The 60,898-nt window shown below is 44.5% G+C and overlaps 1 protein-coding gene across 1 annotated transcript; it reads right to left on the bottom strand.

Annotated features, from left to right (window-relative positions):
• Window positions 1-42,720: 42,720 nt before the first annotated feature.
• LOC104525354 (protein Wnt-9b) lies at window positions 42,721-50,535 on the bottom strand. The gene is made up of 3 exons (XM_010168482.2): window positions 50,286-50,535; window positions 44,058-44,323; window positions 42,721-43,207 (listed from the first exon to the last, which is right to left on the bottom strand). Exons 1-3 carry the CDS (start codon window positions 50,464-50,466, stop codon window positions 42,731-42,733), a joined length of 924 nt encoding a protein of 307 aa, XP_010166784.2. The 5' UTR covers window positions 50,467-50,535; the 3' UTR covers window positions 42,721-42,730.
• Between the last annotated feature and the right edge of the window lie 10,363 nt (window positions 50,536-60,898).

The raw sequence follows: 60,898 nt of genomic DNA, 5'->3' as shown, positions 1-60,898 counted from the left end.
CAGCCCTCGCATCATCCTCGTGGCCTCTGGAAACCCTCAAGCAGGTCCCTGTCTCATGATGAGAGACCCACAGCTGAACATAGGACTGCCAGTGGGGTCTGCAGAAGTCAGGTCACATCTAGAAGTCTAGGTGACTAGTGCACATGGAGATGCAGATACTGAGAACTTAGTAAGATGAATCCTCTATCTAAGTATCTCTTCTAAAATAGCTGTTCCAGCTCTTTGATCACCGTTACCATCTTCTCTGAACCTTGAAGACCATTGAGCTCAAGGCACCCATTGTGCAAATAAGTTTATTTTCATAATAATCCTGTTTTTCCCCCTGACCTTCAGATACACTGGATTCCCTACATTTCACTGGATTGTCACCCGTTCATTGTGTAACAGCAGGTTCCTCTGCCGTTTGTCACAGGGGGTTGTATGAAAGCTGCTTTCATTTAGCTCATCTGTACATAGCTTCTTAATTGTTTTGACAAGATAATCAACCACAGTTGAAACCCCGAATCTTTCTTGTATGTGCTGGACTACAAAACTTGACGTGCTCTAGGGTCATAGTTTGCTGAGCCACCTGAACACCTTTATTTGAGAATCAGGGAGAAAGTGGATTATCAAAAAAAAAAGGGTAGATATAGGCCAGTTAGTCTGGGCAGCAGGACATGAAAAATGCCAATATAAAAATTGATTAAAAAGATAAAGTTGGGGCTATAACTCATCCTTGTCAATGTACTTTAATGGAAAATAGTTCTTGTCTAATTTCTAATGGAAAATAGTTCTTGAAGTTCGTAACTTCATGCTATTAAGAGCTTGACTGGGAAAAATTGGGAAAGACACATATTCTGTAAAGCATTCAACGTCATACCACGAGATCAGTCATTTAAAAATGAGCAGGAGTGGCCTCTGCCCTCATGGACCAGGCAAGCGCTCAGCTCTTTCCTTCTCCACTATTTCCTCCCTCTCTTAAACTTTATCTTTTTGCACTTATTCCTCAGGCTTTGAATTCTCCCTGTTGTTGGGCTGATACTGCTCTTTTCTGGGTTCACACTACCTGTCCCACGTGTGATGTGGAGAGAAACCTGCTCTATCAGAAAGAATGATGAGGTGAACTGGGCCCATCCAAATAAAATGCTCTAATACAGTTAAATACAATGTTTTAAATCGTAAGCTGTCTTCAGCAACTTCAGCCCTATTCTGCATTTTTTTTCACTTGGACAAAGCTTAAATAATTTTACAGCAAAAATTCAACATTCTGAAGGACGACAAACTTTCTGAAGGAAAGATGAGAAATTATTTTAAGAGGTGGAGAAGCTTAAGGTGGACACCTTCTGATGTGACACTGCACAGAAGGTGAAACCTTGAGACTGTAACAGTCTCCAAAGTGTTGGGGTTTTACATTTACAGTTAAGGGTGTGCACCTGAAGAATACACTCTAGTCACATGAGAACCCATCACTGAGCATCTTACCAATATAAATGAGGGAAATAAGTACACATCTTTAATTAATGAGAGATTCTTGTCCTGTGGATCCAACCCTTGTATCTCAGATGATGCATGAAACTTCCTTTGTCTGCCATGTCCTGTTGTGCACCATGCCAGGTCTCTGGCAAAAGGTTATCCCCTGGATGTCTAATAGTAACTCAAGGCAAAGAAATCACATCAATCTAAGAATAAAGTGTATCAATAAAAACCATTAACTGCAGCAGTAACAAATACATCCAGCCCCTGTTCTTTGCTCTCCCTTATCTGTGTCATTATCCCCTGTTTTCAAACACTTTCTGGAAATAGAGAGGTTGAATGAAAATAGATGCTGAGATTTCCCTCCTGGCCAAGGCTCTAAGAAGTATCACAAGCGTTTTGATGAAGTGGTATTAGAAACCACTTCAATATATACACTGAAATACAAGAGCGAATTGCTGTTCTTTTATAAAGAAATTGATTTTTGCCAGAAACAACATGCTGCAACCAAGCGTCTGTTCTTAAGACTTCAAGTCCTTCCAGGATGAGTCCTTCAGCAAATTGGCTCGTTTAGACACAACAGCCAGGAGCATGGAGAGTAAAAAAATAAAGGGGGAGTTTGTTGAAGGAAAGCCTCTGTATTGTAAACAGGATAAAAGGGGATGGAGAGAGTCACTTATCACTGTCTAATGTGTCCCCAGGTCATTCCTGTGTAGCACCTACTAGAAAAAAAGGATTTCATGTTCCCTGCTCTCTTAGAAACCCCAAGCCAACTGTGGGGATTTTCTCTATCAAACCATCTGCAGACGTCGTGTGCATTCAGCAGCGGGTTCAAACCCCCATGGGTGCATTCCCCGTGGCTCTCCTCTGGCTCGTAGTTTAAAGCCTTGCAGCACCAAAGGGAACGCTGGATCCTTGTTGGGTCTCCTTTGTTCCATCCGTATCAGCCCGTTTTCCCCTCACAGCTACCGGACTTTGTTCTCTCTCTGAAAAAACAGCCCCTGATGCTCTGTTTAAAACCAGGCCCTTGTAACGTGTCTCTCCGTGTTTCTCTAAGCAAGATCTCAACAGGCATAGAAACTCTCTTCCCCTCTGCGCTCTCCCCCCACCCCCAACCCCCTTTTTCAGGCACACAAAGTATTCCCCAGCTCTTTGCATGCTTTCTTGATACTAATAACTGTGGCTTTAAAAACAAAGGAGTGCCGAACCTGAGGGCATGCCGCAGAGGCAAGACATGTAGATGAATGTTTGATGGAGACTCCTCAGTTTAGTCCAGCTGCAGGCCATGGGGCTGCATGTCCCAGCTCTGACAGACTCTCTTACACAAGCCAGACCTCACAGCACGCCTCTCAGCATTTTGAGGCTGTGGAAGTGGAGAAAAAGAGAAGGAGAGACACGACAAGAATGTTGGAGACTCATCTATCAAATTTCTTGGACTGTTGGGTGATGTGCTAGACCCAGGTCTTCCTGGGCAGTAAGCTTTTAAAGACATATTGCATTTTCCATCTCATCTTCCCAAATTAAGAATGTTCCTGCACAAATATTATGGTCAGTTTTCAGGTTGATCTGTAGCCAAAAGAGTCACAAATGCTTGGACCATCATTCTCTTCTTCATAAACGTACCAGGTAAGGGGATATAACAAGGGTGGGGAAGGTCAGGCCAATGGAAAAAGAAGTCAAGCAACATCTCTACCATTTCACTAATTCCCCCTCTTCTGCAATGATGCCAGGGAAATGTGATAAATAGAAATAATAGAAATAGAAATAGAAATAGAAATAATAGAAATAGAAATAGAAATAGAAATAGAAATAGAAATAGAAATAGAAATAGAAATAGAAATAGAAATAATAGAAATAAATAGAAATAGAAATAATTGAAATAATAGAAGGGAAAAATACTAATTAGTAAGAAACACTGCAGCATGCCCAACCTCAGGCATCTTTGAGACACAAATAGCTGGAGTTTTGAAGAATATCCTGGGCAAGTAATATTTACCTCATGCTTTTGTTCTTCCCTGGGCGACAGCCACAGATCACAGCTGGAGATGAAATACTGACCTTGATGGATTTTTGGTACATGCACGACATCAGGTATGTTTTGTAGCTCCCGTGCCTCTACTGCAGTAGAATGTGTTACATTATCATAATAATGATTGAACGTGGCTCCGTTCTACATGCAGGACTGAGTCCTTTGTGCCTTTTCCTCGCCGATCACATCTCAGTTTGACCTTATCAGTGAAATTCAGAAAACAGGAACAGCAGAGCATCCTCTGACAAAGGCAAGGAGGCAGAAGGGGCAAGAAATTACCTTGCCTTCCCCAGTCAATGAGCAGATGAAATTACAATAATCCTGCCAAGAAATGGAGCACCTTGCATCCATTTACCCAGCATCAGGAACTTGTTAGGAACCTCAACTGCCTTCTACTGAGATGACCTTCCCCCCATAATCCCAAATCCTGTAGCAATCTCTGGGTCCAGGCCTTAAAAACTCTGGCTTTGAAAATCTGAATTTGTTTACTGAGCAACCCTGTTTAATACATAAATGTATTAGGACAGATTCTGTGAAGGCACTAACGTAGCCCTGAACTGCATGCATAATTTAACACTTAGATAGGAAAATCTTAAAATATGTGAGCAAAACTGTGTGCTATTATCCTGATTTTTCCAGGGGTCAGTTCCCTGACAGTCAGTCTCTCTGAAATGTGTCAGGTTAAGAATTCCATCTGAATTAGACAAAATCATCAGCTGCTTTGGGAAATTTTACTTGCAGATCTTTTATGTGCTACTTTTTTCCACTGAATAAACACCTATTTGCTTGGTCTAATATTGGCAAATCAATCCAGATAACTGTACTGCTGTGTTCATTTGTTTAATAGATTAATTCTGAACTACTTTCCGAGTCAGATCTGGATGTCAATCTGCCTCGTGCTCACATTTTATCAATATTGGGGGATCTCAAAATTAGAAATAAAAAAATGTAAAAATCATTTTCATCCACATTTCACCAACTGGGTAATCCAGGCATAAAGAGATGGACGTGCCGAGCTACCTCTCCCTGCTTCTCACACACTGAACTGGATGCTCCAGGGGCTGTGATATGTTTGTTGTTAAAACAGCCTGACAAAAAGAGGCCCCAGGAGCTGCATGCATCCACAGGATAGATGTCTTCTTCTGTCAATCCAGCTGGAGTCCCCCAAGAGGGAAAACTGGATTGTCTGTATGGGCGAGGGGAGGGTGGGGAGAGTCCTCTAAAGAATGTCATAGAGGAATTTTCCTAAAACCTTCTCCAGTCATCTGAACAAAACCTTACCAAGTCTTTTGCCATGAAAGGAGGCCAGGAGAAAGTTTGAGGACTGAAATGCAGATATAAAAGGTGCAGTTGGCAGTTCAGTCCAGCCTGGTTGCCCAAAGGTTGCCCAAAGAGTCCGTAGTATCCAGCTTGATTGGGTGTTGCTCAGGTAAGTGTAGTTACAACAGCCTGGTGGTTTTCAGGCCATTTTCCAATGCCCAGGTAAGACTGATGCTTTGCTCAGAGGAGTCTCCAGAGTTTCTTATACTCCAGTAAACGATGGACTCTAGTGGCATTCAGGAATGTATAATATGGACTCCAGACAGGGGTCTCCTCAGCAGGGGGGCTTCTTTTTACCAAGTCTGCGCTCATCATCCAGCATACTCTGCTGTAGAGAAAATCCAGCCCTCACACTGACTTTTCTGGTGCTTTTATAAACTTTCTCCTTGGGGATTTAATTTTGCTATCTTCTCACAAGACTGTTTTGGTACCTGTAAGTCACATATATTTCTTAAGGCTTAATACCTGAAAAGGGGTGGAAAAGGAGATTGTACCTCATCAGCTTTATATTCTCTAAGAGCAAGGCACGGGTCACAGGCTGAGGAACATGCTTTGCATCTTTTTCAGCAGCAGCGGACCAGGCACTGACACAGGCAGTGTCCCCTTGGAAGTTGGGTCCCTGCAGATGGGACCCTGTCCCCAGCACATGTCCCCTTGGAAGTCGGGTCACTCCACTGATGTGGTGGCATTTACCTGCTTGCCAGGATGTCTGCGGGGAGAGGGAAGGTGCCACAGCAGGAGCTGTTAGAGTGCCTGTTGCACGACTGTGTTGGAGATCTTATCTCCAGTGATTAGCTTGGCCCTGCTGTCCTGCTCTGCTCACTATCCTGAGCTATCTGTCAGTTTGCTACTTCTATTTCAAATTCAAACAAGGGCTTGTTTTTCCTAAAGCTTATCTGCTTTTTCTGACCAGACTAGATGGTCTAATTGCAAAAAAAACCCCAAAACATCTACCTCCAGCAGCCAACCTTGCACCTCTTTCATTAAAATTCAGTCTTCTTCCAGGTTCAGTTGCGTTTGCCCACTCCAGTCATTGATTGCACTGGCAGCAGGGTTTTATTTGTCCCAGTCCAAGGTAGATTTACTTAACAACAAATGACATCTGCAAAATCACTTCTATCACTCTTCCCTGTTTTAATGAAATTTATTTAATTTAATGTTTCTTCAAGTTTTCCAACACTGTTCTAGTGACTCAAGCATCATGGTGGGGCTATGATGGGTGGCACATACTAGGACAAGAGGTCCAGGATTCATTGCACTCTTCAAGTGATTTTGGGTTGACCATGTTGGAAGGAATCCATAATCACTTTAGTCCCAGGTAAATTAATGTCTCATGAGACTAACCAGGGGTGCTCACCTCCCTGGTTAGCACCTGCCCACGGCTGCTCTGCAGACAGCGAGCAATATGCCCAGCAAGCAAAACGAAGCACAAAGTGGGAGTCTATGGAGGCAGAGAGAGGACTGGATGTGAGAGGTGACCAGAGTGAAAGGTGATCAATGCATCATTAAGAGATTAGGGTTTTTAACATTGTTTTTATCGTTTTTTTCCCTGTTTTTGGAAAAATACCTGAAGTTCAAGATCATTTTCTGTTGGCCATATCGTTGGTAGTAGCTTACTCTCCTTGTGGATCTGAATTTCCCAAGATAGAGTTTTAACTTTTGCTGGATGATTTGATTAATTATAAAAATTATATAATACTATAAAATTATGTACTATGATTATATCATTATAGAGTGTTATAAAACTGTGCTGGTAACGGGCATTCCCAGCTTATCTCTACCTGTCTAGTCACAGATCTTTCTGCATCGCTTCCCTGCAGCCTCCAAACCAGATAAGTTCTTTGTTCAGAGTTAGTAATGCAAAGCCAGCCTGTCTCCACTGATGGCAAAAGACTTTGGTGCATTTCCACCTGCCAAGACTCTCCTTCCCAGTGTCCGTATCACAGAGCGGTTGGGAGAACCACTCTTGCTTCCCCGAGGCCCCTTTTCTGCTAAAGCTGTTGTAAAGCACCTCATTTTTGAGCATTTCAGATGCCACAAGGATCAATTCCACAATTGTGAGTTAAAACTAGAAACATGACATGTATTTTTATGAATCTTTATACTAGAAAGAAAAATATCTTTACCATTTTTATTACAGATACTGAGGTTAATTCCTCCAGCCTGTGTCAGGTGAGATGATCTCTCAAACTTTTGTGTTAAAATAACATTATCTCAGTTGTAAGGCTGGTCACAAGGATGCTCACAAAGTCTCTTTTTTTCTCTGAATCACTTGTCATCTGTCTGAAAAGAGACAGAGGAAAAGCAGACAGAAAAGCGTCATCATTATGTACTTACAAGTCACATCACTCTCAGCATGGGGAGCTGTGTTTGCCAAGACCACACTGAGCAGTGTGTGCTGGCCCCGAGTGCTTGATGCTCAACCTGGCACAGATTTGCAATGTAAATCTCCTTCCCTCCTCCTAACCAGGATTGTTCTATTTGTATCTACAGCAGCATCGGGTCCACTCCTGCGTGAAGTGTTTGTCAGACAGACACAAGCTCTGTCTGCCTGTGCTCAGCCATCAGCAGAAAGGACGTGGCTGTACGTGTTCAGCCTGGGGTCCAGCACTGCCCACCATGGAGCGTGCTCAGCTTGAGGTCCCACACTGCCCGTTGATGAGGCTGACTGAGGCTCAGCAGGAGACCACCATGGCAATGCAGCTGACTTGGCATCAGGAGGTCACATTTGCCTGCAGAACCACGAGCTGTTTCTTCCCTCTAGATGGTCATGAGGGTAGCCAGTGTCATCATGCCTTCCCCTCTCTGTCACCCTCTTGGGAAGTGGGGATGGTCTTTTCCACACACTGCCCCAGAGTGGGAAGTTGCTTGCTGGAGTTAAGGGCTGGAGTTGCAACTTGCTCAGCATCATCCTTACCTGGGTGATATAGTCACCTTCTCCTGCCCCTCAGCAAGGAGGTTTCAGCCCTGTGGATGCTGCTGTAAATAAGGAGACACAGAGCAAGCACAAGGGAAGAGAAATCCTTTGAGAGGGAAAGCCATTAGCTCTGTGAGCAACTAGAGACCAGTGATGGACTCGGAGACTGAGGGGTTCAGCACAGGTCTCCAGCTCTTCTTTGGCTGCTGACAGCTCCTGGATGTTCCCAGTGAAAGACAGGATGGGCTTATGTTTGGAGCACTGGTAAGGCCTGCCTATGCTGGGTGGGAAGAACTTAGCAAAAAGAGGGAGATGGTGACTGCACAAGTTGACCAGAGCACAGGAACATATTTCTGCAGTGCTGGAGCTCCACAGTGCTGTTCCCAGCTGTGGTCTTGCTGCCAGTGTCCATGTATGGTCCCATACAGCAACACTTCACCTTCTTTCATCATTATACCACCCACAGATATCAAAGTGAAATCAACTTCTTTGTTGGAGAGAGAATTTGAGGCAGAAGGAAGAGACAGAAGTTTTCTAATAGTAGACCTGAGGAAAGACTAGAGCACAACCCTCTTGTCCCTGCTGCTCTGACCCCACTGGTCTCTCCTCCTCTCATTACTAAGGTGCTGAGTCTACCCACAGCCCTGAACTGGGATGTTTTCCTCAGTTGCAAACTGGGGAGAAGCAGCACTGCAGCTCCTCCCAGAGAGCTCAAGGAGCGGCAGTGCCTCGGGGCACTCAGTAAATGAATAAAAAAAAACAGTCAGAACTGATTAGGGAGCTCAGGTTTTGGCTCAGACTCTCTAGAGCCTCCAAGGCATTGCAGAGGCTCAGAACCTCATTACTTCTATAAAGTGAATTCAGTAATTAGATCAGGTCAAAAGTTTAAGGCTTGGAGGCTGCTGCTGGGGAAATGGTTCCTCCTGGACGTTAGAAACCAAACTGTAGAAAGCAGCAGTAGTTGGCATCAAGGCAATGCACTTACTCAGGGAGCCTTCTGGTGGGACTGGCTTGCTGTATAGTCTTACTGGACAGTGAGTGTTGCAGTGATGTCCCTTCAGAAGGAAATGGATCGCGCTGGAGAAGTAGACAGGACATTGCCACAAATAATTGTGGACCTAGAAATTGCCTAACTGGGGGGGTCCTAGTCTACCTAAGCCAAAATCCTGCCATGGCCAGAATAAGATTTTTCAAACAAGGCTGCCAGTAGCTGTTACAGGCTGTGTCCTACCCCTGTTGCCTCCAGCCTAGATGGAGAGCAGCTGAGACCTGAAGTATAGAATGGAATCACAGAATCACAGGATGGTTTGGGTTGGGTTGGAAGGGACCTTGAAGCTCATCCAGTCCCAACCCCCCTGCCAGCAGCAGGGACACCTTCCACTAGACCAGGTTGCTCAAAGCCTCATCCAGCCTGGCCGAGAACACTTCCAGGGAGGAGCAGCCACAGCTTCTCTGGACAACCTGGGACACTGTCTCACCACCCTCACACCAAACAATTTCTTCCTAATATCTCATCTAAACCTCTGCTCTTTCAGTTTAGAGCCTGTAGTGATTCATTCCAGTGGGACAATGTTGTCATCAGTTTAAATAGCTGATCTTCACTTAAATGTTTCTATGTTCCTGGTTTCAAAGATAGCCCAAAGCAGCAGTTCTACATCCTTGATTTGTCCTACATACAAAAGCCTTTCAGTGGCTGAATTTTTGTTTATTTTCCAGTTTCATGCGATATCCCCCAGTGATGTGTTATGAGATAGGTAAGCCCAGTATCATTTGCTGTTTAATCATTTGGGTTATGTTTTTAGCAATTTACCTGGCTCACAGACAATTAATTTTCCTTACAATGATCAGACCTCTGGGTCTCATCCCACTCTTAGAGGCCCCTGCAATTCTGCTCCATCCCATGGGATGTGAAGTACGTGTTGCCAGCAGTCAGAGCTGCACTGCTGAGCTCTGACCTGGCACTGGAGGATTTTCCATCCGAGCCTTTACCAGGGATTACCCACCCTCACATCCTGCCCGTTGTGAGGCCACAACACAGAGACTGTGCCACCCTGCCCGACACACCACCCTGCCTGCTCTCCCCTTGCCTGACTGTCAAAGTGGGACGGGGAGGAGGGAAGGGAGAGGCTGAAGGATTAAACAAGACGGACCAGAAAGCCTTGAATTTTTCCCCTAATACTCAGCCATTTAATGACTAGTTTGATGATAAGCATGAAATTAAATAGACAAAGAAAATACTCTCATGTCTAAGAAGTCAGCAGATAATTAGACTTTGATGGGGACATTCTGAGACACTTTTTTACTTATTTTGTGAGTTTGATTTAATGCTGCGGCTGTGTTGGTTGCCCCTGCAGTTGAACTCTGCTGGTCTCTCCCAGCCAGACCTTGGATAGATGCTGGCCCTGGCTTATGCCTCCTTTAGTCAGGGAGGTGCCAGTCTTCTGGAAGAACCTTCCTCAGTAGGGAAAAGCTTTCTGTTCCTCTCATTTGCTATTTCCCATGGTCTTCCTCTTTTAAACACTTTATAGTTTACCTGAAAGGAGGTTGTAGTGAGGTGGGTGTTGGTCTCTTCTCCCAAATAACAAGTGATAGGACAAAAAGGAACAGCCTCAAGTTGCACCAGGGAGGTTTAGGTTGGATATTAGGAAAAAATTCTTCACTGAAAGGGTTGTCAGGTATTGGAACAGGCTGCCCAGGGAAGTGGTGGAGTCACCATCACTGGAGGTATCTAAAGGACATGTAGATGTGGTACTTGGGGACATGGTTTAGTGATGGACTTGGCAATGCTGGCTTTATGGTTGGACTAGATGATCATAATGGTCTTTTCCAACCAAACTATTGTATGATAGTTCATTTTATCCAGAGCAATATTAACATAAAAACTCTACAAAGAATTTGATCTGTATATTTGTCTTCTCCCCTTGTGAGGGTAAAACCAGTAGCAGCAGTGTGAGGAGCAGTCCTTCCTCAGCTTTGAAACTCAAATGCATTATTTCTGTACATATGCATAGATGTATGCACTTTATTTTAAGTCTGAAAATTTAGCAAACATGAAAAGTATGAATCAGCTCAAAGACTCAGACACAAAACCACTAGCTTCAAAGGTCTGAGGACCATCTAGATAAGGAAACAGTTGCACAGCAGATAGAGTGTGAATTCACAGTGTCCTGGTCCCTCTCAAAGTAGCAATAATTTGAGCACCCCTAAGTGCCAGGAAAAAATATCCCGTTTCTCCCACGTATGCACTCCTAAGATACATTATGTTTTATTTTCAAGCAAATTCTGGCTTATAACACCAGCACTCCAAGCCAAAATCACCAAATTCAAGCTAGCTCCAAACTAGAAGCCATGAAATCCCGGGTGATACAAGGCTGCCTGCAAAGCAGGACATGTTAGCTGTTTACCAGAAGCATCTCTAAAACCTTGAGGCAGGAAAGAGGTGATTAAATAAGGGAGAACTAGAAAATAGGGGAGAAATGGAAGGAAGAGGGAGACATAAGGAATCTCGTTTATGAAGCAAAGGCAGACAACGTGCTTTTTGACACAGGATTTAAAAAACAACAATGCCAAGCTGAATGTGTGAGAGAGGAGAGGTGAACCTGAGGCTGCTGGCTTTTTCACAGTAAACTTTGGACTTGGAGAAGAGTAGGAGGATTGCCTGGCTCTGGCACACAGCGTCAATAGCCAAGTGTCATCTGAGAGCAGAGAAAGCACCAGCTTTGATAAAGTCTCTGTCCCAAAACCAGCATCTCGCCAGGTTTTGAAAAGAAGAAGTTTTCATCATTTTATTTAAAATGTTCCTGAAATGACAAATCTGATTGACCCCGTTGAAAAATCAGCCTGTCAGCTCACCCTGACGTTCCACAGTTTTCGCTTTGATCACAATATAGGACGGGAAAAAATTCCAAATCTTTGAAAAACTTGCCCTGGGAAGGAAAGAAAACCATTTCCTACTAAGCTCTGATCTCTAATACATTTTGCTGTTTATTTTTGGAAGAAGAAGACCAGCAAACTTGACAGTGCTCATAAGGAATGTCCAGCTGCCAGCAAGCTGTTCACGGCTTTCAGGCTCCTGGAGGAGTGATGGGAGGTGGGGAGGGAGAGTCCACCTCAGGAATGCTGCTCGGGTGTTGGGGAAGGCTGAGCTGGTTTTGACAGTGTAATAGACCCCCAGAGAAGCACCAAGTTTTATGCATAGCCCGCAGCTATTCAAGATCTCAAAGCTCAAACATACACACAGAAAGGTTAGCTTTTAATGGATGGTAAATGTTTGGGGAGACCTTTGACCAGCTCTAATACTGCAGCTGACCATTCCGAAAGTCTGTAATGAATGACCACGCATTAGGCTCGGCTGCTCACTTTAGCAGACAATAACTGTCAAACCTTCCTGCTTAACCCCCAGCAAGCTCTCCTGCCTGTCAAGTGGTAACTGAGCAGGTATCGAGGGGGTTAGATCTGGCTTTGGATCACATTTGTTCTATACAACCATCAAAGTGGTCCAGAGCACCATGCTGAGTTGGAGAAGATGCAAGAATACACTTGTATGCCTCCAAAAATGCATTTTTCCTGATTTTTTCAAAGGACCCAAACCTGGTTTAACCACAGTCACTGTCAGTAGCTTCATCTGCTCTGGCAAGGGTAAGAAAGCAATCGAGTGTCTGAGACTCGGATCCTGTCTTGGTCTTTCTGAGGAAGAACATGCTTTCTGTGTTCTTTGCATATACCACTGGGCTCAAATTCCCACGAGAATCTGCTCTTGAGGACATTCAGCATCTGCTGATTTCCTGAAAATATTCACTACAGAAATTTGCAGAAGCAATTTTTGTCAAACTGGAAACTCCTGAATCCCCCAACTAAAATATTGCTCTCAGTAGCCATGTTTCAGCACTCTCTTCACGGGTCTTCCATGTCAGACATTTCAGTTTTTCCTTCTTTAACAATTTAAACATTTTCAAGAGACTTTCAGCTTGCAAAAAAGTCATTCTGATACAAAATGAGTCCTTATTCTTACTGCCACACGCTGATAGAGCGATGATGTCTCCATTCATAATGCATATGGCTGGTCTGCTTTGAGGACTGATAGGACAGCAGTTTCCATGGCTTTCTGTCCAGTATCTTCTACTAGGAATTTCAGGAAAAATTATTTCACAAAAAGAGAGATGTGACTAGCTCATTAGGGATAAATGAGTAGGAAAGGACACACCATAGTCCATGATGATGTATCGTGGAGGAAACTTGATTAAAATGAACAAGAAACAGCAAAGAAAAGGCTCCAGCCCTTGGGCCAGTTCATCAGGAGATCCCCTGAAGCAAATACCAGCTTTGCCCTGTCTCTGTGGGTACAAGATCATTATGTGATTTCATGATCCTATTGCCAGTCCATTGTCTTGGGAAGCTTGGAGACTCTGAAGTCTTCAGAAATGCCACCAAACTGCACAATAAATCAAGAATATTTAAGCTTAGCAAATGTTTCAGAGCTCTTCAGAGTGCCTAGTGTTGAGATCAAGTAACATGAGTGTGTCACCAAGCCTTACAAATGGGATGTCATCCCAGTAGCAACTCTTGTTAAGCCCACCTAGATCAATGGTTCCACCATGCTTCTTTCAACATCAGTCATCCTGCCTACCAGTAGCCCCAGTTCCTTGTACCTCCTTAAACATCCCATCAGATGCTCTGTATGATTGTGCAGTCTGCATGGTCATCTGAAGGGAGTATGGAAGAGCTTCAGTGTCAGATTTGATGTTGATCATCCTTTTCTTACCCCAATAGTGTTTACCTGCACGTAACACTGCGAGCAAAGAGAGCATTTAGCAGAAGAATTTGGGTTAGGGTCAAGGAGGTCACCTGAAACTACCAGTAACTACACAAGCTGTTGTTGTGTGTCTCTGCTTTGAGAACTAGGAAGGAAAATCATCATGATTGATTTACAGAGAATTCCAGGCAGATTCTTGCTATAACCTGACATTTTGCACGGTGTGGACAGAAACAATAAACTTGCAATTTTGCTACATTTCTTATTGGCGGGTGGTATTTTCCCTTGCAGGCCCCTGGATCAACCACGCAGGTTCTGTCACCCAAATCCCTGTGACTTTTAAAATCCCAGTCACAGAAACCATCTCAATTCACTTGAGAACTGAAGTATTTACTGTCATTGAAGTGCTAGAACCAAAGTTAGCAATGCACAAAAGTGGACTGGAGAGGAGAAAAGAGGCCTGTGGGGTCATTCTACAGGAGTCATTGTCATGAATGTACAGAGCTTCACATTGCTTGACTTGGCTTCATGAGTCCCACCCAGATCAGACTGTAGGAGGAACATGAGATAGTGGGAAGACAGCAGGTGATGGATCCTATGGAAGATATCCCATGTGTTATACTTCAGACTGTATCATAGAGGCCAAGCTGGGCCTGATACCTACATCTGAAATGCTTCAGCTTCTCCAGAAGCGCATATGTTCACTTTCCCATGGACTCACCATTACAAGTAGCTTCTTCCTTACTCTTCAAATGTTCTCATCACAGACTGTGCATCCACTCTGGGACAGTGCATCAGTATCCTCAAGAGTCTAGCCACAGGTTTCATAATCTTAAGCAAGAGGATGAAAGTGGTCACCAGGGTCTTCACAGCTTGGAAAATGAATATTTCCTCCAGGTAGTCTATGGGTTCCTCATCATAAACTTTTTTGCCCTGTTCGTCAGCTGTGGTGTTAGCCTCAACCTTCTCCTCATCCATTCTGCACCAGGGTCAGGATTGTCCCCTGCATTGCTACAGGCTGGGTGTAAACTGGCTGAGCAACAATCCTGCTACCAGATACTGGTGGTGATGGTGGATGCCAACCAGGAGCTAACAGTCACTCTCACTGTGAATAAGACAAACTGCTTGCTGGACTACACACGGAGGAGCATAGCCAGAAAGTAGAAGGAAGTTATTATCCCTCTCCTCAGTTCTGGGAAGGTTACACCTGGAACGCTGCATTCAGTTTTGAGCTCCCAGTTCTCCCAGAAAGGATGTGGAGAAACTGGAGAGGAGCCAGTGAATATAACCAAGATGGTCAAGGCCTGGGGCACATGATCTGCCAGGTAAAAGGAGCAAGGCTGATTTAGGAGAGGTGGAAATGCTCCACATCTTCTACTGGGTGAAAGGAGACTGAGCAGTGTCTAAGAGCAGCCTGTATATTTTCGAAGGGCAATTACAAGAACGACAGAGCCAAACTCTTCTCACTGATGATGGACAATATAGGGTCAACAAACACAACCTGGAGCTTTGGAGGTTCAGGTTAGGCATTAGGGAACAGTGATTCTCCAGGACAGTGATGCAGCCCTGGGCCAGATGTCAAGAGAGTCTTTATCCTTCATTATTAACAGGGTGCAGTTGTCCAAAGCCCTGGTTATCCTGATCTAGTCCCAGAGATCATCCTGCTCCCCGGAAGGCTGGGCTGGAAACTTCCAAGGGTCTCTTTCCACCAGCACTGTTGTGATTCCTATGGTTCAATTTCTTTGAGAGTTGTTTTCCCATGGAGGTTGCCACTCTTCTTCAGGTTGCCTCTCTTTCATGGAGGAGAAGTTACCTTAACACTCTTGCAAGATTTTCCCCCACACATTCCATACAAGGTCTCTACCCTGTCACAATCTCCAGCTAAGACCCTTGTTGCACAGACAGAATTTCTCTTCAGTAATGAGGGGCCAGCAGTATCCCTGTCCTTCCTAAAGGCTCTTTCCAGGGCTTTGATCTTGGTCCCACACTTCTCCAATCCTGCAGCACAGCAGCCCTCCCATATGAGACTCTGCCTGGATGTCAACAGAACTGCAGTGAACAGAATTACGACTGCAGGAGATAAAAGAAGGATGTGTTGCTTGCAGTGGATCTCACTACGGCTGAAGATGTGAATTTGGCTTGGGGAGGATGCTGAACTGCAGTATGAGAAGGTCAGTGTTATTGTGATAATAAAGCCTGATGTGGAGGCAATGAGCAAGGCAAGGTCCCTGTGAAGATCCATGACAAGGACAGGACCAAAGATGCTGAATGTCCAAAGTGGAAAGAACATATAAGGCCCTGAGCTACTTATGGAGGGTGCGGTGATGCACAGAGACGGTGACTTCAAGATTATATGGGTGGGAAGAGAGCAAGAAGGGACTGATGAAAAGGCCTCCAGACAAGCTGAGAGAGGTCCAACAAAATGCTGCTTCTATTTACATGCCGATGGCATATCTGACATGAAATACACTGGCACAAAGTTAACCCATCAGACCTATTTGAACAAATCTGAACTGGCACAAAAAGTTTATTCCAAATCAGCCCGCTGAGTCGGGAGGTTGTGATATTTCCACTGGAGCACTAAAAGCCCTCAAGTTAGATTTAGCGTATCACTGAAGTGCAGTTTTAAATCACAGCTTCTCCATGTACTCTTCCCTTTCGTGAAAAAAAACAAGCATCAAAGGACTCCCTTAGGAGCTTCCCCTCCTACTCCTTCCATCTCATTTTTCAATTTGAGGAAATAAATTGTGTGCTGATTTCAGCTCCCTTCTCTGAGTTTCTTCCATTTGGTCGATGCCTTTGGATACTGTTCCAGTGCCAGTGAATATGCAAATACCATTTTGTTTGTCTTGCCTTGGGACAATGAAATCTTTGAAGTGTAGATGTGGGATCTTCAATTTGTCTTGCTGTCTAAGGACCTACTTTCTCTTTAACTCTTAATTTTTGATGCAGTTCAGTCAAAGGGCTCTCCTCTTGCCTTTCACTTTCATTGCCAACTAGTCTTTCACTCTCATTTAGACAAAGTGGAATATATTTCATCCAGCCACTGGTTTTGTTTGTTGAACTGTATCATATATTCTATATTTTTATAAACTATTCTCATTCAATGCCTCAGCAGCGACAGCTGTTTCTTCCCAGAATTACATGACGTTGAAGAGTTTACCTAAACGTACCTGAGAGATGAACAGACTCTACAGAGCCCTCCTGGTTTAGACTTGAGGACACAGGACTGTCAAATCTGAATCAAGTTAAAGATCCTTTTAGCTCAGTGCTGTGTACCCAGACTGTGGCCAGGAGACATCTCTGAGGAAGGTGGAGAGGAACAGGATGAGCAGAGAATGAAGCCTGGCCGATGTAGCACCTGGGCACGTACTTTGCAGGAGGTACCTGAGAGTCTGAGACCTCCATAAAAGAATTGAATCTGTATTTGAGAAAGGACCAACACAGAACAGGGCCACCCATGTGTCAGCAGAGATCTATCTGTCCCTGGTGACACGATCTCATCCCTCATGAAATATGCACATAGAAGAACTGGCAATCCAAGTGTTATGAACCGACCATGACACTATCTAGTTACGTGATGTACCCCATGGTGCGCTCTGCACGATCCTTTCACACCGTGAGAGCAGATATAGCCCTATTTGAATTGACATGGTGAGAGCTGGCTGGTTGCACCGAGATTAAACTTGCTGGTGGCATATCATAAGGAGCTCCCACATCTTATATGTGGTTGTTTCAATAGAGGACTATCCAGCTGTGGTGGTCTGTCCACCCGGAGATACCTCTCCTGGTAAGGTGCCTCAGTATGGTGGAAGTTCATAATGAGAAGTTAATCTGGGAGCTGCCATCTCAAGAACCAAGCTAGGAACCCATCATGTCATGACTCTAGCCTGATTCAACACTTCAGTCTCATCAAAAGCCTGGCTAGTGATTCAGAATTTCCATGACCCAGGGCTGACTTACTGCTTGTTCTACTTCTACAACTACAGCGTGGTGGAAGAATCACTTCTTTTCTCCAGCATTGCCTGTTGCCTCATTAGTTACACCATGTTATCCTGCTTCATAGGCAATCCACTCCTCACCAGTGCTCTACTTGGGGTTGTGGATGACTGAACACCTCGAATTGCACCTTGCAGTTTGGTCTCTACTGCTTGAATCCTTCACATGACTCTAACCAGAAGTTTACAAAAGGACCCGGGAGTAGATTTCCAGCACAAATCAGGAGTGGGGAAACAAAGGCTACAACAGGAAACAGAAAACAAAATCTGACAAGGAAAAAGTGCTTAAAATGAAAATATAATCACAGATTCTTTTCAAAGACCATTTAGGGAAAGTTCTCATGAGGCCCTGTTTGTTATCTTTTAATTTCATGAGAGGTTTGTTCATTGTTGCTCCAAGTTCTCCAGAATTTAAGGATGCTTGGGACACATTATTAAAAAGAAAAGGAAACACTCTGCATTTCACGGTAAAATTACAAAACCTCTTAAATATACTTTCAAGAATAGAAACAGCTTTGTTAAAAGAATGAACTGCCGGTGCAATGAAGGGTGAAATGCAATAGGAAACTGACTTGATAAAAGGATAATTCCAGTAAATGAATAACACTTCCCTTATATCAAGCTAAATACCTAACGCTCAGTTTATAACAGCAACTGCAGCCCGTGTTCTCAATTGCTCTTCTGGCAACAGCAGACTTTACAGTTGAGTCTAGCTGAAGAGCGTGAAGCCCCATGATCAAAAGTGATCCTAGATGATCAGCACAGCTAAAAATTGTTTCAGTTAATGTCATCAAATTCCACTGAAAATATTACGCCAAATCAGTGAAAGGAGCATGAAGATGAGTGTCCAGGGCCTGAGACCATACGGATGGGATTCATCTCACTTCTGGAGCTGGAAAGTGAGATGTAAAGTGTGAGCCAGTCACCTTAGCTCAGGGCAATTCATTTGGGCTTTCTTAGAGAGCATTCATCCTTCCAGGACCTGATTCTTTCACTGACCATAAAGGGAGCACAGCATAACTAGCTTAGGTAGGGACATTGAATTATTAGTTGAGGAAGTTCTGACAAAGAGCCCTCACCAGTCAGGACTCCTTAGGAAGGATCTTTGACTGGATGGCAAACCTGGAAACTGATTATCCCTGAGGTGGACAGTGTTTAATGCTTGGCAGAAGGAATAAGGTGTCCTGCGTTTTCCTCATGGCTGTAGCTCTGACTCAGCACATTACTCTGGATGAATCTCTTCTTCTGTTCTTCTTTTGCTAATTACACACTGATGGCTGGGAATTGGAGGCTCAAAGAAAAGCTGTGGATCTGGGCAAGCGAAGGGCAGGGTCTGCAGGATGGCAACCAGCCAGCATTGCTTCCTGAGCCCACCCAGCTCCAGACAGCATCACTAAGTGCCGAACGTACGATTTTTCTACCTCCCTCAAGTGCCAAGCCTTGCAGTCAGCCTCTTAAGGCACAGCTACCAGTGACAACTCACAGGTACCTAGGCAAGATATGAATGAACTCCCATGACCACTGGAGTCAGAACAGACACATTAACACCAACATGCTGGTCAGCCCTGCAAAGGAGAAAAGTGTGTGAACTGCCTGCTTAAATCCTTCCCGAGACTGACACTGATGTATTCAGAGCCAAGGGACGAGCCCCTGTGCCACTAAGCACACCTCAAAGGAAGGTGTTTTCCTAATCCCATGAAAATGTTTTTACTTCAACAGGGACAGGAGTTGCAAGGTGCTGATTTTAGAGGTTGGAGGCATTAGGTATGAGTATGTGAAGCAAGGCAATCATGTAGTCCTCCCACCTTAGAAGAAGTGTCAAGGTCCTGCAGTAAATCTCCATGTCATGGTGCCAGCAAGTGACAGACGCTCATCTGAGAACAGCCAACAATCTGGCCACACTCTGTTCATACTTATGCTGAAAGAGATGAGTGAGGAAGAGGAAGGCTCTGTCCTGCCAGACCCTCTGAAGAAGTGAGTTTCTCTTTCAGCATGACCAACCTCTTTAAAACTCTTCTTGTAGCTGCGATGTTGGTGGCAGAAACAGCTGGAGCCCTTCTGAGGTCAGATAGTGGAATTTTAGCTAGAGGCATTTTTTGTCTCAACAGAGATGCCGCCAGTTTGTTCGGCTGAAAGATCTAAAGTAGGGGCCGCTGCAGCAGAAATCCACTTGCTTGGGCCAACCACTGCCCACCCACCCTGGAATTACTCCAACACACTCACTAGACCCCCCACCTCTTGTTTAATCTTTAATGCACCTCCAATTGCCCTAGGCTGGACAGCACAGCAAGGCAGGCAAGATAGGAGTGATGATTAGCTCTCTGACCCCGCATGCTATGCTGGGCATTGGGAAATGTATGTCTAATGGCTGACCCTCCATCGATCCCAACTGTGTCCTCCGGGCAGAAGGAATCATTAGCAGCAGCTTACGATGGAGGGGCATGCAATACCTCTCATTCTCCTGGGTGCAGGCACATGAAAAAGCCACAGGCACAGCAGACCTGTCCTACCTGTTCTTGCTCCCCTGATCTCAGCTGGGCTATTCTTAGGTATCTAGTGCAATAAGGGATGGGGGAGGGATGAACAAGTGTGCCCTGTACACAGCCCCTTCCATGCTTCTCTAGATCCTTTTCTTCCTGTGATACCCATCCTGTGCCATAGCAAATCAGCTCTTACACTAACAGGACAACTCTCCTGTCTACAACCTGTCTACAACCCCTGACATCTGTCCAGACACTAACACAAAACCCCAGAAATCCCAGGTGCCAATCTGGAGACAACTGCATTTCACTGCTTACTCAACCCCTAACATCTATGGTCAATTTTGATGAAAGACTGTGTTAGAGTGGAAATATACTCAGGGAGGGAAAGGATCAGGAGAGTCACTGACCCCCACCAAAGAGGAACTTCTCCAAAGCTGGAGCAATCCAAGATCTAAGGTCAATCATCCTCATATGGATGAGGTTGTCAACAACAGTGAGGGTGCTTAGACCAGAAAAGACAACAGAAAATAACAAAAGAAGTTGATTTTATGGCCAACACATGAAATAAGGGAACTTCTCACTGACCAATGAATAACAAGAACATTTGGGGACAACAAAAGAAGGAGCTGAGAACCTAACTGTGGAAGAAGAAAGCACAGAAAGAAAATTAAAAGATGGGGGAGCTCAGTAGATATTTGGATAGCTCCATTCCTATCAAGTCCCATGGGCTAGACATCAACAGTGCAAAGGCTTCCTAGAGACTAGAATAAAGATCAGTTCCCATAACAGAAATAATTTCTATAAGAGAAAGCAGCTGCTTAAGCAACACTGAAAATGTGCTTTGTCCAGGTTCTATCCAGGGTCCAACTGGTGGGCACTGCTCTGTGTTTGAATGAAGCCTCAGTGGTGATATGAGAATAGACACACATGGCAGGAAGAAATTGCCCAATTGAAAATATCATTGAAAATACCGATGCAAGAGCCTGGAGTAACAAGAACTTTCTTGAGAGGGACTTCCCGAAGTCATGCATAGTAGTACCACGATCAGTGACACTTGAATCAATTAGTTGGCTGCTGAAACAGAAATGAATACCTGGAAATCATCATGCTCAAAGCAGCCTTAGGCAGAGAGGCTTGGGATGGGGAAGTAGAGATTTTCAATACATGTCAGACCCAACGGAGGACGCTTACTACGAGGCTCGTGCCTGTTCCAAGGGCAGTGACTGAAGCCCCTAAGGATATGAAGGGCATATCCTCTAATTTGCTCCATAATCTTTGGGTTCTCCACACTAGCTCTTGGTCACAGATGAATTTCTCATCTGCTCCTCTGCTCCTTCTCCATATGGGAAAGGATGGTTCGTGATGGCTGTGCCCTTGTCATCAACAACACACAAGAGCCCAGAGGGTCAGCCATACTGGATTAAAAATATTTAGATCCCTTCTCTGTGATTTCTGACAAGCAAGAATCAGCACGCTTAGAAAAATTCTTTCAGGGTTATAGTCCTGTCCTTGTTCCAGAGAGCAGTCGGCACACAGAAGAAATTATCCTTCTCAATCCCACCATTATGGCTGGCAAACTTATTAACCACTAGCCAATACCAGACTGAAGCAACCTGATGGCAACAAACCTTCTACATTTGTGCGATTCCTCTCTTCTTTCTCCCTGCTACTCTTCCCACCTTCTGAATATCTCACTTCTGATTTTCATGGCTGGATCATATGAAGTTGCAGATCTATTCAGTGGCTGACTCTACTCATAAGCTTTTTTTCTCCCTTGATTCTTTCCAGAGACAAACTCCAAATTTACAACAGAAGGTGCTGTTAGGAGTTTGTAAATGTACAAGTTTCCATTCTCTATTCCTGAATTACATCTCTTTTCTATCACACGTTGGCAGGGACATGCCCCAGGATATCACTATTACTTCTGCCTTGGCAGTGCCTCCCAGCTTTGTGCTATTAACATGTTAAATTAAGACACAGCTGACATGGACTTTTCAAGAAGGGATCACACAAAAAGAGCTCAGCTCCAGCGTGAGGGTAACAAGCCTGGTGGCTACGAGAGAAGTGAGTGGATTCATATATCTTCTTTTCACTTGGGTCACTGAAATAGCTTAGAAGAGCGTAGGTTACCTCCAATGACAATAAGATGTCTCCAGGGAGTGAAAATGAAGTTTCATTATGAAACTTCATGCAATGCCACTGGTTCTGGTATTATGAGAATTTGCATTAGTTAATGATTAGGATATTGGAATAAAAAATGTTTCTTCTAAACATAGAGGTGATGGCAAGCGAGCAAAGTCTTCCTGCAATGTTAAAAGGCAAGATAAGAACCCATTTCAAATGTGTTCAGATTTCAGGTTTTTTTAGGAAAACAGTTGTTTTATTAAACTGTTTAAACTGATCTATCACAATTGTCCCCTGATAAACCAGTGTTTTAACCAAATCCTACTTCTTCAATTACATGTCCATGAAAACCCTTTGCTTAGTACTGAGATCAAATATACAAACCCGCAGCCACTCACATCACTTTTTTTCTCTCCCTTTTTATTCCAGGGCACTGCTTTTTTCAAGGCCTGCAGGATAGTTTGATAAGAACTGAATGGTGATGTGATATGACCACCCAGATTTAGCATGATTTAGGATGACCAGCACAGTTCCATAAGTATCTTCCAGGATGTGAATAATGCAGATAAGGGAGTGAGGGGGAGTGAGCAGGGCAGGGGATCAGCCTTGTCTGAAAGGAGGTTAAGGGAATGCTACTTCATTGTCCATATTGCCCACAGCACCATGCTGACCACTGACATAGGAATTTTCTTACTTTTGCTCTCCACCTGCTTCCCCAGGTGATGTAACTTGTCCACTTCTTTCTCCTCTTTTATCCGATCACTTCTTCCAACTGTGGAGTTCACACAAGAATCTCCCAAATTTCTCCTCCCTTTCTTGTTTTGACATTTGTCTAGGTCATGCTTGTCTTTAGCTCAAAATTAAGATTTATCACAGAAACACAGAATGTCAGGGACTGGAAGGGACCTCAAAAGATCATCCAGTCCAACCCCCCCTGCCAGAGCAGGAACCTCAATGAGATCACACAGGAAGGCGTCCAGGTGGGGTTTGAATGTCTCCAGAGAAGGAGACTCCACACCCTCCCTGGGCAGCCTGTCCCAGTGCTCTGTACTAGGAAGAAAATGTTTTTAATAAATGCAGAGGGGGAAACATCAAAAACCATTCCCACATCGTCAACTCTGAAATTAGCTGTTGACCTTGATTTTATTGACATGACTTACACTTCTTCCCATAATTGAGAAGAATTCTGGTTTGTTCACTTCCATTTCTCTTTGGGTATGCCCTACTTTGGTAGAAGCATCTTCAATCCCTCCCAGCATTGCAAAGGACAGTGGTGGATACTTTTGTGCTCCACAACAGCTTTTGTCAACCTCAAATCCATATTTAATATTTTATTCCTAGAAGATGTAACACTTTTCTATTTTTTTGGATCTTCTTTGAAGAATTACCAAATCATCAAATATTTACCAGTTAGAAATTAATGTCCATTGTATAGAGAATGCAATAACATGAATACAGAGATATTAGCTTAAATCAGGGGTGGTTTTGCTGTGTAAGACATGGGTGTCCAGTCTAAGCCAATATAAAAATCTTAGACTGATAAGTGGAACAACAATTGTTGCAGTTAGCAAGGCAAACTGAAATGGAGTCAAGACCAACATCCCTGATTTACAAGGAAGAGAGACCTAGAGGGGTAGCAGATATAGTGAAAGACAGCACTTCATGTGAAAATATGTCTAAGAGACTGAGCAATAATCTAAAAAAATAAGGAGAGGGGAAATTATGTTTTAAAAAAATAAATGCCATATCCATGTTGCCTCCTTCAGGAGAGCTAGAAGATACAAATTCCATGAAATACATGTGGAGTTGGTGGTTCTTAAGATGTGTGATTATAAAGGACTGGTGCTGCCTACCAATTGAGACAAGTCTGAGGTCTTATGTGTTTAGAAATTAGTTTGTTGAGCTGCAGGAGTTATAGTGGCAGCTGATATTGTGAAGTCAGGGCAGAAGAAAAGGTGTTCCTCCAGCAGAAGTTCATCAGGATCTCTGACATGGGAAGGACCATGTGCAGTCAACCAGTTACAGGAAATTTCTTCCTGTCACAAACACAATAAGAACCAAGACACTTAAATTTCCATAAAAGCAACTTCAGTTGGGCATTCAGTTGTGGTTTGGGTGTTGTGAGGGGTTTTTTTTGCCCCTAACAGGACAAATAGTGAAGCAATGAAAGAAATTGCTGAGATAACTGTAGAAACCCTTTCACTGTTATCTCTGTTCAAGCCACAGGCTTGTCTTATCTTTCCCACAATGCCACAATATGCAGCTTCTATGAGCTCCCCATTCCCCCGGCCTGTTTGCTCCCTCCCTATGTTTTTGCCTTTCAGTAAATCCCGGGGAATACAATAAAGACTCCTGCAGGAATTTGTAGCAACACATTCCTTTTCCATCATCATCTGTACTTTGAGCAAGGCTCTTCTCTTATATATCTCTTCTGACAGAATATGAAACCACAAGTATTTTAAGCTGAGACAAAGAAAGTCGAGGGCTGTAATCCAAACTGACAGCAACATTATTAATTGTGGAAGAAGAGGCTGAGCAGAGCAGACTGCTCAGAGATCTGAGAAATAGCATCATGTTGGGAGGGGGCTCCCAGGTAGTTCTGGGCACTGTGGATGGGCTGCAGAGCCTCTCACCTTGAGGACACCACATCAGTCCCCAAAGGCAATAGCAGGAACAGAGATATAAGACCACCCGGTGTTGAAGCACACCCATTCCTTAAAAAAAAAACCAATCCCATTCCCCATGTCTGTTTTTCTTCAGAGCCTGGTCTGAATTCTATTGCTTTGATCAGATCACTGGGGAAAAGGGGGGTGGGCACTTTTTTTCCCAAATGTCTTAGCAAGGTTTTTTTACCGGTACAGGGCCCTATTCCTAACAGTGCTCCTCTGGATGTACTTTTAGGATCTGTGTGTCTTGCTGTTTGTATGAGCAGGTTGTGCCACCACTGAATGGACGAGGTCCTGATTCAGCTAGAAGGGGATCTGAGGTATGCAGAGCTAGATACCAGCACTGCGTACTCCACAGTTAGAGTGGGGATAGACATTGCAACACTGCAGCTGGAGAGGGGCTCCCTCTCTACACACCCATGCACTTTGACAAAACCCATTCCGAAATACTCTTAGTAGTTGATGGAGGAATAAGAGAGTTGAGTTCAAGAAGTGCCTTCTTCTGTGCTGGGGACCTAGACAAGAAGCTCATATTCAAAAGTCTACACAATGTTTGCATGAAGTGGATGAATCCCAACCATGCTATTTAAATAAGCTTGGTTGCAATGCAATCCAGAGTATTCATCAAATCTGGCTTCTGGTTTTAATTACACAAGATTATTAGGTCTTCTGCAACTTTTATTGATAATAATTTACACTAGCCCAATCACCAGCATGTTTTTAACATGGCTGGGAGAGGAGCAAACCCCTCTATGAAGATCCCTAAGAGAATAATTCCTTTGCAGTTGCTTTATCGCTCTTAGCTATATTGATTCAGAATGGACAGTAATTATTTTGGATTTTTAAAACAGAGCATATTCTGTCACTACCTAAAATGAATGACTCTAGATATGGAAAGCATCCTTCATACCTAGAAAAGAGAAGCATATCATACTTCAGTTATCAAAGAGGGAGATAAACAGCAGACATGGAAAGAAGAGACTTCCAAGAACAGATATCTGTTTATTCTAGAAGGTAATGGACAATGTCAGTTAGCAGTTTGCAGCTAAAACTACACAGATTTATATTACATCTCATCTTGGCTTTTCCATAATTTTGGGGCATCAATAAAACCAGTCCACAACTGAACAGGAACATTTCCCCTCCTCCCCATCACTTCTCCAGTAACCCAAGATTTGTTAGATATCATTGCTGATGACTGCAAACTTCCTAGCCCATTCCTTTGAACTTCACAACTGCAATTTATTTGACCAAAGAACGTAACAGCTTGAGTAGAAAAGAAAAGGGTAGGAAAGAGCTAATTGATGCCGTTGAATGTAACTGTATCACCAGCCTGCAATTCTGGTCTCTAAGAGGTCTGTAGAATTGTTGTATTTCTGTGTATTAGAGAATTTCAAGCTAGGAGAGAATTTCAGTCTAGGAGAAGTGAGTCTGTTCACTCACTTCACTTCATGTCAAAGAAGCAGAAATTGAAGTACAGAAGAACTAAGGAGCAGCCTCCAGTCACTCCAAACCTCTTTTGTCTCATGCATTAGAATCTCTATATTTCTTTTATTACATTTGTTTGCTTTTTAAACAACCAAATTAATCCCTTGAGGTCTGCAATGCAGCCAGGGTAGTAACCTGAACAGCCACAACTGCACAACCGGCTTTATCTTCTCAGGGGCTGCCTTGCAGCATGGCGAGCAGATGACATGATGGACCCTATGGCCAAGCCAGACCAGCCAGTTAAACTTTTAAGGGAGATGAGGCTGGAAAATTTCACCTCATTTACAAGCTGAGAAGCTGGCTCACAGTGTAGTGACAATTGATGGGAGATGATCTAAAGGTAATCTTCTTTCCCAATCAAAATCTCTTCAGTCACTCTGGAAGCTGAGCTTTTTGGAGGTTTACATGAATTCTTACTGAAATGATGGAAAACACTCAATGGCAATGGAAGATAGCCCAGGAACAAATGATCCTAGACTGTTCCTTATTCTTCCCAAGACCCAGGATGCTCTTAGGTCAAACTGAATTCTACCTCCACACTGAGGTAGACTGGGAAAACGTCACTCCTTCATTTGGAGTTGAGACTCCTACTCAAAGACTTCCTTAGGAATATGCACACTAATGTTCATGGCAACTAATATTTGTGTTGTGTTAACATCTGGAGGCCTGTGATCAACCTGGGCATCATTGTACTGCCCATTGTACTGCCCAAAACATGATAGTTGAGGGGATGGGGGAGCTGCCTGTGGTCACATACACATCAACGAGAGCTACAAAGATGATGTTGGGGTCATGTGTCGAAGGAGAAGATGGCCATGCTGCTCTATCCCCCTGAAAACCTTTGCTTGGATGCCGGGGGCTGAGGGTTGGGGAGGGCGTTGGGTTATCGCTGTAAAAACAATCTAATACGACATGCCACTGTCTTGCAGAAATCTCATTTGACCTTGGGCTACGAGCCACAGACTAAACCTCCTGTTCAAACCTGACCCAGCTCTTTCCACAGCCCGAGCAGGAGGAAACGTGAGACGTAAGGCTGGCAGCTCTGGTTCCTGATGGGTGTCACCCTCCCCCTTCAGCAATTCCCCCATCTTTTCCGGAGCCAGGGTGGGAGAAGAGCCCTCCGTCCTCCTCAACACCTGCGCGGGCTGCGGCTCTCAGAGCCTCTGGGCACGCAAGGCGAGCCGGAGAGCAGCACAGCGCAGAGGAGAGGAAAATATGTTTAAGGAGGTTTTTTTGTTTGTTTTTAATAAAAATGTGCTGGTTTCAGGTGACCTCAGGGCATTTTTGGATAGCAGGGAGAGGATCATTCCTCTCTCCCAAGTCGGTAAAACAACGGTCACAACCTGGATCAGCACAAGCTGCTGATCTTTATTTCTCTGTCTTCCATGCTGCTGGGCTTGTCCAGGCAAACAGGCAAGTATCTGCTGGTATATGTGGCTGGGAAAGGGTTTCCCACCTCATTTCTCTCGTCTCCTGGCTTCTTCTCTCCCTGTGGGTCACTTGTGCCCATAGCTGGGTGATGCTACAGTTTCTTAGTCATGTTCTTACTGCTCTTTTTCCTTTCCTCCATTTCCTTCTCTCCATCACTAGAGCTGCTGAATTCAGGGAGGGGTAAAAGGAGTAAATACTGGGGGAACTTGACCCAGAATTGAAAAGAAGAGAGGAAAATCAAAACAAGCCCTGTTTATTGACTGTAACTGAGGTAGACAAAAGGGACAAGCACCTTTTTTACATCTCAGAGACCAGGTGACTTTCTGACGGCAATTGGAGTGAGTATATGAGTACTCCATCTCACACCCTGCTGACTGCTCTTCTCAGGACAAGCACAAGTCCCAAAAGCTGGAGAGAAGTGCCCTGCAGATGAGTATAAACCACAGCTGTAGACACATAGGGAGTTGAGACACCATCATTCTCCCTTTCCACACATAATACATCCTTTACCTGCATGGTTGAGCAGCCTCACAAGGTATGGCTGGATTTGGCCCTGCTTACCCTGCTAACCCCAGCCATGCCCCCATGCTCCCAAGGTATTTTTGCTCTGGAGCTTGCCTGGGGCAGTGCAATGCCATGAATAACTTTCCTACTAAAAGCAAGAAGGGATGGAGAAGTGGAAGAGGCAGGTGGGTTTTGGCAAGAGCAGCACAGAGAGAAGGATAAAGGATCTGGGTTGAATCAAGGATGGGGGAGGGAACAGAAACTGAATAAAAAGCAACTTGAGGTAAGGGGCATTGGAGGAAAGCCAGCAAATCAGGTCAGGCAGCAGTCAAGAAGAAGGTGGTATCAGGGCAACTACAGGGCATGGATTTGTATCTCTACAATGGGATCAGGCAAGCCTAGATTCACAGAAGAGCCCTTTCAAGGGCCAACAGGTGACTCAGAAGAATAACTGATTTAATGGGTAAGAGTTGAATCCAAGAAGACCTCCTTTTGGGGATGTTTCAGCAGCACATAGTGTTGTCTTGGTCAACTTCTTCATCTTGTCCATACATAGAGTCATGTCACCAGACCTTTTGGGGTCAGACAGGAGAGCTGCAAAACAATAAAGGCATGGAGCAGTGTGTGTAGCTGGGATCTGTGGAGGTGATTTGGGATGAGGGGCAGGGGAAAGAGCTACAAAGCTGTTAAGCAGAGTTTTGCACAGACATCTAAAATTTCTTTACATAAGCAGGGGTCTGTCGAGGTGCAAAGCAGTTGAAACGTGAGAGCACACACACATCTACAAATGATCCTGCACCTGGCACTAAAGCAAATGCCTTACAGCTCATCACATGCCGGGCCTCGGGTCTAACATCGAATATCAATTCCCAGCTGCCTACAGTGATACAGGAAAGGACCTGGCAGCAGATAGAGCAAAGGTGACAAAATCTGAGTGCCCTGTTGTACGTTCAGTGAGAAGCATCCCTGTAGGTAGTGTGTTCTGCAAGGTCTCTAAAACAGAGCTAACAGCTCAGCAGGTTTAACACACCATTTAGAAGGGACCTTTTCCATGTAGTCTTGGGAATTCTTTTTGCATCCACAATGTTTTTTACTGACAGATATTGACAATATCATCATTATCTGATAGATCTGAGGCATCCAGATTTGCAGACCTGCTACTGTACTAATTGAGGAAAAAAAGGAGAATCTCCTGAATGCTGTGGAAAACATTTGTAACACTGAGTTAAAAATCCAACAGCCATGGAAGTTCAGGGGAAAAATATGCGTCTTGATAGGAAACGAGGAGTAATCAGTAAGTACAGAAAACTAGTGACGTGTCTCTATGCACAGACAAAAGGGTTACACAAGTTTCAGTTATTTAGACTTTGATGGGTAGTTTCTCTCTGCTATGGCTGCCAAAATGCCTTGTCTATAGGCATTAAGATTTAAAATGTGCTGTATAACGTGAGATGCCAATAGGAATGGGTAGTCTGACTAGGAGCTGACAGAACTGATACCATCCAACACTGTCAGCTCAGGTTTCTAATCAAAGTCTTGGGACAACGTGGGTGCAGGGAGTAAGAGAGTCACACTGGGTCCAGAAGAGCCTGCAGAAGGTATCATGCCTTTTACATTTCAAAAATGAGTCCTGGCAGAAACCTTTCACAAAGCCTTTGAGACAATTGGAGAAGAACAGCATTAGCAAACACATCACGGGTTGTAGAATCTATTGTCCCGGGCACAGTTATGGGATTTTAAATGAGCATAAGCTGAGAAAAAGCTAGTGGAGTTCATTTACCCTAAATTTTAATAGCCTGCTCTGGGAGGTACCTGCTTCTTTCCCTTCACTGCCTCATATTTGCAGCTGAAGCTTTCAGCTATCTAAGGTTAGGTCAGAAATCCCTGGAGCATTCAGGTTTACAAAACTAGAATGTGAAGCACATACAAACATATGCCCAAGAACATCTTTTCAGTGTTGGCTTTGCCGTTACAGAAACCAGAGCACAAAAAAAAAGACATTTTGCAGAAGTAGTAGAGGTCAGCAAAGGCTCTCCAGCAGGGTATGGACAGGCTGATCTCCAGTGCTACTACGTGTTAAAGGAAATGTTGGCACTGAAGGAGCAAGAGGATCGAGTGGTATTTCAGCATCCGGGTTGATAATGTGAAGAGCGGCAAAGCCATGCTAAGGACATGCTTTGCAGCTGTCCCTGGAGGAGATGTTTGATTTGCACAAACAGACAAAGTTTAGATGCAATTGTGGATGAGAGGGAAAAATTACTTGGTTGGGAATTGCCAGAGCTACCTAGTGATAAGGCCACAAAAAATGATCCAAGGGCTGGAGCACCTCTCCGATGAGGACAGGCTGAGAGAGTTGGGGCTGTTCAGCCTGGAGAAGAGAAGGCTCCAGGGGGACCGTATAGCGGCCTCCCAGTACCTGAAAGGTGCCTATGAGAAAGCTGGGGAAGAACTGCTCACAAGGGCATGGAGCAACAGGACGAGGGGTGATGGTTTTAAACTAGAAAAGGAGAGATTTAGGTTGGATATTAGGAAAAGATCTTCAAGATGAGGGTGGTGGATCATTGGAACAGGTTGCCCAGAGAGGTAGTGGAGGTCCCATCCCTGGAGATATTCACAGTCAGGCTTGATGGGGCTCTGAGCAACCTGCTCTAGTGAAGCTGTCCCTGTCACTGCAGGGGGGATGGACTAGATGACCTTTGAGGGTCCCTTCCAACCCAAACCATTCCATGATTCTATGATGGTAAAACCCTTGACATGAAACAGGAGTCTGATTTGTGCTGTTCATTACTTGCTTGCGCAGAGTCCCTTGCTCCCCCAAAGCAATGGGATATTGACCCTCCATTATGCTACTTAGAGAGGCAATCTGGCCTAGAAGACATTAATCAGTCAAGAAAAGGCCTTTCCATCATTTCCTATATCTAAGATGTGACTTGCAAACTACCCTGTGCTTTTTGTGTCTGAGGCTCTCTTGCCTGGTGAGCACTGTGGCATCGAATAACTTGTTGGAAGGTCACCACTGCCTGGGAGAGTATTGGCAGGGCTGGCTGGGAGCTGTCACAGTGTGTCTGCCCCAAACCCAGCACATCTCCCCAAAAAACAGGAGGCTCCAATGGTCCAGTTTTCTCCATCCAGCAAGGAGGGGGATTTTCAGCATGGCTGCACAAATGAGCAGGCATCCTACTTGCCTCTTTTGCCAGAAGCTCTTTCCCATGACATTGTAATCCCACTGCGACAGGAACGAGCAGCACGAGGAGGTTTCATTGCACCGTGCCAGCCCATGCACAACCCCTCCACTCTGTCCATGCTCAATAGCACTGAGAAAACAAAGACCTCATGTCATGACTAGCCCAGGAACAGATGATCTCAGGAAAAACCAAACTACCTGCTAAGGGCTTGACTAGCCCCTTGTGTGCCCAGGCTCTGTGCTGCCTGACACCACTGAGGGAGGATGATATATCTCACCATGTTCTGCCACCCAGTTCTTCACCAATGCTCCTTTTCTTCTAGGAGGATTTCCTCTCACAGCAGGATTTGAGGTTTCCATTTAGTTGCTGGCCCTGGACCTAACAGCCCTGCTGCCTTTTGGTGCCATGAAACAGCTACCAGGCAAAAGTAGCCTGGAAGGATGTGCCTGAGGCAACATACTGGGACAGATTCAGCCCACAAATGACTCGTAGTATCATAGAATCACTGGATGGTTTGGGTTGGAAGGGATCTTAAAGCTCATCCAGTCCCACCCCCCCTGCCAGCAGCAGGGACACCTTCCACTAGACCAGGTTGCTCAAAACCTCATCCAGCCTGGCCGAGAACACTTCCAGGGAGGAGCAGCCACAGCTTCTCTGGCCAACCTGGGACACTGTCTCACCACCCTCACACCAAAGAATTTCTTCCTCTCATCTATCTCCTCCTCTCCTCTGCCACTTCCAAGCCATCACCCCTTGTCCTATCACTCTCTGCCCTTGTAAAAAGTCCCTCCCCAGCTTTCTTGTAGCCCCTTCAGGTAACAGCACACAACCAAAGCCTTCCTCTCCTCAGCCTGTCTTCCTGATCTGTCTGAGGGCTGACGCTGTCTCTGTGCTGTGCTGCTGAGCATCCAGAAGAGCGTAGTAGATACTGCAGACAGCAGAGCCCCAAGCTGGGCAGGAACTCTTAACACACCATCATGGTTTTAACTCGGCCAGCAGCCAAACACCACACAGCCGCTCAATCACCCTCCCCTGCCCGGGTTATGGGGGAGAGAATTGGGGCAGTAAAGGTAAGGAGACTCGTAGGTTGAGATAAAAACAATTTGATAAATGAAATAAAATAAAATAAAATTAAAAAATAATAATTATACTAATTATAATAATAATGGTAATAACAGAACGTACAAACAAGTGATGCACAGTGCAATTGCTCACCGCCTGCCAGCCAATGCCCAGCCTGTTCCTGGCTTGTGATCCCAGAGGAGAGGAAATCCCAAAACCACAATCCCAGAAAAGACAGAGAGAGCTTCCTGGCCAACCCTCATCCATATACTGAGCGTGATGTTCCTGTTGGTCAGTTTGGGTCCATTGCTCTGGCTGTGCTCCCTCCCATTTTCTTTTGCACCTGCACACTAGCAAAGCATGGGAAGTTGAAAAGTCTTTGATTTTTTAGCAACAACTAAAACCATCAGTATATTAGTAACATTCTTCTCATACCAAATCCCACACTGAATCCAAAACACAACTATTCTATCTACCAAGAAGAAAATTAGCTCTATTCCAGCTGAAACCAGGACACACACTCTGGCACAGTCTGCCCAAAAAACCCCCAGAGTCAGCACTCTTCATCCCCCGAGGAGGTTAAGTAGATACCGCTGCCTCAGTGGGGCAGGGGAAGCATTAACTGGGGACAACTGGGCATGCAAAACAAGCCTCAAGAAAGGCTAAGACCAGCATCTCCCCAAGAAACCACACGATGCTCATCAGTGAAGAAGCTAAAGAGGCTGATGCATGAGAGCTGTGTGGCTCTCCTCGAACTCGCAGGGACGGTGGTTACTCCACTTCAGTAGTGCTGTGTTTTGGGGAAGGGAGGGGCATTCCTAGGGACACCAGGCTGACCCAAGCCCTGAGCCATGCTGGTGTCTATGACAGACAGACACTCCTAGCACGAGGCCAGTGCTAGATCATCCCTTGCCTCATCCAGTCCTCAAGAAAATGCCACTGACCTCATGAATCCTGTCCATAGAGGCACCACTTGCTTTATCTTTCCTGGGAAGCAGACTTTGCATAGACTGCACTACACCAGTTGATAAGCCAAGCAGGAGACAACAGGGGCTGCCAGAAGAGTAGGTTAGGGCAGAGGGCTGGGAGAGGACCCCTGAATGTCTTGAATTATTAATTCTCCCCAATGCACTGGCATGCTTTACCCAGGAGAACTCAACTACTCTGAACAGTACGTGCCAAGGAGGTGGACAACTCTGCATGGACCTTTAGGGCTGGGCAACACCATGCTCCCTTCTAACAGACCAGATCTGAAACTCATAAGTTATGTGCAAGAGCAGAGGAGTCAGCTTGGGGGGATGGAAAGAGGGATGGGGCAATAAGATCCCAACCAGAAAGCAAACCACAGTGTGAAGTGGCTTTGTTGTGGTCCACAATTGTCAGCTCTGGGCTGTGCTGGGCCTGGGCAGTTGCACACATTGGCTATGGACACAGCAGTTAACCACGCTTCCCATAGGGCTGAGCTTGGCATGTGCATCAGACACATGTGGCCATGTGTCTGTGGCCATGGCCCTTCCTCTGGCCTTGTGTGGTCACTGTTGAGCACCACAATGTGATGAGGTGCCACCATGGTGTGGTGGCCTGGTGCCAGACCAAGATATAAGGAAGCTCTTTGGGATCACCTGGTAAACCAGCATTTGCTCAGAACTAGTGGAGTCAGCAGCTCCCATGTGCCCAAGGTGAAAGGCCAGAAGAGACACCAGCCCGATGTCGTGCACCTGGGTCGGGACAACCCCAAGCACAAATCCAGGTTGGACAAAGAATGGATGGAGAGCAGCCCTGAGGAGAAGGACTTGGGGTGCTGGGAGATGAGAAGCTGAACACGAGCAGACAACGTGCGCTGGCAGCCCAGAGCCAATAACCGTGTCCTGGGCTGCACCCAGAGCAGCGTGGGCAGCAGGTGGAGGGAGGGGATTCTGCCCCTCTGCTCCGCTCTCCTCAGACCCCACCTGCAGTGCTGCCTCCAGTGCTGGGGCCACCAACAGCACAAGGACAGGGAGCTACGGGAGCCAGTGCAGAGGAGGCCACGAGGATGATGCGAGGGCTGGAGTAGCTCTGCTGTGAGGACAGGCTGAGAGAGTTGGGGCTGTTCAGCCTGGAGAAGAGAAGGCTCCAGGGAGACCTTCTAGTGGCCTCCCAGTACCTGAAGGGGCTCCAGGAAGGCTGGGGGAGGACTTTTCCTAAGGGCAGTTAATGACGAAACAAGGGGAAATGGCTTTAAACTGAAAGAGGGGAGGTTTAGATGAGATATTAGGAAGAAATTCTTCACTGTGAGGGTGGTGAGACACTGGTCTGGGTTGCTGTCACTGACCCAGCTTTAAGGTCCCTTCCAACCCAAACCATTCTATGATTCTATGATGTCATCACTGAAGCACAAGTCCAGCTCCATCACCCCTCCCTGCAAAAAGCATGATCTGCTGTTCTTCTGCATGTCCACAGGCTTCCCTTAGACAACCACCATTGTCTCCCCAGGGCACCTCTGAGTCATGTTTTTGAGGCTGAGCAACTTTCACACCAATTGCATCAGCCCGATGCCAAGTTCCACAAATAGTCACATCTAAGCAGCTACAGAGAGGCACCAGCAGCAGAACAGAGCAACCAGGTACACAAGCATCCACTTTGTTTCACTGCTACAGGAAATAGGCTCCTGCCATGATCTGGATTGGATTTGGTTCACTGGTGTCACATCTTAGCACAAACACACCTGAGCTCAACCCACCTGGGCAACCCTTACTGTTGGGTGGGCAGAAATGGACGTTTCTAGTTATCATCTTCTGGAGAAGATAACATCATCTGGAATATTGTGTCCAGTTCTGGGCCCCACAGTTCAGGAAGGACAGGGAACTGCTGGAGAGAGTCCAGCACAGAGCCACCAAGATGATGAAGGGAGTGGAGCATCTCCCTGCTGAGGAAAGGCTGAGGGAGCTGGGGCTCTTTAGCTTGGAGAAGAGGAGACTGAGGGGAGACCTCATTAATGTTTATAAATATGTAAAGGTGAATGTCAGGAGGATGGAGCCAGGCTCTTCTCAGTGATGCCCAGTGGTAGGACAAGGGGCAATGGGTGTGAGCTGGAACACAGGAGGTTCTGCTTCAACTGGAGAAGAAACTTCTTTCCAGTGAGGGTGACAGAGCCCTGGGACAGGCTGCCCAGGGAGGGTGTGGAGTCTCCTTCTCTGGAGACATTCAAAACCCACCTGGACACCTTCCTGTGTGATCTCATGTAGGTTCCTGCTCTGGCAGGGGGGTTGGACTGGATGATCTTTTGAGGTCCCTTCCAATCCCCAACGTTCTGTGATTCTGTGATTCTGTGGAGAGGGTGCAGGTAAAGGAGAACTAAAGGAATAACCTCAATGTGCCAATGGAGGAATGGAGTTGTTATTCAAAGCAATTTTGAGGTGATGTTCCTTGGAAGGCAGAAAAGTGCATTCTTAGAAAACAATTGGTATTTATTGACTGACAAGAACACCAGCAGTGCAGGCACCAGTGTAATCCTGGCCAACACAGCCAGCTACACAAATATGCATGTTATCATCAAAGGGATTATATAAAAAATAGGACAAGGTACAAGCAGGACTCTAATGCAACTTAAAACCCATAGCACCAGTTTCTTTCTAGAAGATATATAAGAAATATAAATAACATCCATACTTCTCATCACAAAAGTTGTACACTTGAGGTAGACACATGTTTTGTTTCCCTTTTAAAGCACAGTCTTTTTTTCTTTTTTCTTTTTTTTTTTCAAGTGACATACTGTATTGTCTCAAATTGTCCTTCCAGTCTTACACAAGGTGTCTGAGGAAGTGGCTGTTGCATGAGTGGGCTTTGTTACTCTGCTCATTAGTCTTTCTTGGCTTACATGAACCTATTTGCCTAGAGAAGCTGTGGCTGCTCCTCCCTGGAAGTGTTCAAGGCCAGATTGGATGAGGATTTGAGCAACCTGGTCTAGTGGAAGGTGTCCCTGCTGCTGGCAGGGGGGTTGGGACTGGATGAGCTTTAACGTCCCTTCCAACCCAAACCAGTCTGGGATTCTATGATTTATTGATCTAATAAAGCACTCCTGGCCCCAGCATTGCACTGTCCTTCCATCACAGCAACCATGCTGCATGGATCCCTGCTTAAACCTCAAGGAATTACTGGTGTCTAATTATTTGATGGGCTAGCCTCCAGATATGTGATTTCTTCCCAAGCAGATTCAGCTCTTCATTTGGGGATGGTGGGGTCCATCCACATCAGAACTTTATACACTTCATTAAAACTTTTCTGCTGGATTATTAGTTCCCTCTTGCAAGAAGCATGTTGGATCCACTACTACCACACCCACAACCACAACACACCAGGAGAGGCAACTAATAACTGGAGGAGGGAGTACACAGAGGGACAGGGAGTAACCTGTGTCTGCAGAGTAACCCTCATGTGGGTGGTGAGGATCCCAGCCGGCAAGGAGTATTAGAGCTATCACTGTTCCCAGGTTCCTTAGATCTTAGGTACAGAGGAAAGGATTCATCATGAATCAAAAAACTTTACATGTGAGGAGAACATGTGTAGCTCAGGTTTTTGCCATCGATAGTCACATTGAGGTACATTTATTTGCCTTTGGGAAAGAATTTTTTTATAGCCAGGACATGAGCTTTCACCTCTGCTGCTATAAAGATCTCCACGTAAAGACTGAACTGCATTCCCCTTAAATCTCCAGCCTGGCATTCCAGTAACTTCTTTGCACATGTAACCAAAGAGGCAGCACATCCACTGGATTTGTAGCACACTGGAAGGTGTGCAGCACAATTAAAAAGCTCAGGCACAGATCAAATGGAGGCCCAGGTCTTCACATCCCATATCTCCAGGAGGTGGCAGAAGAGCTTTGCTCAAGATGATGCTTGGTCTTGATTCTTGAAGAAAATAAAATTCAAACCTAAGAATACTGAATGGCAAACAGACCTAAGTTTTGCTTCCTGGTCACACAAAGAATCTCATTGCCGTTACTTGAATTAAATCACATTTCTGAAGATCAACTCAATTTACCTCAAGTTTGGGTAATAAAACAGCCCTGGATAACTGAATGGAAAAAAAAAAAAGAAAAGAAAAGAAAGAAAAAAAGAAAAAGAAACAAACTCTCTGCCTCAAGCCACCTTTTTCACTCCCTTATCCATAGCACCATTTCTAAAAGGCTTAGTATTGAAGGACGCCAAAAGGAGTGATATCAAAATTGCCTCAAACTCAAAATATACCCAAGTCTTTTCCCCAGACCTCATCTGGGGCATATTAAATTCTTTATTTCCCATCAGTTTTCCTTGTTTGGTTTCCAGACTGAGAGAGGCTGTTCTGATTGGCAGGGGCTGAACTTTTCAGCTGTGACAGGGAGGGGTTGAAATAGACTTTGAGTTAAGCTTGCAGAGCAAAGCCAGAGGACATCAGACTTCCTTGTCCAGACTTGGCTTAGCAGCTAACAACTAAAATTTACTTCAGCCGAATGCCAAACCTCCATATTCCACTGAGTCCAAACTCATCCCAGGGATCCCAGAGAATGAACCATCTCTTCCTCAGAACTGCTCCATATTCATCATTTCTCAAGCAGCTCTGAGGAATGCAGGGGAAGGAGCTGCAGGCACAGAAGTCCCCTTTGGTACATGAAAAAACCAATACCTCATTTCCCCCTGAAATATCTTTTTGTCCAGTTTTTATTCAACAATCCCTGTGTGGTACCAGGGCTTCCAGGCACAACCTCACTTTTCCATTTACTTTGTTTATGTTATTCTTTCACTTTAATAAAATTCTTGTGAGATCCCCATAGGATTGTGCTAACCCAACACTCAAGACAAAGGGTGGGTCCATCTCGTAGCTGCTGGCAGCAAGACTGGACAAAAACCCAGTAGGACACAGATGCTGCCAGTTTCAACAGATCACAGCTCAAAAGGTAACACAGATCACTGCTAAAAACCTCCATTCCTACAGGTAATACCTGCACACTTAACAGATGTCAGTGTTTTCAGTAGCAAGGGGCTTGGTGACACCACCTCAAAAGCCGGAATGTCCATACAACACAGGTGACGCACACAAAAAACAAGATTTTTTTTTGAGTGCTGCAAAGCAGCATCTAATTCTGCCTTAAATGTCTCTTCTTTGCCTGAAAGAGCGCCAAAGAACCCGATCAGTCCGAAATATCCACACTAAAGAGGTTTCATCTACTTGCCTAAAGATGCCTAGCGCCCTTGCCAGAAACCTGGCCTTCAGTTCCCTCTGAGATCAGTGTTTCAGCTGCAAAGGACACAAATAACCAAAGTTGCAAGTTCTACTACTCTGACCATAATCCTCTCTGTCTAAATAATCATCTTACCATCCTTCTGGTCTTGTTTTTGAGTATGTTGAGCACAGCACACAACACGCCTCTGAAATGCCTTCACCTACTTCTCGAAGCATTGCAACATTTGGAGCCAGATAAAGGATATTATCAAAAGAACACTTTGTGTTATCTGGAAGCTAGACTTGCCTTTGGGGTGGGAGAACGAGCCTGCAAATTTTAAATGCTTTTGACAAGAAAATGAAAGGTGTTATTAATATATATTTCCTTCCACACTCAGTGCAGAGCAGGGCCAGGTCATTGGAGAAGACTGAGGCTGACCTACATTTCTGTTCTTATGTGGTTTTCTCCTCTTTCTTACATGAATAGTACAGAAGAATGAGTCTGAGCAAGACAAAAAGCTTCACTTATTGAAATGAGTGCAATCTTCAGGTACCTGGAGAGTACCCCAAGGGCCCTACAAAGACCAGACATGTCCAGGGAGGCTCCTGTTTAGCCTGTAGTCCAACAGCTACCTCAGCCAAGCTCCAACATCTACTGTCACTGGAGTCACTGGGGAGAAAACAGGTTTCCTGTTATGTGTGAGATGGATGGTAAATCCTCTCCAACAGATCCAAGTTGGGTTTGGAGGGGAGAAGCACAACAGAGCTTCATAGACCTGCTCCCAGTGTCCAGCCTAACAGTTCCTACTGCAAGGGTCAAACACGATGCTGCTCAACAGGGTCACTTGGAGTTCAGTGAACACCAAGCCCTTAAGAGAAGACCTAACACTCTAAGTGACATGAACAGCCTCCTCTTTTAAGAAACATGAGAGTAGATTCAGAACCCCTCACTGGGATCCTGTAAGCAGGTGACACTGACCCAGACAACATCATTAGGAGGTTAGAGAAGTGTTTCTTCTTCTTCAAACAATGTAATGGCAAAGCTGGAGACAGAACTTACTGTCTGAGTTCTCACCTGCAGTGACCTTAGCCAAGTCCTATTGCCTGATCTGCACCATGCGCGAATTTCAACCTGCAGTGATGTGTCTGGTGAAACCCCCTTAGTTCACTTCATCAACATTAGACCAAAGAAGAAATAAAAAGAAACAAGACCATCAGGAACACTTTCCACCACCCAGAAGCATCCTACCTGCCCTCAAATTATGACATCTGAGTATGAAGAATGGCTTGTGCATGCCCAGAAATTACTGGCCAGGGGACAACTGAGAAGTGCATCTTTGATAAAAGCCAGAGGACACTGTGGTGTGTCTTCCACTTCCTTCCCAAAGCTGTGTTTCCCTCTTTCTCCCACTGAGTCTTGGTCCGTGTTTAAATGAGTGTGCTCCATGCAATGACATGAGATCCCAAATAACCCTCCTGTGACATGGAACTCCCTTCCTCTCCAACGCTGGATAAGCCAGGAGGTCAGTGTGGCAGGTGCCTTGGGATCAACAGTGTAGAGCAGATCTCATCCCTTCGCTGCTTCCCCTGTGATGCCTGTTCCCAACAGTTTGAACTCAATGGAATGTTTTTTCATTGAGTGCTCAACATTGAGATTCATGAGAAGATTTCAACTCCAAGAAGATTAAAAGCAACATCTAAATTATGGTCTGCTCAATATTAATTCCTTCGGTATTTAGGAGGTTAAAAAAAATAAATAAATAAGGCAAATTAACTCAATTTGCAGTCTGATGTCTGTCAGAAGCACTTTAACTCAGTTCAAGTCAACATGAGCCAGAAAAAGGATAAAAAGGAATAAGCCCGTTCAAAGACCTGTAGCTGGCCAAAGGGAAGGTGTTAGTGGCCTCTAAACAGCCAGTTAATGGCTAGATCTGCTCCAAGATGCTTCTCTCCTATCCTTTTATGAAGCAGAAATCAAAAAAGGTTGTAAAAAGCAAAAGGCAACAAAGTCAAGATAAAGAGAGTAGGAGTACACACTCATCACTGCCAATATGGGGAGGGACTTTTCATAAGGGCAGATAATGACAGAACAAGGGGAAATGGGTTTAAGCTGAAAGAGGGGAGGTTTAGATGAGATATTAGGAAGAAATTCTTTGGTGTGAGGGTGGTGAGACAGTGTCCCAAGTTTCCCAGAAGTTGTTGATGCGCCCTCCCTGGAAGTGTTTAAGAGCAGGCTGGATGAGGCTTTGAGCAACCTGGTCTAGTGGAAGGTCTCCCTGCTGCTGGCAGGGGGGTTGGGACTGGATGAGCTCTAAGGTCCCTTCCAACCCAAACCATTCTATGATTCTATGAAATAATTATTCAAAGTGTATGTAAATGAATGAATGCGCTGCTGGAGCACACAGGTGAGATCTCACTGCTTGTTAGGAGAACTCAGTCACAGTGAAGGCTTCCCCAATTCAGCCTGTGGCTCAATCCATCTAAACAACTCAAATCAGCATCTTTGTCCATTATGTGGCCAATTAATTTTTATCTTATTTTAAGGATTTAAATATTCCTTTCAGCACCAGCCCATCTCCACAGCAGCATCCTGCTTGCTGGTTTATAGCCACTACCCAGACAGAGTAATACAGCATCTTTGTTATCTAGGAACGTGGCAGGGGGATTGGAACTGGATGATCTTTAAGGTCCCTTCCAACACAAACCATCCTGGGATTCTATCTCAAGGACTCTCCAGAGCTGCTCACAGTACAAACGCTCTACCTGGTGCTGTAGGGTTGACCAGAAGGAGCCCTGGAGCAGGCAAATCCACTGCCAAGCGCTGTAACACAGCCCAACAGCCAGACAGGTTGGGCTGCAGCCCTCTGTGTGTAGCTGGTGGTCAGGTCAGGGGGTGCCTCACTGCCATGCCCAAGACTGCTCTCTGAGACACAACCAGAGAAACAAAACAGGCTGTTTCTGTCGTGTTTAACGTAAAGGTAACTAGAAAAACATGACTTAAAGACAGGGGATCACAACTCCATTGTGATCTTTCCCCCAGGTCACCTTCTCTCATGCCAGATGCCCGCATTGTCTAGATATATCGAACTTCTCAGTGCAGAGACTGTCGCTTATGACTTGCAAATTTTTAAGATGCCCCAGCTCCTCTGGTTCCTAATTCCCTTTCAGAAATTTTACCTGTCATTAGCACAGAGCAGAACTGTGGGAAGTCAAGCACCTCGGGCACCAGGGCAGAGAGTGATACACGTAAGACAAAAAGGTTGTTGATAGTTTGATTGGAGGGTGGGAGGGGGAAGAGAGATGCATAATTGGCACCAGCACCCTGGATCCACCACCACAGAGGCAGCATGTGCAGAGAGGCAACTCCACAGATCTCAGCTGAGTTCCTGTGATACACGCACTGTAGCAGGGGCAATTCCACGTCTCCTGTGTACAGCAAGGTTAAAACATGGTTAAAATGCACTTGGAGTCTAACGTCCCATCTGTAGACCTGGGAGGTGATGGACTTGAGCTCCATTCTTTGTAAACTGGTATTTCTGAGGTACAATTCTTGCATCAAAATGAGGTTACTCAACGATGTGTCTTTGAGTTCAAAGTAGAAAGGGTTCAACTAGATCCCAGACAACAGCACTGACAATCCCTTGCTGCTGGAGTTGTTTTGGTGGAGGTACACGGCTGTCCCTGCTACATCAGGATTCAGTCTCTCGTTAGTTGCTTCCCCAGTTCCTTAATTCTCTTCTCTCCAGTAACCAGTGTATAAGCCCTCAGAATTTCAGTGTCACCTCCCTAACACATTTATGTAAGTGGAAGTGAGGGATGAGGTGGGGGGGGGGGAGGATATTCCTGCAGACGTGAGAACAAGTTTTAGCTCAAGAGAAATGACTGCTTCAGTGTTTCTGCTGTCCCCACGTTGCCCCCGCTCTCTCTCCCTCCTTCCCGATCTCATACCTGACAAAACCTCTGGTTTTCACCCCTCACACAGCGGTTCTTCCCAGATCAGAGGATCTCGACATTGAGATAATAGGAGCACTGGACATTTTTGGTGCTTGCCTTTGCCCTCACCCCCCAGGAGAGAACCATGTCTCTCTCTCCCTACTGCTTTCTTGTACTCTAGGACTTGTCTTGACCTTCTAGCACTGACTTTACTGTTTGCAGCTGTAGACCACCTCTTCCTGCATGCACTGTTGGCACTCAACATAGCAACACCACTGCACCTGACAGTGGCAAGAGAAGGTAACCAGCCGGCTCTGGGTGTTATAGCCTCGTCCACAGCACATGCTGTCACAGTTGCTTTCCCGAGAGCAGGTCCTTCCAGCAGTTCCCAGGGAGTATTTGCTGGGGCGACAGAAACTGGGAGAGTCTTCCACATACACCAGGTCAGTAGAGCGGGGTGAAGCAGGGTGCTTGGGAGAATGGCTGTGTCTCTGTGGGCCAGCCAGCTCCGAGTGTCCCACGGCATCATTGGTGGTGCTGAAGACCTTGACGGCATCATCGTAACGCAGCTTCAGCAGTCGTCCAATCTCATGGAAAGGTGAAAGCTGCTTCCAGCATGTCCGGACAGCACATGAGCCAGAGACACCATGGCACTTGCATGTGGTTTTGAGACCATTTTTCACAGCCTGATGAGGAAGAGAAGTGGTAGTCATTATCTGCCAGGACCATGAGCCTAATTCTGAGTAGAGGTAACACCTCAGATTGCAGACAGCCTGGAAGTACTTCAATTTTATTGGTATTATTCCTATTTTATGGAGGAAAAACAAGAAAAAAACAAAACAGAAGAATGGCTACAGAGTTGACTGGTGAGCCAGAGAGTAGAAAGTCTGAATGAGGACAAAGGGCTGAACACTAAATAAATTCTTACGAAGTCTATTTGGAACAGCAGAAGTAGTCAACCATGAAACTGAGTATCTCCAGCACAGTGGATTTCCTTTGGTCTGTTCAAATCAAGACAGTGGTCTAATCAAACAAGTAATTGGACTCAGTAAGTGGAAAACAATTAATTAAGTCAGCAGCCTGTAACATACAGGCCAAAAGGCTTTGGGTCAAGTTCTCCTTGACCCAAACTTATGACATGACCAGTTCCACAGCAAATCACCAGCAGACTCACAATTGATCTCGAGAGTGGCAACCCTTGATCTACTTGCCCATGTCACACCAGCTCTGAAGCTGTAGCTGTTCTTAAAACTCTCTGTGACCGTGGCATAAGGCATGAAGTAATTCAGCCAGTGAGTTTTACAGCTGTTATCGTGCTCCATGTGGCTGTCACTCAGCCTCTGATACCACCAGAGGATACAGGATGCTACTCTGCCACTCCAAGCATGCATCTTCTCACACCAGAGTTCAGGAGACTTTCCAGGGAGCATTCATTACCATAAGGTGTGAGTAGGAGCAGTGAATACTCTGAGGATGGGTTAGAAGACTTGCATTGAGTCTTAACTTCTTTCTAGACCTGCTGCTGTAGCTCCTCACCTTGATGCCGACATTGGTGTTGTGGATGTCCACCTTAGCCCGCAGGTCTTTGCCAATCCTCTTCTGACCCAAGAATTTTTTCAGGAACTTGGTGCTGTATTTGAGGTTGTCTCCACAAACGCCCCATTGCCAGGCCTTGCGGTTCTCCAGGTCTGGGGAGTCATCACAGGTGCAACGCTCCATACGCCCAGCGCTACATGCTCTGGCCAAGGAGTGGGTGAGAGCTGCAGAGGACACTGCATAGAGGAAGGCAGTTTCCTTAAAACCTGCACAGGAGAAGGATTAGGACAGAGTAGGAGCAGGAAAGGCAAAATAAGTTGTCCATCCACCTCACTGGCTCTCCTGACTGTCCATGAACTAAAACCAAGTGCAAAACTTAGAAATACAAAGAGGTAAAATTCTTCCCTTACCCACACACCGCTCCTAGCAGAGAATCTCAATAACAGGTTTGAAGTAACTGGGGTAGCAACACCCCACTCTCACCTGGTGGCTGTGACAATACAGAGACAGGAGACCACTCATGAATCAAGGGATGGGTGGCAAAAGCCAAACAGTCCTGGGAAAAGAGTCAACTGCCAAAAGTGACAGTCATGAAATTCCATTTGTCCTCCTCCTCACCCCAGAGCTGATGGGTATGAATAGAGGTTGTCACTGAAATCACGTTGTGGCTTAAAACCAGGAAATATTTAGTAGATACTGAAAAAAAATATTTTTTTAATCTGCCCCTTTATTTAAAAATATTTTTAATTGGGACAGTGTTGGCACAGGGTAGCAGCATTTCATATGGGAAGATCACATGCAGTTTGATTGGGAAAGGTTCTATGTTGAAGGACATCTTGGGCAAGAGGTACAGAGTCTCCTGCATGATTTTGGATTTTCTGATTTCCCTGTGAATTATCTACTCACAGTGACTGTGGTGATGCTTTCTGAAGTTATTCTCCATCCTAAAACAGGCTTCCCAGCTTGGCTACATTTTCTCTGAGGTATGTGATCATGACACACCACAGCATTTTAACCCAAAAGAAAGTACAGTACTGGAATAGAAATTCAGTCTGAAGACATGGGATCAGACAGGAATGGGAACATTGATATGGTACCTGTGAACTCCACAGAAGTCCCAGAAAACACTGATCGACACAAACCTGACCTAAACTTCAAAATATTTTGTTTTAATTGCTTGCCACCTCTCTTATTTAATCTAGGGAAAATCTTCATATTTTCTCCAGAGTTTATTTGCAGAAAACAAAACTATTAATGGGAAATTGCTTAACAACTCCACAGTTTAGGAAGTAGGGCAAGGAAGAGAAAGACAGTTGAGTGAACAATAGCTCAGAGTGTAGGAATGGATAGGATTGGCCAAAATAGAAAAAATTTTGGTTTGTGAAAAATAGAGCACACGTACATTGCATGGAAGGAAAAACATTGAAGCAAACAAATATTTCACATTGAAAAAAATCCAAATTTCCTTCCACATCAAGAAGGGAACAAATCTGTTTACCAAAAAAATGGAAGGGAGAGAGAGAACCCCAGAGAACTGATCTGGTCTTGCAGTTAGCCCTACTTTGAGCAGAGGTTGGAAGGAACCTGTAGAATTCATCCAGTCCAACCTCAAATCTTTCCATCATTCTGTTCCCTCAAAGAATTCCCATCCAGCTGTAATAATAGATCAGATCACTGACTGCTGAGATCCAGGTAAAGTCACCAGAAATCTGACCAGAGAACAGGACAGAGAGTTCTTCTGATAGCTATCAGTGAGAAGAATGAAAACTTGACTAATCATAGAATCATAGGACGTTTTGCGTTGGAAGGGACCTTTAAAGGTCATCTAGTCCAACTCCCTGCAGTGAGCATTAACATAATGGAGAGGCTGCATTAGCAACTTCAAGACAGACTTCATAGGACTTCATGGAATTCCAAAGTTTTAGATGAAAGATCTATCAACAGTATGGACATGGATGACAGAGTCAAGAAAATGTGGAGGAGGTCAAGAAGATCAATCAACTGCTTCCTACCTCACCATTTCAGCTGTTGTATCACTGGGACAAGTAATCTGCAACTAAGCTCTGTGGTTGATGATGCTCTATAAAATCTCTAAGGGTACTGGAAGAATAATGAAAAAATGTCACCAAATACATCAAAAGTTTTGGAAGGGCTGATATGAGACACAGTACAGATTATGGACAGCAACAGGATGCTCACGCATTTTCAAACCATGGCTAACCCAGAAGAAGGAGCTAAGAGAGGGTAAGATGTACTTGAGACCCTAAATCTGAAAAATAATTCCAGAAGCTAATCTCCAAATGCTTATCAAATATTCCAATAGATATTGTCCCAATGTCCTCTCTGACATATGGATACCAGAAATGAGGAGAGCATTTTAGAAACACTTTCTCATACCATATAAAGCCAGCAGGACCAGTTAGCTCCACATACCCTGCTAAATCTGACTTTGTGGAATACCACACTGCTTCTGCTATTTCTGACCAGTGATGGTTTGGTTTCTTCTGTGGCACTCCACGTAAGTCCTGGATAGATTTCAGCCCACTTGAAATCAGAGACCATTGCTTGTGGTCAGGCCACTGCAGACAGCAGTAACTGAAGATAACAAGCATGCTTTCAAATCGTCTCCTTCTTCTCCCTCCTCCCACCTCCTTTTCTGGAAAAGGTTCAGTGTTACCAGGCTGCTAAATGCTTGTCTGAAAAGTCTAAGAAGATTCCTTCTACTTTGTCATAAGGAACTGATCACCATTTAATTCACGAACCACATGAGGAAAGGAAAAACTAAATGGTCCTTAAGCCCTTCTGGAATAACAATGAGCAGCTGTTGAAGCTGGATTTTCAGTAGGACACAGCACAAATGAGCAGCAATCAGCTCCCACAATCATTATTTCAGATCTAAATAGATCTAAATCAAATTGTTGTCTGACCAACAATTTCTCCATGTGTCCTGGGTACCTATCCTCCCATTATGCCAATGGAGCTCCACAGACAGCAGAGCCTGGAGCCAATGCCCAGGCTGTCAGAGTCTCTTCTAAGGATGAGTCACTCTCCTGACCCCATTGACTGGGTTGCTAGTGACTAAGGAAGTCTTAGACACTCAATGAAAGGGGGAACATCTAAATACAAGATGTCTTTGCTGGGAAGTTTGATTGCAAACATCAGCACAGAACTGAACTTCAAGATGCTGAAGCAAGCCAGCTTCCCCTGGTAGGGCCTCGCACATGTCCAAGTCTTCCCCCAAGCTCTCTGGAATTATTTCTCTAGCTCAGCAGCCTATAAATACAGAAAGATGTTTGCTGCAATGGCAAGACACCGTTCTGTGGTGTGGTGTGCTCTAGACCACAAGGAAAACTATAACAGGAGGAGTTTAGCCATGTGGTGATTCTGCCAAAGGAAAGATGCTCAAGGCCAAAGATTTTTGAATGCTACAACAAAGATAGTGTGAGCATTTCAGAGCAAGTAGAAAAGACATCTCTCTGGGAAAAAATCCCAAAGAAAAAAACAACCAAACAAAACAAACAAAACCAACCAACCAAACAAACAAACAAAAGTGATGACCAGGAAGCTATAGAATTGTAGAAAGATTTTGGATGGAAGGACTTCTCAAGGTCTTTAATACAACATCCTGCTCAAAGCAGGGCTAACTCCAAAGCTAGATAAAGTTGCTCAGGGCTTTGCCCAACTGAATTCTTAAAAACTCCAGTGATGGAATTTCAACATCTCTGAGCCACTGCTCCTGTGCTGTACATTCCTAGATTCCTCATGACATCAATGAAACCACTGCTTGAAGGTCAAAGAATTTGACCAACAAGAAGCAAAGAAATGGATTGATGGGGAGAAGGAATGTAGAGTGCTCGTTTCTCAAGAAGGATTTGTCTGATTGGCTGGACCTGGGTTTTCTTTGCTAAAAGTATTTCTTTTCCCTAAATCACCATGTTGTTCGAGATGAAATGCTGCTTACCCGACCTCCAGCAGCAACTGACTGCCTCTATGGCAGTCTACCTTGGAAACCAAAAGATCATCATTGCTTTACAAATTTTTATGAAGACAACTACCACCATGCAACAAGATGGCTTGAAAAGTCTGTCCAGAATAATTTTAAATATACTTCTTTTCATGGATTTTTTAAAGAAGTGCAGAGGAAATGCAGAAGGATTCTGCATGGATCAGTGAAGAGTAATAGCCAATATAAGTGACTGCAAGAGTTATAGGAGGATTGTAGGTTATGCAAAAGTTTCCTAGTTGTATCCAGAGGAGTGTCAACGTTAAACAACAAACGGTGCAGACTGTGAAAATAAAGCTGGCATTTCAAAAACCAAAAAGCCCTTGGAATCTTTTTTTTTTTTACTTGATAAAATTTTATAAATACAGGAAAAAAAGATGGTGGTGTCTCTAGAAGCAGGAAAAGCAGAGGTGATCCAAATCAGTCATAGCAGTTTTTCACTTGTTACTGCAAATTAAGTGTGGCTTAATTTAACAAAAATAAAACTATTACAAAAATGAACCACCCCACTCGGACATGATGCTTTTCCCCCTCCTGCATTCCTAAAACCATTAAAGATAGTTTAAAAGTGTGTGATTTTCTTTACAGTTTCTCTAGGAACATGGTGATATAAAATGACTTAATAATCTCTAAAACTCTTAATCACTACTTGAGTGAAAGGAAGATAGACCGTTGTCTGACCAACAATTTCCAAAGCAACATCAAAACAGCAGTAGGGATATGTGAGAAAGAGATCAAAAGTGGCTGCTGAAAGTGTTCATGTTCTTCGTGAAAGAAACTAACCTACCTGCAAGCTAAAGGAAGATGAGAACTAATAATTGCTTCCAGCCAACTGTCCTCTCATACAGGAGATGGATCTAGCATACTTTTCGGTATTAAATCATCATTTGATCCTTAAGATTGTGTAATAAAAGTTTTCAAACACTTATCCTCATCTGCCAAAACAGGTTTTAAATTACGGGTGATATTTTATTTTGTCAGTCAGGAGACCATGGAAATGTTGAGGCATGCCACCACGAGATAATTAAATGTTTTCCAGCTATTTGAAGATGAGGATTATTCAATTGTCATTTTCAAGTTCTTTGAGGTTGATGAAGGTACAGATGTCAGAAAGTCATTCAAAATGATCACGAGCAGCTTCTTCCACGGTGTGCTAAAAAATTCCCAATAGAGCCTTGCAATGAAGTAAATCTGACCTTGTATGTGATGGTTTACTAAAATATTAACTTAATGTTTACTTTAATAAAAACTGATAATTTTAAATGGAAATGTTAAAAGTTTCAAACCCTAATTAAAATTAGCATTTTAATTTCATCAAAGTTAATATTGGTTTATTCGGTTCCTTTTTTTAACTTACTAAACATTCTCAAAGGACTTGAAATTCAACAATACTGAAGACTAAAACTCAGTAAGTGCTACTGAGCTTTACTGAAAGGCTGAAACTCAGTAACAGGCTGGTTGGACATTGCTTGGATGAGGACATGTTCAGCAGAGTGTATGTGTATGCTCTGGGAACTTTTAGTAAGAAATAGTTTCAGGTTCTATCTTCATTCTCTTTTTCTCTAACTCTTACAAATTAGAGGATTTATTATGCTCCCTCCTACCCCAACTACAGAACTTACAGAACATTTTCTTTCTCTAAAATATTCTGTGAAACACAAGCCAGTAGCTCTTCTGTCCACTCTGAACTTCTGCTGAAACTCCAAATATATGTGAAAGAATCTTGGGAGATATTTGTAAACATGCACTGAAATGCGTTAATGCTGATAAATAGCTTTTTCAAACAGGAAATTACAATTAAATTCTGTATCTGAGAACAACAGAGATTTACATGCAAAAATATCCAAAGAGCTAAAAAAAGTCTGTTCTTAAAATGTCCCTTGACATAAAGCGCTAACCCATGTTTTTCACAGAAACATCCCTGATTGCCAGCCAAGGAAGATGCTCAGCCTGGGAAACTCTGGTCTCAGACAAAAATCCACGAGCCAAGGGTGTGAACTTCCTTCTACTTTTCAATCCATGACAAATCATGCAGAAAAGGTAAGGATAAGGCAGATTTTGTGGCTAAAGGGCCCAAACTGCACCACTCCCATCCCTAGACACAACAGATGATCTCTGCGCTCCCTGGTCGCTGCCCCGTGTCCTTTGCTTAATTTGAGATGCACATTCCAAGGACTAGAGCACCAAGTGAGATTTTATACTGTAAACAAAAGACTACCTTGTACCTCGCTTCAGCAGGCTGGTCCGTCCTTCCAGGCTGCAGTTCCAGCGCTCGCTCCGAAACTGGTACTGACATTCCATGATCCCAAGTCTGATGGCATCACGCAAGGTCTCTGCCAAGCCAGGCTCCCTCCGGCAAAGCCTCTTCTGCTTGCGGGACAGTTTCAGCAAGTCACACTGCTTCATGTGGATCTTCCCCTGGGCAGAGCTTGTGGAGGGTCCCAGGGATGGGAAGTGCGTCAGAGCTTCTTTCCCGGTCAAGCTGAAAGGAAGTAGAAAAAAGGAGTGAGCTATGGAAGGTGGCAGTTATGGAAGAGAAAAGGTGATCAGAGGGAAGGATATTCCGAAAGCTGCTGCTCAGGGTACTTCACCAGCTCAGAAGATTAATCAATACAGATTGATTAGATCTAATATCCCATCTCCACCACACACCAAGGCAAAGTAGGAGACTAATGCTGTGGGGAGAAAGAAGAAACGCGTGTGTGTTGTCACCAGCAACCTCAGGTGGGAAGTTTTCTTGATTCCATGAAGAGGGTTTGTTCACACCCCTCCAGTTTTGTTTCCTTCACAGTACATTCACCATCACATACAGAATTTGTTTTACTCAGTGGTGCTGCAGGTCACAACTCTGTGCTTACTCCATAAAGCACTAACCGTGTCCTTTTCAGGGTTTTGTGTGCACTGATGCCATACCACCAGCCACAGCTAGGAAAGACCAACAGGGAGACATTGTCAATGACCACCTCTCTAAAGCAAGCATAACTTTTGCTGAGAAACATTTTCATGCTGAAAACGTAAAGGAAAGGTCAACTAAAAATATATTGCCAGATACAATGTGTTTCTATGTGATTCAGCTGAAAAATGGCACAAATTTTCAAGACAAATGGTTTCATTTTTCATGGCAAGACAATATTTTTTGTGCCAAATTTGTCTCCCTTAATACCTTTAGGTTGCTTTAAAGCACACAGAAAATATTTCATGTTGATGAAAGATTTGAGGGCTACAAACAAACTGGGAAGAGTCACGTATTTGCACAACACTGATGACGAGTGCCACTCCTGATTACCAAACAGGTAAGGATTACAGAGTGTGTCAATCCCACCACCCCAAAAAATACCAAAACCAGACAGATAAGTAGAAACCTCCTAAACCTTTACGTTTGGACACATCTCAGTCCCAACATTAACATGTGCAAACTACACCTCACCTCCCCCAAACCCTGTTGTTTTCTTTGCAAGTCCACAGATAGTTCACCATGGACAAACAGAAGAGCCAGTTGGTTCTTGTTCCTCTCCCCCAGTCAGGCAAACTGGGCTATGCTGCCCCACGAAGTGAATCTGGCAGTCAGACAAGCAAAGCTGGATAGGGAGGGATGCAATAAGGAGCAATCCCCTGAGCATGTCTACAAAGACTACCTGGCTGCTGGCATCCCCACCAGCGGTGCAGCAACTCTCCATCACCTTTCCCACACAGCTCAGCGCTTGAGCAAACCGAGCCAGATGGAGATGGACACCAGTTAGTAGGTTGGTACAAAGCCAAATAAGCAATTCCTCACAGCAGTGTAGGAAGTGAGATTCTTCATCTTCACCTCTGCACCATTATCAGATTCCTTGTAATGGCTCTTTCACAGCTAAATTCTCTGACCAGGTCTGACTGGTTTCCAGGTGTATGTTTCTGCCCAGCAAATGCCAGTCTGTGCTGGCAGAAAGAGGAAGTCTGTGCCAGTGAACACAAGTGTCCACACTGTCTACCACCCTCCAATTCACAAGAATTTTAACCGATGGAGGTGACCAAAAGGAAAACTCACCTGGCTCCACAAAAGACAGACAATTTCTAACACTCAACTGTTCGTGTAAGACCATACTCATAAAAGGGACACAATCTTCATTATGAAGGACGCAAGTCAAGCACTACAGCTGTGATTTTGGACCTCCACATACTTTGTAGTTATCTATTTCTGAGGCAGTTGTCTAGATCTTTCTGAAGTCAATCCAGTCTCCAGGCACGGGAGTTATAACACAACTCAGCTGACCTAACCCTGCAGCACTTCTGCATTTGTTCTCACAGTAGCCTGCAACCTCCAGATGCACTCACACGTCTGTAATTAGGCACAAGTATGATTAACTAATACATGGAAGTCATCCAGAGACCTGCAAACTAGCCAAGAACCAAGGAATCATTGTGAGTCACACAGCAAGTATTAAACTTCAGAAACCAAGTGGGTGAGAACAATCTCTTAATCCCATTGTCACTGGGGGACAGAAACACGAGATGTTTCAGTGAGAGCCAAGAGATAACCAGGCAATACTGGAAACAGAGACAGATATTTGGGGTCAGGTTCAGCCCAAGAAACTGTAATTAGCACAGCTTGATGAGCTTCAGAGAGCAATTCAGACTGCACAGTTCAAAGCCCTGTCTGGCACAGAGAGGTCTGGTGCACAAGGGACATGGCAGTCCTGAGCTGGAGGAGCTGGGACACAAGATCCCTGGGTGTGCATGCACATGATCTGCACAATCTCTGAAGCTCAAGAAGATCAAGATATGCCAACTGCACCATGGACAGGGAGAAGCTTAGATGTCAACAAAACTCTGACTTCTTAGGGGTGTTCAGACTGTATCTAACTCACTGAGACAATGCTGGGTTCAGGAAAAGGTGTTGCTATTATGTCAGTTGGAGGAGGAACAACACTCACCCAGAAAGACAGAGACCTGGGCTTTGCTTGGTAGTGAGAATCCAGCACTCACATCCCAGGCAAGTGCACTCATTAAAACCTTAAATGTGAGATGTGGTTGTTCTCCATTTGCCATACAGTATCTGTGCTCCCATGCAGCAAAGTTTCCCAAGTTCAAGGCACAGAGAGAAGAAACAGGAAAAAGTGAACCGATAGTGGAAAGAAGAAGTTTAAGAGCCCCACATAACAACACTGACATTGCTCACTGCTGGAAAGCCACATATGCAATTGTACTAATCTCCTGTATACCAACCTACTGATTGTCCACATACCAACAGAGCTACCACCCATGCCAAGCATCCTAACTCCCAAAAATCCCTCTCACAACAAAGAGAACTCCCCTCCTGCCAGTCTCCATCCTCATTTTAGTGTCCTCCATCCCAGATGAACCAGCCTTCATCCCTTGTCAGATATTTTTAAGACACCAGTAGTAGCTTCAGTGACTATTTAACTAGTTATCTCCTTCCTACAAAAGATGTGATCAATGCTCAGCCCTTCTTTTTCCTAGAGGATTCAGAAGCAGCAGAAGCTCTGATGTAGAGGCTTGGTGGTTGTTTCCAAAGGAGTCCAATAGTATGACCTCAGCTTGGAATAAAACAGAGAGTTGCAAAGGTAACTGCTCACTTTTTGTTCTTGTTATTACACTTGCTCATCCCAAGGGGTTATGATATTGGCCTAAAAGGCATTAATCCCTTATCCTGGGAAAAAGATAATATCAGATAGTCCTTCAGCCTACTGGTGAACAGTGAAGACCCATAGGGTGTAAGCTAAAGCCAGAAAATCAGACCTTAAGCACACACAACTTAACTAAGGGCTACTGAGCTCCCTCAGGTTTGTCAGGGGCTTTGAAGCATCTCCTCGTGTAGCAACTGTAAAGTCAAGACTGTGTGCTCTCCTGTAGCTCACTGGATGTCAAAGTATTCACATCAGAGTGCTGACTTGGGATGGAAAACACGGTGCAAAAGCTATTGCTTAAAACTGCATGAGTGTAAAAGGGAGAAAAGGTGGCAAACATCTTCAAATTTTTATGAGAGATGTGATGATCCACACAGCGTGGGAGAGGGTTGTGTCGGGCATGTCGTTAGAGACTCTAAGAACAGAGTAGAATTAGTGGGTGTAGGTTAAATACAGAACAGTGGAGAAGAGTTAACATAGCTTCTGTAGGAAGTACTCATGCCTCATAAACCTACTAGAGGTCTTTGAAGGAGTCATTGAACAGAAAGACCAAGGGGAAGCCAAATGCTACAGTCTACTTGGACTTGTAAAGGTAACAGATTTCCAAAATAGCTTGTGTATGAAGACAAACAGACTGGATATCTTCCACACTTTCCACCAGGAGAAAAAGAAATAGTAGGAGAACACAGGGTTGTAAGATCATGACTAACCTGTGAGTAGAGAAAGATTATTCCTACCTCTAATATACAAGAATCAGGGGGAATTATATTATTAATCGATAGACTAAAATAAATTCAATGAAGTTGTGAGGCTGTAGTTAAACTTGCAGCCCTTCTTAATCTGGACACTAGGGATGCTAAAGCATACGTGCATTCATACAAAACCACGGAAGAAAAATTCATAAGGGACCATTAAACACAAAGATACTTTGACACAGGAAATTCTTGAAGGTGCAGAAGGTCAGAAACTGGAGAGTATCCTGAGAGAATATCACTATCTGCTATCCTATGACTTTTTATGCTTTTGCTTTCATGCTCATTCATGGTTGAAATTGGGTTGTGAAGCTGCATGAACATTTGGTCAGACCCAGGAGAGCTGTTCCTACAGCCTTGGTCAGGGATTATCTCAAGAATGTCCTATGAACTACCAGCAGTCAATGAGATTTGGGAGAAGGTGGTATTGCCATACTCCAGACTCTGAAGGATGTTGAATGTTAGTATTTGTGGAAAACTCAAACAGGATAATGATAGGCACCATAAAAACAACCTTTGAAGAATCTGATTCCATTTTCAGAGCAATCTCAAGAGTGCACAGCAAGTACAGTCTGGGACCACACACAGAGCAAAGATACCAGGTATAATTCATCTTTTACACTAGGCAAAGGAAAAGCTTCATGAGAAAAACACTTTCTCAGATGGGATCCAGAAACATTTTGAATTCTGACAGAGGTAAGACAGCATCCTACACAAATAGCTGGTTGCACGGGCAAATTTATTTAAGACTTCTTTTTTGTGTGTGTGAATTTATAAAGTTGCAACATAGAAAGTAATTTGGTTTTCCTTTAGAAATGGAGGATGGAAACAAAATAAGCAGTAAATTGGTTAATCTAAGACACGTGACTAAAGCCACCTGGAATATACCTTTCTGTGACAGTCTCACTCATGCAAACTATCATGCTCGTTGCCTAAGACATGTGAATTGTCAACGTGAAAAAATGATACTGTATGCTTGGAGGCTCTGACAGAGATTGGGATTCATTGCATAAGATCAGTGCAGAGTCACAACTCTCAAAATTAGTGTCTCACATAACTTTCAATTTAGATAAGGAGGCAGGGAAATTACAGCAGTTGCCCAAGGTCATGCAGTTGACCAGTGGCACAGCTGGGAGTAGAAGCCCCACTCCAAGACGTAACAGCAACAGCTGAGATCACCTACATGAGTAGAGGCTTGCAGGCTCCGACTATATGAACTCTAACTGTGTTTTATTAGGGTAAAACTAACATAGGATCAGATCAAGATCACAGTACGAGAAAATTCTTACAAGATTAAATATAAAATACGCAAAAATATTTGCAGTTAGGCAAACTGCACTTCGTTTTCGGATGATTTAGGGTTTATTATCTACAGATCATACAGCAAAAAAAGTAAACTCTTTGAATTAATGCACACCTGCTAGCAATCTGAATGAACAATAAGGATCTCAAACTTTTATTTCTCTCTACTTTTCTGTCTAAGCACTTTGCTAAATTCATCTATTTCCTTTAATCTCCTTCCAGCCACATTCCAGCTGCTTAAGAGACTTTTAATGAGAGCCTGTTCCTGTGCAATGCCCAATGTCCTCTGGATCTGAAAGGTCTTAAAAACCCCTAAAAATATGCCTTTTCTACCTCTCCCAAGTAAGGAGAAAAATCAAAGGGAGCCACAACAGTCCTCCATATCTGATTTCACGGGCCTTTCATGTTCCACAGCAATATCTACACCCCACAGATAGCTGCAAGAAGCATTCAGGAAAAGCTAAGAGAATATGGGACAATGACAGATCAAATCATGGCCACTACAGTGCACAACAGGTTCTCAGCTCTGCTCTCCCCCTCACAGCTCAGTGGAATAGAGTTTTAATCCTTTCAGAAGCAAGACTATTTAATCCTCAATATTTGTCCCTGGACAAGCGGATGGCCAGCAGCCATGGATGGTCTCCCATGCTTTGTACTACCCGCTGTTTACAGAGAAGGTGGCAGAAGGTGGCAAAAAAAAGGCAGTATCTTGGGATAAACTATTGATCTCAAAGTTTTTTTTTTACTTTTCTCCATCAGAGTTGTTATTTCAGACCCTCTGGCAAGTATTTTTTTCCATGTTATTGTCCAGGTTTTCTGCTAAGCTTTCTGCTTGTCACAAAGAAAAGTGACTTGAATTAAAAACTCAGGTGAGGTTTATGTGAGGATATGAAGTTGGAATCCTTGGAAATGGGCTTTTCTGCTTCCTGTAAACCCTTTTTGGGAACAGCAACAGACGTGCCCAGGTAAAGACTCAGTTTTTTAAAGGAATTCTCCATAGAGAATAACATATAAAAAATCTTACATCAGAAGAGCTGGCTGTCTTGGGATGAGAGGTATGTGTAACCTGGTATAAGGATCTAGGTGGGAACCATTGCAATTAGTGCCTATGCACCAGTTGATTTGGATCATTCTAACTGCACTGGGTTCTTTGTCCTTATCTACTCTGGGCTCCCACAGTCTGGACATACTTGGCTTAAAACCTTCCACCTCTCACCTCAATCACATGAAATATCTCCACGTAGCCCTTGATTTCAGGGGCAGTGCACTCCCTGCCACTGACCATCCAGCCCAGGCCAGCAGTCCAGTCAATCATTACATGGGAGATCAGATTTTCAGTCTAACTCTGGCCTGGCCACATTCCCTGGAGTGTTCCCACCAAGAAACACTCAACACCCAGTGGGAAGATTTTTTAGAAAATACAATGCCCTGAGAAACTGAGTAAAGAGAATGTGGGAACTGAAGATAATCAAAAAGCATCATGAAAAGCCCTTACCTATTCCATACATCTGCAGTCCCACGTCATCTCTGCTGTGGCAATCACTACAGACCATCTACAGACTCCATCTTTTCAAGTCTCAGCTGAAAGTTGCCTTCCCTCTCCATCTCTGCTCTCTTTCTGCCAATATATTCTTTTTAAATATCCCGTTATTCTGTGTGACTGACAATGAAAAAAAAAGATGCTGTAGCCCTCCTGATATATTGTACTTTGAGGAATGGCTGTGCAACCTGTAAGTAATGTGGGTATTTAATTTATCAGCTCAACAGGAAGAGAAACATCTTCAGAAATCTGTACAAGACTGCTCAGAACTGGACAACAGAATCCTTATTTGAAGTAGATTTGGTTTGAGAGACGTATCAGGGAAAGGCTGAAGTAACAAAAAGTTACCAAAGAAAAAGGAGGAATGTAGGTAACTGGGCTAACTGGATGAAAGCCAAAGCTGACTTGACATCTCTAGGAAGATACAGGTCCTCATATTTACATCCCATTTGACATGTTATGCTATTTTCAAAACTATGCAAGCCCAAGCTTCAATAGACCTGCAAGTCACATGTTGGTTTTACTGTCTAAAGGCCCCCAAAAAAATTCTTCCATCATGAAATGAGCAACAGTTGTGCCACTGAGTTGGATGGGAGCAGAAGTAGCAGTAAATACAGAGGACACAGGTAGGCTGAATGAAGAGGAGCTGCAAATCAAGGCAGCACAACATATGAAACTGCAGGAAGCCTGGCGCCTCTGTACCTACCACAAGTATTTCAGGAGTTATAAAGAAACGCTCCATCAGAGCTCCATCAGCCGCCCACAGAGCACAGGACAAACTGGGCCATGAATGAGACATGTTGCAGCCTGTTCCCTGGAGGTCTCCCTAGGAGAAATCTTTCATCAAGTTTGTTGCTTCTGCCTACTGAACAACATCCTACCTGAGGTGGGTTTCTTCTGAATTCTGCCCTGATCTAATTCTAGAAAGACACCCTCTTAGACCTCGTGAGGAGCTCTTTGCCCTCCAACACCCCACAAACTGCTTTTCACTGTGTGAAACCCAGCCCCTGAGAAGGCAACAGGAGGCTGAGAGCTTGCAGTGAGGTCTAGAGAGCCTCCCACCCACCCAAGGCGTTGTACATCCTGAAAGAAAAAGCACAGCTAAGGTAAGGAGGGAACACCTTACAGGAGGCTGCAGCATGGGGGAGGATTGAAGGAAAGGTGAAAACAAAACAAGCATGAAGGAAATCAGATGTTCACTGTCTGTGTACAATGGAGATGACCACTCCTGGATTCCTGCATCTAATAGGCCAGGCAAGCCCAATACAACCTGAGCAACAGCTGGACCACATTTCATGCAGAGCTTATTTTCTCATCCTCTCTTAGAAGTTATCTGTAATTTACCCCTCTCTGGACCCAGCACAGGCAGTTCAAGGTCTGTTCAAGCACAACCAATGCCAACACCAGAGAGCCAAACAACCCCAGATCTCAGAAGGTGCCCACAGCTGCCCTTATTTCTCCTTTCTAAGGCTGTGGTCACTCTGGCAAGGCTTTGCTTTGTGTATTTATAGGTGATCATCACCTTTCCCAGGCCCTTGGATCATTTTTGCTGGAGTACTCTGTACACTTGCCTTACCTTTGTCCTCATGGAATCTAACTTGATTATTTTCTTCACTGCTGTCAACCAGCAATACTACACCTTTGCCAAATCTACTGTGCACAACAGAAAGGGCTGAGATCCTCTCTTTGCAGATACCTCCCAAAAGCCTCCTTCAGTTTTTACTACATCTTTGCAAGGTTTTCCCAGTAAAATATCTTTGGAAGAGTCTCAATCAATCTCTTTGGAAAGGAAAAATCTGGCTCATGTGCCCAAGTGTCTCCTATTCAGCAAAACTCAAGAGGTAGAGAACTGAACCAGGGTCTAAGATCCCCTCCAATTCAGTAGTAACTTGGATGTGAGATTATTTTTCTCCCAAACTGAGATGTATCAGGCATTCACATCAGCATTTCTAAAATACTCAAGTTTCTTTCTAGCCTTAAGAGAGTTTTAATGGAGACTTGAACTCCAATTTGTATTTGAAAGCATCCATGTATCCCATTATTCATCGCCACCAAACACTGAGTTCTTAGACTGTAGTTTCCTCCTTGTATTCTTTATTGTGACTTTTAAATGGAGAGGTGACAATATTCAGGATATGCCTGTGTCAAACCCCTCAGGAAAAAAAAAAAACAATGTTCAAAAATGAAACTACAGCCTCAGATCCTGAGCTCTGCATCATCGAAAGGCAGCACGCCCAGAATGCAGTTTAGACCAAAGTGATCATTGTCACAAAATGAAAAATCATTCAGGTTGTTTTAACAACCAGCTCCAGTTTGAGCAAGAGTCAGTAACTGCTTCGTGTTGATTGTCTGACAGGGAAGCACAAATAAATTCATTTCTGCTGAGTACAATCATGTGCACGAGCCCCTGTAACACTCCCAGCAGCCTAGCTCCTGTACAGGGTGTGTGGACATACGCGTGATGAATGACCGGGAATGGTGGAGTCCACCCCTGCCAGCAGGTGCTGAGATATGAATTAGGCTAAATTATATAACAAAGGGCAGTTAATGACAGAACAAGGGGAAATGGGTTTAAGCTCAAAGAGGGGAGGTTTAGATGAGATATTAGGAAGAAGTTCTTCACTGTGAGGGTGGTGAGACAGTGTCCCAGGTTGTCCAGAGAAGCTGTGGCTGCTCCTCCCTGGAAGTGTTCAAGGCCAGGTTGGATGAGGCTTTGAGCAACCTGGTCTAGTGGAAGGTGTCCCTGCTGCTGGCAGGGGGGTTGGGACTGGTTGAGCTTTAAGGTCCCTTCCAACTCAAACCATTCTGTGATTCTGTGTTATAATTAATAAACTTACAATCCAGGAAGCTGCCCAACAGAAACGCGATACCAATCATTGTCCTAGGTAAGCGGTGCCAAGCCGACAGACGCTCACAAGGGAGAAGTGTCTGGCACGGTAGAGAGGGAGCAAGACCCTCCAGGAGTGTAATTCAGCAGAGATCTGTCCTAAGTGTTCAGTCACTCACAGGAGTGTTTGAATACATGAGTGGTTGTGTCTCTCCTGCCCTCACTGTCACACAGGCACTAGCAGCTCCAGTTACTGTAAGAGTCTGAACCTGCCTGAGGAGCAGCTTATTCCCAAAACAAAACAAAACAAAACAAAACAAAACACTTCTTCACGGGAAATTCTTCATTGACCGAACCTCTTCAAAGCCCGTCTCTGCCTTTCACCCAGGAAAACTCAAATGTGAGAGGAGGACACGCACCCAGGGACAATCGTGCCCACGCAGCATCAAAGGCTGGAGCATCAGCTCTGTCCCTCTGCACCCCAGCGCACCCTCAGTCCCTGGACTGGCTTTAAGCCCTTAGAGCCCCGCAGCACCCATTTGTCACCCACAGCTCTCTCCCTCTGCCAGCCCCCTCCTCCCACCTTCTTCCCTCCAGGGAAGCAACCTGGAGAACAGCCAGCAGCTCTCGGGGCTGATTCACACCCTGAAGAGAAGCGGAGCATCCTTCGAGGGCTGGGAGGAAGCCGGATTTTCTCCCTGTTGCTCCCAGCCAAGAGCATCTTCCTCCCCGTTTCTCCATCCCACCCTCGCACACATTGATCCTCCCCTTGTCCCCCTTCTCCGAGGTG

The sequence above is a fragment of the Antrostomus carolinensis genome, unplaced genomic scaffold (genome assembly GCF_000700745.2).
Source record: "Antrostomus carolinensis isolate BGI_N321 unplaced genomic scaffold, ASM70074v2 scaffold10275, whole genome shotgun sequence".
NCBI lineage: Eukaryota > Metazoa > Chordata > Aves > Caprimulgiformes > Caprimulgidae > Antrostomus > Antrostomus carolinensis.
The sequence above is the reverse complement of the archived record's forward strand: the minus strand, read 5'-3'. Positions and strand labels throughout refer to the sequence as shown.

What these genes read in the sequence shown, in the direction of transcription:
- LOC104525354 (XM_010168482.2), bottom strand. Translation starts at nt 50,466, where the DNA reads ATGAAGCAGTGTGACTTGCTGAAACTGTCCCGCAAGCAGAAGAGGCTT. An exon ending in GACCAGCCTGCTGAAGCGAG is followed by an intron (nt 44,324 to 50,285) that starts GTACAAGGTAGT and finishes TCTCCTGTGCAG; the next exon opens with GTTTTAAGGAAACTGCCTTC. An exon ending in ACACCAATGTCGGCATCAAG is followed by an intron (nt 43,208 to 44,057) that starts GTGAGGAGCTAC and finishes CTTCCTCATCAG; the next exon opens with GCTGTGAAAAATGGTCTCAA.